The sequence below is a fragment of the Somniosus microcephalus genome, chromosome 1 (genome assembly GCF_052327205.1).
Source record: "Somniosus microcephalus isolate GS21.2 chromosome 1, FLI_Smic_1.0, whole genome shotgun sequence".
In the NCBI taxonomy this organism is placed as follows: Eukaryota; Metazoa; Chordata; class Chondrichthyes; order Squaliformes; family Somniosidae; genus Somniosus; species Somniosus microcephalus.
Genome location: NC_140987.1, coordinates 228,693,784 through 228,765,872, shown reverse-complemented (window position 1 = coordinate 228,765,872; position 72,089 = coordinate 228,693,784). Strand labels below are relative to the sequence as shown.

The 72,089-nt window shown below is 48.2% G+C and overlaps 1 pseudogene; it reads left to right on the top strand.

Annotated features, from left to right (window-relative positions):
* The first annotated feature begins 45,365 nt into the window (after positions 1–45,365).
* On the top strand, positions 45,366–46,992 carry LOC147124658 (uncharacterized; annotated as a pseudogene).
* The last annotated feature ends 25,097 nt before the right edge of the window (positions 46,993–72,089 follow it).

Sequence of the window (72,089 nt, the reverse complement as noted above, 5' to 3'; positions counted from 1 at the left end):
TGCCAAACAATGCTTTTCAAAAGTAAAAATGACGGAAGGGCAACAAGTTAATGTGATTGAGGACACTGATTTAAGTGAGACATTTTTTGTAGGAATGGTGTCATGTGACGATATTAAAAAAGATACAGAAAATGTGCAGCCCTCAGAAATAGACAATGCTGAACATAAAGTTAATGCAGTAAAAGAGGTCAAATGGATGATCCCACTGCAGATAAATGGAGCATTAGTTACATTGAAACTGGACACTGGGGCAAAAGCAAACTTAATCAGTATGAGTGACATTAACAATATGTTAGAAAAGCCCAAAATACAGAAAAAGTCAGTACTACTGAAGGGCTATAATGGACAGAAAATAGATAGCTTAGGTGTATGCAGACTTAAAGTGACAGTCAAAGACAAAGTGCATCATCTCATGTTTTCTGTTGTGGCTGAAAGGCTTGATTCACTACTGGGTGACAAAGCTTGTGAGGACTTAGAACTGGTCAAAAGAGTTTACCGTATAAACTGCGCCATAAGCAGACCAGATGACTCAGGTGATGAAGCAGAGAGCCCATCAATGATGAAAAGGCCAAAGGGTATCCATGTCTTCAAAAAGCCTAGTTTCTCCACGAAGAAAGAAAAAGACTTTAAGGTCAAAGAGAAGCCAAAGGAAGAAAAGCACAAAGAGGAAAAACACAAGGAGAAAAAGTCCAAAGATATAACCGCAGCAGATGTTGTTAAGCAGTGGAAAGAGAAAAAGAAAAAGAAAAAGAAGAAGCCTGCACCAGAGCAGGAAGCAGTTCCGGTGGATACTCCTTCTTTCCTCAGGCCAATCTTTGGTGTTCCATTAGCCGAGGCTGCTGAGAGGACTATGCTGTATGATGGAATCCAGCTGCCAGCAGTTTTTCGAGAGTGCATTGACTACATTGAGAGTTATGGCATGAAGAGTGAAGGAAACACTGAAACCCTCTGCAAGCAAAGATCGCAAGGAGACCTCGATCTATACAAGAGCAGATTGATGACAATGGCGCAACTGCATCTTGTCATTCACCGCCAGAACAATCTCATGAAGACACATCAGACTTACCTGTGTTGAGAAGATCCACACGTGAAGTAAAAGAGCCTGATAGACTTAATCTTTGAGTACATTGTAAAGCTTTGAAAATGTGTTGACTGTTTTGAAAATGTTTATGTTTATAGAGCACTAACAAAAGTGTTACTGATATTATCTTTATTGTTTTCTTGAAAGTTGATTGATATTGATTTTGTTAAACCTCAAAGAAAGGGGGATGTAGTGATCAATAACATGTCATTCTGTGGTGGACACTAGGTGGAGCAGTAGAGCTGTATATAGCTGTATGTATAAGATGACACAACCCAGCTATATATTATATTAAGACTACATTACCCATGAGGCGAGGCTACCCACAAGGCAGCAGTCAAGATGGAAGCCTCTACAAGATGCTGTACAAGTCCACATGGGCTCAATAAAAGCAGCTAGCAAAAGCTAGCTGTGTTCATAATAAGAATGTCTAGTTATTAATGAACATAACAACGACCACCAGACATCTCAAAGTGCTTTACAGCTGATGAAGTATAGTCACTATTGTAATGTAGCAACAAATTGGTTGTACACAGCAAGCTCCCACAAACAACAATGTGATAATGACCACACAATCATTTTTTTAGTGAGGTTGATTGAAAGATACATACTGGCTAGGACACCAGGGATAACTCCCCTGCTATTCTTCAGAATAATGTCATGGGATCATTTACATCCACCTGAGAGAGCAAACAGGACCTCGGTTCATCCGAAACATGGTACCTCTGACAGTGCAGCACTCCCTCAGTACTGCACTGGAGCATCAGCCTAGATTTTTTGTGCTCAAGTCTCTGGAGTGGGACTTGAACCTGCGACCTTCATATCTCAGAAGCAAGGGTGCTACCCACTTTTTTTTAATATACTTTATTGAACATTAAGAACATTTACAACATCGTGAACATTACATTGTATGATACAAATCAATTCCACGGCTCTGCACGGCCATTCCGCCACCACATTTTAACTTCAAAACCTGAAGTTTAATTTGTCACCTGCAACATATATTAATTGATTGTACTTTGAAAATTGGTTGTAAAATACTATCCTTAAATTCCTTTCTGTATAAAACATCCACAGAGCCTTATAATGATCTTATAGCTTATATTTAAAACGAGCTGGAGTGCCCGGTGGTGCTGAGGGTTTTTTGAGGGCATGTTGTTGTTGGAAGAGAGAGAGGGAGCGACTGGGGGGAAGAGAGAGAGCGACTGGGGTGAAGAGAGAGAGCGACTGGTGGGAAGAGAGAGAGTGACTGGGGGGGAAGAGAGAGAGCGACTGGGGGAGAGAGAGAGACTGGGGAGAGAGAGAGAGGGGTGAGAGAGAGAGAGGGGGGAGAAAGAGGGGGAGGGAGGGGGATGAGAGAGAGGGGGAGGGAGGGGGCAGAGAGAGAGAGGGGGAGGGAGGGGGCAGAGAGAGAGAGGGGGAGGGAGAGGGCAGGGAGAGAGGGGGAGAGAGAGAGGGGAGGGAGGGGGCAGAGAAAGAGGGGGAGGGAGGGGGCAGAGAAAGAGGGGGAGAGAGGGGGAGAGAGAGAGGGGGAGGGAGGGAGTGGGAGGGAGGGGGCAGAGAAAGAGGGGGAGGGAGAGGGCAGAGAGAGAGGGGGAGAGAGAGGGGGAGGGAGGGGGAGAGAGAGAGAGGGGGAGAGAGGGGGAGGAAGGGGGAGAGAGAGAGGGGGAGGGAGGGGAGAGAGAGAGGGGGAGGGAAGGGGGAGAGAGAGAGGGGGAGGGAGGGGGCAGAGAGAGAGGGGGAGAGAGTGAGGGGGAGGCAGGGGAGAGAGAGAGGGTGAGGCAGGGGGGAGAGAGAGGGTGGGAGAGAGAGGGGGGAGAGAGAGGGGAAGAGGGGGAGAGAGGAGAGTGGAGGGAGGAGAGGAGGGAGGAGAGGAGGGGGAGGGGAGGGGGGGAGAGGGGGGAGGGGAGGAGAGGGACGGGGGAGGGAGGGAGATGGAGGGTGGAGTGAGGGGGAAGGGGGAGGGGGTAGAGGGGGAGGGGGAGAGGGGGGGAGAGGGGGGGAGGGGGAGGGGAGGGGGGAGGGTGGAGAGGGAAGGGGACGAGAGAGAGACAGAGGAAAGGAGAGAGAGTGGGCGACTGGCCCGCAGCCGCAAATGGAGCCAAGCCCCGGAACGGGCGTGAGCTGGCTTGAGGCTGTGAGAGACGGCCGGGCCTGGTTGCTGGGGTAACCCTCCCCCCCCCCCGAGCCGGCTTGAAGACCGCCAATTGCGGCTGGGCCTGCGCTACCATGCTCTGTGTCTCGGGCTTGAGACGCCGCCTGGGACTGGTGGGTGGGAGCGAGTGAGTCGGAGCATGCCCAGTTATACCCTGAATGTGCATGTGCAGCACGAACACAGCATGCTGGTAGTTGTAGTCATTCCTTGTCACTTTTGACAGAGGCTTCCCTGGTTACTTTTGCTAGGAGACGTGAGGAGAAGGAGCTAAAAAATTTTTTTTTTTTTTAAATATAAAACCCCGAGAGAAATAAGGAGCTATGAACAGAGAGTTTATTCATATTTTTAGGAAAAAACTGAAACAAAATTTTTAAAAGTCGGTAATTAAAGCGGGGAAAAATCCATTAAGCGTTCTCCCCCCGCCCCCCCCCCCCCGTCTGCCTCCGAATGAAAACCGCGACATCTTTGTTGGAAAGCGCTCCCTGGGTTTTAAAAAAAGTAAAAAAAGTTGGGCCTAGAAATTCACTTTGGGCCCGCCAGCTGGCGTGCACCCAAAAGTTAGCGCTGAGCGCGGAGCCAGTTGCACCCGTCAGATATTCAGTTTTTGCGCCCCAAGTCGGAACCAGGCGCTATTCCAGGGTGTGCCCGCCCCCGCTTGGGGCGCTGAAACTGAATTTCAGCACTCTAGGTGCCGCTGCGCCACCCGCTGCGGAGCGGCAGGCTGCGGTACTGCAGGCCTCCTACTTCTCTTAAGGGGGAGGTGCCTGCAACGGGGAGATCGCCGCTGGATAGTGCCGGCAAATGAGCCCGGCACCATGGAGAAGTGCTGGGTTCGCGGAAAGCAGCCGGCAATGCCGCGGGGGGGGGTGGTGGAGGAGGCCGGGGAAGGAGGTGCGGGCAGGCGGCCGCCAAAAAGCGGCCGGCCGCACCTCCACCTTAAAGCGCCCCACTAAGGCTACAGGACGGCCCCGTTTTCTGATCGTTGTTTGCGGCCGCTGCGGAAGAGGCGGCCGCAACTAAATATGGCGGTCGGGCCGGTAGCGGGGCGGCAGCGGGGCATTGCGCACACCAATGACGTCATCGGTGGCGGCGCAGCGCTACTGGCTAACGCCGCCATTACCGCAGTGCTGAATATCAGCGAAAGCTCAGCAAGTGGCGCAAAAGCCCTCTTTGGGCGAAAACTGGGCACAAAGCCTACTGAATTTCTAGCCCTTGATTTCCAATGCAAGTGTGGAGGAAATGGCCGAAATGTTTGTATTTTTTTTTTAAAAGATAAAACCCCGATGGGAAAAAGAAATGAATAGTTAAGAATCAAGATGGCTGACACTCACCTCAGTTCAGAATGATTAGGCCCGCCCACACACGCATTGATTGGTCAACCATCAGGTCACTGAAGTGTAGGATTGGTCAATCGTCACGTCACTCCACTCTAGGATGGCCCGCCCGCACACGCAATGAAACCGCCCCCGTGACGCAGCGATTGGTTGACCATCGGGTCGCTCGACTGTACGATTGGTCAACCTTCACGTCACTCGATGCTAATGAGCGGAAAATGAGCGGAATTTTGAACGTTTTTTGTATACCGTCGGCACAATTTTTGTCCGACCAAAAAGTAAATATGCCTATGAGAGTCCCCTAATGATAAGCTTTCTTTTGATATAACATATGTGTAGGTATGCTCTATAACTTTTGATTGTATAGCCAGAAAGACAGATAGAGAGAGAGACAGAGCGACAGACAGACAGAGAGACATAACGCTTTATATATATATAGATACTCTTTTAGATTGATTCTCCTCCCCTTAAAAAACAGAGCATTCCTTCTTTGCACAATCACGAATCTAGCCAAACTGAACATTAAATTAATTGCCGCTCCACTAGACTCGGGCAGACTCTCCTGCAATCCCCATCTCAAAATTGAGTCCCGTGGGGTTCCCATTCTAGGTCTTTGGTCCCCACCCAGCAAAAAAGCTTCACACAACTGTCGAACATAGTACTTAAAATCATTTAACTGTGGACATAACACCAGTAAATGGGACAGAGTCTCATCCCATGTCCCACACATTGGGCAAGTTGCCACCTCCACGCATCCAATCTTGCACAAGACTGTCATGGTAAAAATCCGGTTATGAGCCAATTTGAAATCCAGTTCAATCCATTCTGGGCATTTAAAATTTGTCCACATTCCCTTCTAAATCCTGCTGAAGTCCAGCTGTGGGTATATACTCTGCCAAAACTCCTGACTAGCAGGTGTCTTGAATCACCATTCTCTGAATACCTCATAGAAATCTCGAGTATTACAGTTGTCAAATTGGACCAACTCTCTCCCTTTCTCCAGTACAAAGATTGGAAAAGCAGGACGCATTTTACTTCCTTTGGAGATTTCCGCATTTATTTCTTCCATCCAATCCTGTGGCATTGCCCTCACAATCTTCTCATACATGATTCCTATTGCTTTTCCCTCTACCTCCTGATCCTCCTCCCACACCATGTCCCTCACTATCGCTTCCGGCAACCAACCTGGAATTACCTCGTATAATACATCTTTCACAGATATTTTCCCAGCTTTTATAAAAGCTTGATTAAATAAAACCTCTCCTTCGATGTTGACCCACCTATTCAAAAATAAGGGCTGTTCTAAAAATTCCTCAGACCTCTTGGGCATAAACTGCACACTCTTTAAAAATTGGGCCCAAGCCTCTACAACCCCCTTATAAAGCCTAAGGAGAAGTTTAATCGGTTTCAAAAACATATTATTGTATTCCGAATACAACATCCCCTGCCCTCCTATCCCACTTCGTTTTAAAAAATGCTCAAAACAACTCTTCCAAAAACTTGTATTTGACTTCCGAAGAAATCTCTTCACCCATTTGATTCTAAAGGATTTCTTCTTCAAGTCAATATCTGGGAAATTGAATCCTCCCTGATTTCTCCGTCCAATGATGGTATTGTATGCCACCAAGGCTGGTTTCCCTTCCCATAAAAACCTCACACAAGCCTCTCAGATGGGCTTTTCCGCCCACTCAGGAATACCCTCCACCGTCAATAAGTACCATAGCTTAGATAGCAGGAGAGCAGACACCACTGTCGCTCTTCCTTGCACTTTCAACCACCTTCTTTCCGGTCTTCCCAAAATCTTTTTAATTTTCATAACCTTCGGATCCCAATTTAATCGATCCACTTCATCCCTGTCTTTCTTGCACCCAATATGCACCCCCAGAACTTCCAAAACCTCCACCACTTTAAAGGGACATTCCCCCAACCATTCCCCCCAACCCCTCCCTGCAACCAGGCATTGGGACTTACTATAATTCACTCTGGCTCCTGAAGCTCTACAATATTCCTCCACTACATCCATAGCTTTCCTCACTGACTCCCCATTTCTCAATGTTAAGGTTGTGTCATCTGCCTATTGGTGTATCACCAACACCAGCCCAGAACTGGGGACCACAATCCCAACTACACCTTGTTTCTTTCGCATCATGTAACCTAATGGTTCTGCTACCAATGTGTACAACAATGGGGACAGGGGACAACCCTGTCTCACTGATCTCTGTATCGGAAAATACTTGGATAAAAAATCATTACATTTAACACAGCTAAATATGTTTGAATAAAAAATCCTTATCCACTGAATGAAATTTTCCTGGAAACCAAATGCTTCCAAAACCTTTAATAAAAACTCATGAGAGACCCTATCAAAGGCTTTCTCTTGAACTATCTTTATTACATAAGCCTCCCTCCCACTCTCTTCCATGAGCTCTATCGCATCTCGGATTGAGACCACAGAGTCTGCGATGTCCCGGCCTATGACTCCATAGTACTGAGAGGGCCAAACTATCTCCGGTAACACCTCCTTCAAAAGATTTGCCATAACCCTCGCCAAGATCTTATAATCCACATTTAATAATGTGATGGGCCTCCAATTCTTCAGATCCTGTCTATCCCCTTTATTTTTATAAGCTAAGCTTATGATACCTGTCCTCATAGATGGGGCCAGGCTTCCCTCAATTTTAATTTCCTTAAAAACTTCTAAAAGCAATGGACTTAAAATCTCGAAAAATTCTTTATAAAATTCTGCACTTAGTCCATCGGACCCTGGGCTTTTCCCCCACTTCATTCTTCTTATTGCTACTTTATTTCCACTAATCCTACTTCTTTGTCACACATGCTTCTCTCATCCTCCTTTAAACCCTCTTCAATAAAAGCAATAACCTTCTCCATCGCCAAATTGGAAATGTCTTCTTTCGTATATAACTCTTGATAAAAGCTGCTAGCTGCCTCTAAAATCTCCCCACTTTCATGAATAATCTTCTCCACAACCTTCAACTCTTCAATTAACGATAATCTCTGTCGCAGCTTCTCTTGCTCTAGAAAATATCTAGTGCATCTTTTGCCCTCCAATGCATCTCTAGCCTTTGCACAGAGAATGACCCCCTTGCATTTTTCAGCTTGCAATAATTCCCACTCTTCCTTTAGCACCCGGAACTTAGTCTCAGCTCCCTTATCCCCTCCATCAACTGCTTTACAGACATCCGTAAACCTTTTGTTTTTATTCTCTTCTCGACGCCGGTTAGCTGCCGCCCTCTTTTTCCCATAACCTACCGAAAAAGCTATGACCTCATATTTGAAATTGTCCCACTAAACTCTTCTTTCTTTCAAGAACAAAGGTTCCTTCCGAGCATTCTTTATTATATTTATAATCCCTTCTTTATAACTAATTTCTTTCAGGTATTGATTGTTTAAAATCCACACCCCTGAACCGATCTTAACTCTGCTGTTCCTGATTCTAAGAACCAAAGCCGAGTGATCGCTATAAAATACTTTTTTATAATAAATCTCCATCACCTCAGAACTTAACCCTTCCCGCATTAGCACAAAATCTATTTGGCTCTGTTTTAAAACATCACCCACCCAACCTACTCTGGAGAACTCCCTTTTTATGGGATTCTGGTCCCTCCATAAGTCGCTCAAATTTAAATTTGCCATCATTTTTACAATCATCCCTCTGGAGTTATTATCCTTGAAGGTCATCTGGGCTGAAATGTCCATCCGAGATAAAAATACATTAAAATCCCCCACCATACAAGGATTTTCCACCTCTGCCACTTCAGTGAATAACCCCCGAAAAAAATCGCGATGCTTTGCAATGGTCGTTCGGTGCATAGATATTAAAGAGTTCACAATTAAATCCCTCCATTTTTAACCTTAGCCGTAAAAATCTCCCCTCAGTGTCCTTGTCCACCAAGGCAACGTTCTCTTTTATGGACGGACTCACCAAAACAGCCACCCCTCTACGGTTATTGTTTGCACAACTTGCAAACACCTCTCCCTTCCAAACCTTCTGAACTCTTTCTAGGATATCCTCATCCCAAAAGGTTTCTTGCAGACACAATAAGTCCGAACCTTTAAAACCCTGCAACAACTGCTGCAATTTTTTCTCACCCCTCAGTCCGTTTACATTAATCAAGACCAATGTAATCATGGCTCCAAAGAAGGGAAGTATGCCTGATAATCTCCCTATCATTCAATCTCTGGCTTTTCCCTCCTCTTATGCTCCTTCTCAACTTTTCAAGCAGCTGTTGCTTTTTCCTGCAGCCTCCGACTCTTTTTCACCTCCTGTTTAAACTTTCCCGGCTGTTTCAGCCTTTTCATTGCATTAAGTTTGGGCCCAGGAGCTGCCCCTCCTCCCTCCTTCTGCCCCTCACTAACCTTTCCCTTTCCACATGATGCCACCCCACCCCCAACTTCCATGTCTCTGTCCCCCTCTAATTCCTCACACTCAAGCTCTTCTGCAACCCCCTGTGCCTGCTCCCCGTCAAATACATAATCCTGCAACCCATCAGACACTTCATCTCCCATAGAGAGTCTTCCTGCTATCGCAGTTTCTCCCACTGTGACGCTCCCTTCGACCACATCTCCACCTCTGACCCTTGCACCCTGTTCCCTCTCTCCATGGGATAATGGCGCACCTAAATTGTTCCCCTCTGACATCTATATCTCGCCGATCCCATCCTGCTGTCCCTTTAAGGCTCCTGCCTCTTGCACCCTCTCCCCATCCTGCCCCCTCCCGCCCACCAAGATATCTGACTCCCCGCCTCTCCCCGGAGCACCCACATCCACCACACACCCCACTCCTGCCTCCTCTCCCCTCGCAGACACCAGATTCCCCGGGGGGAGCTAAACCACACTAAGGCTCGCATCTGCACTCGACCCTCGCTGCCCGCTGCTGTCTTTGTTCCCCTCCACAGCACTCGATGTGTTTTCCGCCATCTCCATCCCGTTCCCCGCTTCGCCATCCTCTGCCTCTTCCTGTGCTCCTTTCTCCTTCATTTTACTGCTGTGTCCTCCAACTGCACCGCTCCTCTGGCCATTCCACTCTCATCTCCTGCTCCTTCTCCCATCTCCTCATCACTTATATTGCTCCCTGCTGCCACACACTCACAGCGGGTGGGGCCTTTGTGACACACCCCACAACTCTCCGCCTTGCAGCTCCAAGCAATGTGTCCTGACTCACCACAATTGTAACAATACAGGACTGGACAGTTTCTTATGAGATGGTCATGTCCAAGACAATAATAGCACACCTTTACTTGGTTATCATGCAGCACATGAAAGTACTGCACTCCTTCCAGTGTCTCGAACTTCATACTGTACGGCAATGACCTCACGCCCTCTGGGAACCGCACCTTTACATACCGGGCTCCGTCTGCTACCTGTGTTCCCGGATAGTACCTCCTCTTTATTGCAGAACAGATTTTAATGTCCCATGGCTCCAACTTTTTGCTTAGCACTTCGTGTTCAATGTAAACTGGCAATTTTAAAATTGAAACCACCACCTCCTCTGAATATAGCAGAGTCACCTCCAAGAATTTCTCACCAACTTTCAGACTGAGTAACAGTCTTTTCATGTCCTCATGGCCACTGACCGTCACCTCGAATCCCACATTCGGTTTTGGTCAGTAGGCAAAGCAGCTTCCCTCACCACAGTCCTCATGAGCCGCCTGGATAATATCCCAAGCTCGAAACTTCTTATCCTCACACTGCACCACCACCGTGTTTTCTTTACCAAATCTCCTGGGACCCGGCCCAAATCTTTGGGCCTTTTATTTTCCTTTCCCATCACAGTTTCTTCCCCAATTAAATTCCTCTTGGGAACATTGCCCTCTGAGGGGCCCGGCACTCCGGACCCCTCAGCAGCCACCTGATTGTTTTTGTGGTCCAAAAGGGCCCTAAAACCTGAAAACAAAACCCCAAAACCCACCACCAACTTTTTACAAAACTCCCTGCAACTCCCAGCTGCAATCAGGTAACCAGTAACACATGGCTCACTCCTAGCCCCTCCCACCTAGAGAGTGCTATGCACTGAGCAACTGCTGACACTTTTAATGGAGTATTTAACAGTGACATTACTGTGGAAAAGCCAAAGTTTTCGGCAGTTTCACTGATTTCCCTGATTGCACTGATTGCCAGCTTTGGGAGTGGGGCGGTGGGGCGGTGGGATTGGGGGGGAGAGGGGTTGGATGGTGGGGTTGGTGGTGCCACAGCACAGCCAATGTCGGAGCAGTGAATAACTGACTGCAACTTCAGGATTTCCGCGTAAGGATGAGCATGTCTTAAATCCTGAAGTTGCTGTCAGTTTTTAAGGGGTAATAACAACGAACGCTGACATTCGCTGATTTTACCCACCGCAAATTCCAGGCCAATAAAACAAAGAAACAGTCAAGGGTTTTTTTTTACAAAAACTTTGTTTAATACTTTCCTCTACTTACTTTATTAATTAACAGTCCATCCTGACATTGTGAAACAAAAATAATTCCAGAATGAACAAAAGCAGTTTTTTAACTTTGCGTCATCTCATTTTCATCAACATAATTATTTCATGAGCTTTTTAATTATAAATTTATTCTATCAGTGCAGCATTAAATTTAGCTATTTGAAAATTTCAAGTGTTTTCAGTACCACTTGTCATTGTCCATACGCCAAGTTAACATCACACTCATTTTGAATGTAATCTTTTTTACTTTTAGTGCTTTTAATTTCTAAATGCATTAATGTTACTAAACAATAGTCAATGCATGCTCCCATTGTGGTGAAGCTAGGCAATGGAATGAGTAGATCAACTGTTGTGTTGTACACACTGCATACTACCCAAACATCAGCCTTTCTCACTGATGGTTGGTGTTTCTGCAGTGTTGTCCGCATGTCAGGCTTTGCTGATTAAAATCACCATTTTTACTGCTTCCGGCAGTTTGTGTAAGAGCTGCCCAAGAATGCCCCAAATTTGTTTGTACACAGGCCTGGAGCTTCATTAATATCAGTGGTTCTTGAGGTGTTTGTCTTGGCACGTGCACTGGATGCTTTGGAGGCCTACAAGAGCAATCAGAATGGACAAGATCACATGTTACTCTGAAAAGGAAGGTGTAAGGCAAGTTGGGGCTCTATACAAGACTGTTGACCATTGTACGGATCTGAAGAACTCCACTTACATTGTTGTCATTGATTTTCATAAGGCTTTTGACCTAGTGCCTTTTACAGTCTTTCTGAAGAAGCTGGAAGCTATGTACGTACAAGGCCACACATTGGATTTTATCTGGGATATGCACTCCAGCTGCAGCATCCATGTAAGGGTGGATGAGAGACTCATTGCACCAAGTTGCCTCAAAAGATGAGTGAGCCACAGCTGTCCACTATCGCTGATCCGATCTGATGTCTTCATCAATGGCACCGTAAGGGATATCCTCAGAGCATCTGTTCTGAGCATGTTTGACTTGCACTCCTTTCCACAGATAATATTATATTGTTGGCGGACGTGCCTGGGGCATCTCACCAGCTTTTGTGAGCTTTATATGTTAGTATGTATGGTGCAATGTCCTGTGTGTCATCTGCTTGCATGAATGGCTCTAAAGGAATCCTCCCAAGGCAACCTATAGATTAGCAAAACTATACATTTTCTTCGTAACAGGTCATAAGAACATAAGAACATAAGAAGTAGGAGCAGGAGTAGGCCATACGGCCCTTCGGGCCTGCTCCGCCATTCAATAGGATCATGGCTGATCCGAATCTAGACTCACGTCCACTTCCCTGCCCTCTCCCCGTAACCCTAATTCCCTTATCTGCTCGGAAACTGTCTATCTCCATTTTAAATTTATTTAATGTTGCAGCTTCTGCAGCTCTCTGGGGTAGCAAATTCCATAGATTTACTACCCTCTGAGTGAAGAAGTTTCTCCTCATCTCAGTTTTGAAAGGGCAGCCCCTTATTCTTAGATTATGCCCCCTAGTTCTAGTCTCACCCATCAGTGGAAACATCCTCACCGCATCCACCCGATCAAGCCCCCTCACAATCTTATATGTTTCGATAAGATCGCCTCTCATTCTTCTGAACTCCAATGAGAAGAGTCCCAACCTACTCAACCTTTCCTCATACGTCAACCCCCTCATCTCCGGAATCAACCGAGTGAACCTTCTCTGAACCGCCTCGAGAGCAAGTATATCTTTTCTTAAATATGGAAACCAAAACTGCACGCAGTATTCCAGGTGTGGCCTCACCAATACCCTGCATAACTTCAGCAAGGTCACTAAGGATACCACTGCATCCCTTAAGTAACAGTTAATGAGATGTAAAATTATGGGCACTACATATTTAAAAACAATAAAGAGAAGAGTTAAAGGTGAGCAGAAAGCTTGGATCTGACAGATTCCTTTTTATCTTTTCTGCAGCTATCTTAACTTAAAGAGAGAGTTTCACTAACAGGACTTACTTTAGATTTCAGTTATAATTAACATCGATATACTTTGATTTTACTGAAACAATTTTTGAAAATTTTCAATTTGTTTTGCTTAATTAGCACTGAGATTATTGAGGATATTAAACTGAAGGATTTATGGATGAGAATAGTTAAGGAGCTAAACAAGCATTAGTGGTGAAAATAGGGATGATTCAACAAATTTTGTGTGTGTTATTTTGGCTCCCTCTCACTGTTGGATTCAATGACCCTTACAAAGCTTGGGCCTGGATTTTCCTCTAATACCCCGTCCCAAATTGGAAACAGTTGGATATATTCGATGGTAAGACTTACTGCCACCTCCCCAATGCAACCTTAATTTCCCTCACCCCACGCCCACTTCCCCTTTCCAATCCATCACATGTAAATGTAAGTGACCGGGCAAAGGTTCTTTTCTCATCTCCCTCATCTCAAGCCCTCTTACCCCAATTCCTCAAATCTCCAAGTTGAAGCTGGAGGTAGTTCCTGAGGTAGAGTAGGAATGTCCAAGGTCTCTTGATGGAGGGAGAGGATCTACTAGTAGCCTCCTCTCCTTCTATTTCGGCCCACTCCTTTACCTGCTGAAAGCCTCATTCTTGGCTGAAGCCTTCAGTAAAAGTTCTGCTGCAATCTTTGAGACCATATGGTGCCCTTAAGCTAGCCTCCTACCTCTTCCAGTGCTGGTGGTTTCTGTAGGGTTCCCATTTGCTGGCAGGGATCCCAGCAGGAGCTGCCATCAATACATAATGGCAGAGTCAGGGCACTGGGTGGAAGTCCTAGCCCGATCCTGTATGAATGGATAAAGGAAAATCCAGTCCCTTGCTGCTTAAACAAAAATATTTCAAACAATGACCTAAAAAAAAGTGGTCATATCAATGCTTAAGACAGCAATCGCGGTTTAACATCTTCATTATTAAACATATCATGTGTGATACAACCTGATTTTTCAAAAATATAATTTTCGCTTATCACTGTTTCCCAGTCTCCTGTAAATGGAACGAGTCCCCAATCAATGTTGGAGCTACATGCTTCACATTATCCCTTCTCGTAGAGACTGCATGATCTCCTTGTGAATATGGTAAAGAGCACTCACCACTGATGACTGTATGTGTGTATTTTATATATATATATATATATATATTTATATATGTGCATATAGATCGTTCTGTCTATATATAGATATATCTCTCTGTATTTATATAGATATATAGATATCTCTCTATATATATATATATATATATATAAATAATATGTCTATATCTATCTTTATATATATCTATATACCTCGCTCTCTGTATACATACATATACAATCATCAGTGATGAGTGTCCTTTACCGTAATCACAAGGTGTCAATTTACCTTCACATAAGGTTCTGCTGGCACAGAATTTGGTACTCGGTCTTTTTGTCTGTATAAAACACAACCCATCTGTCATACACTGCTCTAACACTAGCTTCCTGGAAACTAACCACTTCCAGTTCTCTGAGGTGCTCTCTCTGGTGAGTGGTTATGAATGATCGTCTCACTTGGCAGCACTTGCCTAACCTGATGTGCTATTGTGTTTCAATTTGTAAACAAAATTCTATAATTACTTTAGGTCATAACCTTTCTGATCAATGTTGTGATATTCTGCTTTCTGAGGAAATGTAAAATTCAGGACAGGATTTACTTCAATTGAATTAATTGGCACATTAATCTCCATAAGAGCAGAACAAGCAAGACACTGCTGTTCTTATTTGTGGAAGACAAGATCTGCTCATAGGAAGTGTTTTACAACTGCGGAAAGACAAAACAGTTATTTAAAGACTCAAGTCGCAACATACACCTATACCAATACACCTTCAGATTCATTGGGCCCAAATTTCCTCATCTTTCCCAGGCTACCCAGGCATAATGGCGGGGGAGTGGGAACTGACTCATTATTGCAGCACTAATTGGGGTGGGGCCTTCTCCGCTGGGTTTCCACCCTGTTTTCGACTGGTGTAATTCCTAGTTCAAGTGGAGAAAAGGAATTCCCTCCTCCTGCGCCTTCAGCGGTGTTAATATTTAAAATAGATGGTAATGATGGGAGAATGTAATGCATTATAATTTCTGTCATCACCACCCACAGTGCATTCTGTCTAATTTTCAGCCAGATAAGTGAGGCATTGTGGATTGTCAGGATTAACTGATTCTGGCAGAATTGCTGCATTTAGAGGAATCGGACTCAGAATTTGGAGGTATGATGTCAAAATTTGCAAATTGGGGGTCAGGTAGAGCTAATAATGAAGCGTGAGGTGGTATTACATTGGTAGGAGGAATAAGGAGGGCACTTATTCCTATTAAAGTAAGAAATTAAATGGGATAGATGAGCAAAGAGATCTGGGAGTAGAGATACATAAATCACTAAAAGCAGTTACATAAGTTGATCGAGTCATATAGAGTGAAAAGAAACCTGAGTTTCATTTCTAGAATAATAGAATACAAAAGCAGGGAGGTAATGTTAAATTTCTATACAATCTTGTTTAGACCACAATTAAAATACTGAGTCTCCATACTACAAAAAAAATTATTGAGGCACCGGAAAAAGTCCACAATTGAGAGGATGCAACTATCAGGAAAGATTGATCAGGAAAAGAGAAGAGGAAGAGTAGAGCTGATAGAGAAAATAATGAAGAGGTTTGATAGATTGGATATGGAGCGGCTGTTTCCACTTATGGGTGAGTCCACAATGAGGAAGCCTAAATCTATATATATAAAAGGATCCGTCCATCTGTTTGTCTGTCTGTCTGTATGTCTGTCTGTCTGTTTGTCTGTCTGTCTGTATGTCTGTCTGTCTGTATGTCTGTCTGTCTGTTTGTCTGTCTGTCTGCTATACACTCAAAAGTTATAGAGCGTACCTACACATATGTTATATCAAAAGAAAGCTTATGATTAGGGGAGTCTCATAGGCATATTTACTTTTTGGTCAGACAAAAATTGTTCGGACAGTATACAAAAATCATTCAAAAATCCGCACATTAGCGGTTGACCAATCCTACCACTCATTAGCGTTGAGTGACGTGACAGCTGACCAATCCTACGGGGTGGGCAGAGCCTAATCCTTCAAACTGCCATTAGTGCGAGAGCTGAGCGGTGGCCATTAAACACCTGCCGGCCTCAAGCTAAAAAAACTGGTAATGGAGGTGAGGAAATTTTTGATTCATTAGTATTGACACATTAACCACGGGAGGCAATGCCAGAAACGATGCAGATGGGGATTAAATGATATGAAATATAGATTTCCAGCAAAAAAAAAGTTGGTTTTAAAAGAAAAAAAATCCATTTGCAAAAGAGTGCATGATACACTAAGTTCGCGTTTAACGTTTTATGAGGCATTTTAAGATAACGGTTCCCAGCTGAACCCTGTAGGTAAGCTCTTTTTCTGTTTGCGGCCGCGGGCCAGGGACTCGGGCTTTCCCCACCTCGGCCCGGTCCCGGGGCTCGGCTCCCTTTGCGGCTGCGGGCCGGGGACTAGGGCTTTCCCCCCCTCGGCCCGGTCCCGGGGCTCAGCTCCGTTTGCGGCTGCGCGCCGGGGACTTGGGCTTTCCCCCCCTCGGCGGTGGATGAGCTGCCTGCAGGCCTCAGGCCTCGAAGTCTCGACCTCTCCTCACCAGCCACGCCTGAGCTAGGCACCACCTGTCCCGCTGGGCCCGATTCCAAACCAGCGGCCCGCGATCGCCACAATTTTGGTAAAGGCTGGTGGGGCGGGACGGAGCCGAGTGGAGCCATCGCTGCCATCTTGGTAAAGGCTGGCGGGACGGAGCCAAGCGGAGCCATTGCTGCCATCTTGGTAAAGGCTGGTGGGGCAGAGCCCAGCGGAACCATCACCGCCATCTTGGTAAAGGCTGGCGGGGCGGGCCGGAGCCGAGCGGAAGCTGGCATCACCCGGGGCGACGGCGTCGGCCGGAAGGGACGTCACGCACACATGGGTGGCATCACCCTGTTGCTGGCAGGTGATTTCCGCCAAATCCTGCCAGTTGTCCCCAGAGAAACTCCAGCAGATGAACTCAATGCATGTCTCAATGCATCCCATCTGTGGCCAAATGTGCAAACAGTCCATTTGACCACAAACATGCGTGTTCATAAGCACGGTGACGAGATGACAGAATCCTTTGCGCAACTTTTGCTACAATTGGGAGAAGGAAACTTGCCAATTGACAGCAGTGGTCAAATCACAATTCCTCCAGGCTTTGGCAGTCAAGTCAGAACAGTTGATGAGTTGATCTCAAAGCTGTATCCAGACCTTCTAAATCACTTCAAAGATCCCAGGTGGTTGTGTGAACAGTCAATACTTGCACCCAGGAATGATACTGTCAACAACATCAACATGCTACTTCTTCAAAAGCTCCCTGGCCAAGAGCAAATTTATAAAAGTGTTTGTACTGTTTGTGACAGTGCTGATGGGGTACACTACCCCACTGAGTTCCTCAACTCATTGCAGCCTTCAGGAACGCCTCCTCACAAACTGGTACTGAAGGAAGGCACCCCCATCATGCTCCTAAGAAACATATATCCACCAAAATTGTGCAATGGAACCAGACTGGCAGTCAAAAAGCTCATGCCAAATCTCATTGAGGCTACCATCATCTCAGGCTGTGCCAGAGGGGAGGATGTTCTCATTCCTCGAATTCCAATGATACCAACTGACTTGCCATTTCAATTCAGAAGGGAACAGTTTCCTGTGACAATTTCTTTTGCAATGTCAATCAACAAGGCACAGGGGCAGACTTTGAAGGTTGCTGGCATCAACTTACTCACGCCCTGTTTTTCACATGGCCAGTTGTACGTGGCATGTTCAAGAGTTGGTGCATCAAGGAATCTGTTTATTTTAACACCCTCAGGAAAAACAGAAAATGTTGTCTATCAACGGGTTCTCCAATAACGCAGAGTGCTTTCACCTTCGTCTACTCCTCCATGAGGTTGCTGGCCCAACATCATTTAATTACCTCAAAACTCTCACTGGCCATCTCTGTGCCTCCTTTATAAAAGCTTGCCGCTGGAGAGGACTCATTCAGGATGACATTCATTGGCATGCAACGATGACAGAAGCTGCTCTGTCTTACTCCCCCAAAAGGCTACGAAGTCTCTTTGCGCCAACCTTCGCTCTAAGAGATTCATTGCACTGGCTGTTGCCTCATCAGGAATCGCTGCAACTCTTCTCCAAGGTGGTTGCACTGCCCACTCAACCTTTGCTCTCCCTCTGGATCTGACAAGACAACAACACCCAGTGTGTCACATTACCAAAGGAACTGCTGCTGATGAGCTGCTTCAAAAGTCTAATCTCATTGTATGGGATGAGTGTACAAAGGCCCACAAGAGGGCACTTGAAGCACTCAACAGCACTCTTCAAGATCTGAGAGGCTGCATACCTACTACAAGATTACAAATATAACAGTGTAATGTTGAATACATTTATTGATTACAAAATCACTCTGTACAATACCAACCCTATTGGGTTTGCAAACCTTTACCAGAGGGAGTATTCACTCAGTCTTTGGTTGTAACCCCAGCATATTGTCAAATGTTCTATTGTTCTACATTATTGGAATATAAATGTTCACTGTTGATTTTTAAACTGACCTCTAAATGCCTCAGATAGAATCTTTTATTTCCCTATTCAACTCATACACTGAAACTTTGTGAATAATGCAATATCACTCCTGGGTGCTTAGGAAGAGTTCTTCAATCCCAACAGTTTAAAAAACAGTTTTATAAACACGCCACAGGGTTCTTGAGTTCCCTCGGCACCGCCGGGCACTCCAGCTAGTATAAGGTAAAGGAAGATAGAAAGAAAGACTTGCATTTATACAGTGCCTTTCACCACCTCAGGTCATCCAAAAGCAGCGGCGGCAGGCGGGTGGACTAGTGAGGGATGAGACGACCGAGGCGGCGAGTTCAAAAACAGCTCCGAGACCAGGTGAGGCCTCAGAGCAGCGTCGGCAGGCGGGCGGACCTGCGAGGGACGAGGCGACCGAGGCGGCGAGTTCAAAAACAGCTCCGAGACCAGGTAAGGCCTCAGAGCAGCGGCGGCAGGCGGGCGGACCTGCGAGGGACGAGGCGACCGAGGCGGCGAGTTCAAAAACAGCTCCGAGACCAGGTGAGGCGTACCAGTCTCCAGTCTCTGAGCTCAGAGGGAGGGAGAGAAGTAAAAAGTAATTGAAGTGTGACATCACCAGAAAGCAGGTAAGTGATTGGTTGGTGAGTATTTCTCTCTTTTTAAACTTTAACTCTGTGGTTTATAGTTACTAAGGTCTCTCTTGTGTAGCGGGGACTGTTGGTAAACCATTTAACTGTAGTGTAATTGGTGGGATTGATTGATTTAATTTAATTTCAATTAATTAAAGGGTAAGTCATGGCAGGACAGCCCGGCCAAGTGGTATGTTCCTCCTGCGCTATGTGGGAACTCAGGGACACTTCCTGTGTCCCTGACAACTACGTGTGCAGGAAATGTATCCAGCTGCAGCTACTGACAGATGGCATTGCGGCACTGGAGCTGCGATTGGATGCATACTGGAGCATTCATAATGCTGAGGACATCGTGAATAGCACATTTAGTGAGTTGGACACACCGCAGGTAGAGGTTGGACAGGCAGGAAGGGAACGGGTGACCAACAGGCAGAGTACTAGGTGCAGGCAGGTAGTGCAGGGGTCCCCTGCGGACAACCCCCTCTCAAACAGATACACTGCTTTGAGTACTGTTGGGGGGAAGGATTATCAGAGGAAGGCAGCAGCAGCCAACTTCCTGGCACCAGGTGTGGCTCTGCTGCACAGGACGGGAGGAAAAAGAGGGGTAGAGCTATAGTAATAGGAGATTCTATTGTAAGGGGAATAGATAGCCATTTTTGCAGCCGCAAACGAGACCCAGGATGGTGTGTTGCCTCCCTGGTGCAAGGGTCAAGGATGTCTCGGAGTGGCTGCAGAACATTTTGGAAGGGGAGGGTGAACAGCCAGTTGTCGTGGTGCATATAGGTACCAACGATATAGGTAAAAACTGGGATGAGGTCCTAAAAGCTGAATATAGGGAGTTGGAGGTAAATTAAAAAATAGGACCTCAAAGGTAGTAATCTCAGGATTGCTACCAGTGCCACGTGCTAGTCAGAGTAGAAATAGAAGGATATTTCAGTTGAATACGTGGCTAGAGGAATGGTGCCAGGGGGAGGGCTTCAAGTTCCTGGGACATTGGAACTGGTTTTGGGGGAGGTGGGACCAGTTCAAACCGGACGGTTTGCACCTGGGCAGGGCTGGAACCGATGTCCTAGGGGGTGTGTTTGCTAGTGCTCTGGGGGAGGGTTTAAACTAAGATGGCAGGGGGTTGGGAAACTGAGCAGGGGGACAGAGGAAATGGAAACAAGGATAAAAGCAAAAGAAAGGAAGGAGAAAAACAAAAGTGGCAGGCAGAGAAATCAACGGTTTAAATCAAACATGGCCACAGCAAATAATAATTCTAATAGGTCTAAGAGCGTTAAAAAAATAAGCCTGAAGGCTTTGGCCTAGAAATTCGCTATCGCCGCGCCAGGTCTTTAGCGCCCGAAAGTTAGCGCACGCCCGGATTCCCGTAGCGCCCGCCTGAAATTCAGTTGCAGCGCCCCAAGACGGAGGCGGGCGCTATTGCAGGGTTTGGCCGCCTCCGCTTGGGGCGCTGAAAGTCAATTTCAGGCGTCCAGCTGCCGCAGCGTCACCCGATGCGGTGCGGCAGGCTGGGGTACTGCAGGCCTCCTCCTTCTCTTAAGGAGGAGCTGCCTGCAGCCGTGAGATCGCCGCTGGATTCCCCCGGCAAATGAGCCCGGCACCACGGAGAAGTGCCGGGCTCACGGGGGTCAGAGACCAATGCCACGGGGGGGGTGGTGTGGGAGTCCGGGGAGGAAGGTGCGGCCAGGCGGCCGCCGGGAAAGTGGCCGGCCGCACCTCCACCTTTACGCCCCGGCCTCTCGGAGCTGCAAGGCCCCGTTTTACAAACGCTCTTTGCGGCCGCTACGGGAGAGGCGGCCGCAACTGAATTTGGGCATCGGGCCGGCATCGCGTTGGAACCGGGGCGCTGCACACACCGATGACGTCATCGGTGCCGGCGCAGCGCTACCGGCTAACGCCGAATTTCGCCCAGAACTGAATTTCAGGCGCAACAGCACTTCCGGCGCAAAACACCTCCTCAGGCGCTAAGTGGTCGCAAACGCCACTGAATTTCTAGGCCTTTGTGTCTTAATGCGAGGAGCATTCGTGATAAGGTGGATCAATTGGCTGCGCAAATAGAGGTAAATGAATATGATTTGGTTGGGATTACGGAAACGTGGCTCAAGGATGGCCAAGGCTGGGAACTCAACTTCCAGGGGTATTCGATATTCAGGAAAGACAGGAAAAAAGTAAAGTGAGGTGTGGTAGCATTACTGGGTAAAGAAGGGATTAACACAATTGTAAGGAAGGATATTAGCTCTGATGATGTGGAATCTGTATGGGTTGAATTGAGAAATACCAAGGGGCCGGAAACTGTAGTGGGAGTGGTATATAGACCTCCAAACAGGAGGGCGGAGGTGGGGGATGGCATTAAAAGGGAAATTCAAGAAACGTGCAATAAGGCCACAGTAGTCATCATGGGTGACTTTAATCTACATATAGATTGGGCTAACCAAATTAGTAATAATACTGTGGAGGAGGAATTCCTGGAGTGTTTACGGGACGGATTTCTGGACCAATATGTCGAGGAACCAACCAGAGATCAGGCCATCTTAGACTGGGTATTATGTAATGAGAAAGGATTAATTAGCAATCTTGTTGTACGAGGCCCCTTGGGTCGGAGCGATCATAATATGATCGAATTCTTCATTAAGATGGAGAATGAAGTAGTTGACTCAGAGACTAGGGTCCTAAATTTAAATAAAGGAAACTACGATGGTCTGATGCGCGAGTTGGGTAGGATTGATTGGGGAATGTCACTTAAAGGGTTGACGGTGGATAGGCAATGGCAAACATTCAAAGACCGCATGGATGAACTACAGAAAATCTTCATCCCAGTTTGGCACAAAAATAAAACAAAAAAGGTGACTCAACTGTGGCTAACAAGGGAAATTAGGGATAGCATAAGATCCAAGGAGAGGACATATAAATTGGTCAGAAAAAGCAATAATCCTGAGGATTGGGTGCAATTTAGGATTCAACAAAGGAGGACAAAGGGATTAATTAAGAAGGGGAAAATAGAATATGAGAGTAAGCTTTCAGGGAACATAAAACTGACTGTAAAAGCTTTTATAGATATGTGAAGAGAAAAAGATTGGTGAAGTCAAGCGTAGGTCCCTTGTAGTCAGAATCAGTGGAATTTATAATGGGGAACAAAGAAATGGCAGACCAACTAAATACATATTTTGGTTCTGTCTTCACAAAGCAGGACACAAATAACCTCCCAGAGATTCTGGGGAACATAGGGTCTGATGAAAGGGAGTAACTGAAAGAAATCAGTACTTGTAGGGAAATGGTGTTAGGGAATTTGATGGGACTGAAGGCTGATAAATCCCCAGGGCCTGATAATCTACATCCTAGGTGTGGTAAACCACTGTTATACCTGCCTGTATGAGTGTTTGTATTCCACTGTGTACATGTCTGTACATGCCTCGGCTGACTCCTCCCACGAGTCCAGGTATAAAGGTGACTGCTCCACTGTCCCTCTGTATTCTGGACTGGTCGACCACTCGAGGCACACCTTCATTCTTTTGTTAATAAAAGCCTGTTAGTTACTCGCTTAACCTCAGTCTTTTGAGTAATTGATAGCGCATCAATTTTATTAACAAGATTTTTTTATAATGGAGAAGATCCTCACACCAGCATGCCTGGACTTAGACCATCGGGAGGCGGACGCATCCACCAAGTTTGCTCACTGGCTTAGGTGTTTTGAAAAATTCCTGATCGCCTCCGCCGCAACGGTCAAATCGGATGAGGACAAACTGGATGTCCTGACCTCCAAAGTGAACCACCGAGCGTACTCGGTCATCCAGGATGCGACCTCGTACACGGCTGCTCTCAAGCTCCTCAAGGACCAGTACACGCGCCCAGTGAATGAGGTGTACGCCAGGCACCTCCTGGGGAGTCGGAAACAACAACCTGGGGAATCGACCGAGGAATACCTTCAGGCACTGTCTGTGCTTGGCCGGGCCTGTGGTTGTAAGGATGTAAAGGCCGCCGTGTACACAGAGGAACTTATCCGGGACGCTTTTGTAGTGGGCCACAGGTCCAATTACACCCGACAGCGACTGTTGGAGCAGAGTGACCTCGACCTCAATAAGGCCTCTGAACTCGCACTATCATTGGACGCAGCCTACCGGGGCATGGATGCCTACTCCTCTGCACCATGGACGCCACGGGGAACAACAGCCTGGGACACGGTAGGACCGTCTCATAGCGCCGTGCCACCCCAGCCACATCCCAGCAACGGCCCAACTACCGCAGCAGTGTCCCAAGGCCAGAAATGCTACTTCTGTGGCCAGGCCAAACACCCCAGAGCGCGCTGCCCGGCGAAAAATGCGATCAGCTCGGGCTGCGGGAAGAAGGGACACTACGCCAGCGTCTGCAGGGCCAAAGCCACCCCAAACCCCAGACCGACACGGTGCGGCGTTGCTTTCTCCCAGTCCTGCCTGCGCACCAGCGGATTTCTATGGCCTCCGAGTCCCAGTTGGCGGACATTGGCGGCTACTGCATGGTGATACTCTTAGTAGACGGGACTGTGTACGATAATTTTAAACTTCTGGTCCTGCCCCACCTCTGCGCTGCCGTTCTACTGGGGTTAGATTTTCAGTGCCACCTTAAAAGTGTTACGATGGCGTACGGTGGACCCCTCCCCCCACTCACAGTCTGCAGCCAGCAGCTTCCAAATTGCCCGCCGCGCACCAGGTGCAACCTCTCCACACTCAGAGTCACCCCCCCCCACTGTTTGCTAACCTCACCCCCGACTGTAAGCCCATCGCCACAAAGAGCAGGCGATACAATGCCGGGGACAGGGTTTTCATTAAAACCGAAGTGGAGCGGCTCCTGAAGGAGGGGATTATTGAGGGCAGCACCAACCCCTGGCGAGCCCAGGTTGTGGTCGTTAAGACCGGCGAGAAGCAGCGCCTGGTCATCGACTACAGGCAGACAATAAATCGCTACTCCCTGCTGGACACTTACCCACTCCTCCGCATAGCTGATATGGTCAACCAGATCGCGCAGTACCGCGTCTTCTCGACCATTGACCTGAAATCAGCGTACCACCAGCTCCCTATCCGCCCTGAGGACCGCCAGTATACTGCCTTCGAGGCAAACGGCCGCCTCTACCACTTCCTTAGGGTTCCCTTTGGCGTCACCAACGGGGTCTCCGTCTTCCAAAGGGAGATGGACCGGATGGTCGATCAAAATGCGTTGCAGGCCACTTTCCCATATCTGGACAATGTGACCATCTGCAGCCATGACTTGCAGGACCATGACGCAAACCTCGAAAAATTCCTCTGCACCGCCCAACTCCTGAACCTGACGTATAACAAGGAGAAGTGCATATTCCGCACAACCCGCCTCGCCATCCTTGGCTGTGTTGTGGAACACGGAGTCATCGGTCCCGACCCCGACCGGATGCATCCCCTTATGGAATTCCCACTGCCCCACTGCCTCAAGGCCCTGGAGAGGTGCCTAGGGTTTTTCTCCTATTACGCCCAGTGGGTCCCCTACTATGCGGACAAGGCCCGTCCGCTGATCAAGTCCACCTCTTTTCCCTTGACGGCAGAGGCCCGCTTAGCCTTCCACCGTATCAAGGAAGACATTGCCAAAGCCACCATGCACGCAGTGGACGAATCCATCCCCTTCCAGGTGGAAAGCGACGCGTCAGACTTTGCCCTGGCCGCTACCCTTAATCAGGCGGGGAGACCCGTGGCCTTCTTTTCACGAACCCTCCAGGGCCCGGAGACCAGACACTCCGCTGTTGAGAAGGGGGCCCAGGCTATTGTGGAGGCTGTGCGTCATTGGAGGCACTACCTGGCCGGAAAACGATTTACCCTGCTCACTGACCAGCGTTCAGTTGCTTTTATGTTTAACAACAAGCAGAGGGGCAAAATCAAAAACGACAAGATCTTGAGGTGGAGAATCGAACTTTCCACCTACAATTACGAGATCTTGTACCGGCCCGGGAAGCTCAATGAACCCCCGGATGCTCTATCGCGTGGCACCTGCGCCAGCGCGCAGATCGATAGACTGCGGGCCCTCCACAATGACCTCTGCCACCCGGGGGTCACCAGGTTCTTCCACTTCATCAAGGCCCGCAACCTGCCTTACTCCATTGAGGAGGTCAGGACCATGACCAGGAACTGCCAAGTCTGCGCGGAGTGCAAACCGCACTTTTATAGACCAGACAGGGCTCACCTGATAAAAGCCACTCGCCCCTTCGAGCGCCTGAGAGTTGATTTTAAAGGGCCTCTCCCCTCCTCCGACCGCAATGTGTACTTCCTCAACATTATTGATGAGTACTCCCGTTTCCCGTTCGCCATCCCCTGCCCGGACATGACCAGTGCCACGGTCAATAAATGTCTGAACGACCTCTTCACCCTGTTCGGTTTCCCCAGCTATATCCATAGCGACAGGGGCTCATCGTTTATGAGCGACGAACTCCGCCAGTACCTGCTCGCTAGGGGTACTGCCACAAGCAGGACCACCAGTTACAACCCCCGGGGGAACGGACAGGTGGAAAGAGAGAATGCGACAGTTTGGAAGGCCGCCCTGCTAGCCTTAAAGTCTAGGGGCCTTCCGACCTCCCGTTGGCAGGATGTGCTCCCCGATGCACTCCACTCTATTCAGTCACTGCTCTGCACTGCCACTAACGCCACCCCTCATGAGAAAATGTTTGTCTTCCCAAGGAAGTCCACATCGGGGACATCGCTACCGCCATGGCTGACGTCCCCAGGGCCAGTCCTACTGAGAAGACACGTGAGGACCCATAAAACAGACCCCCTGGTCGAGAGGGTCGACCTCCTCCACGCCAACCCCCAGTATGCTTACATTGCGTACCCGGACGGGCGGGAGGACACAGTCTCCATACGAGACCTCACACCCTCGGGGGCCCCAGTAACCCACTACCCACTACCACCACCCCCCCCACGATCCAATATCCAACCCCAGCAGATGGCACGCCTCGGCCCCGCGACCCACTCGACACCCACGAGGACTACACACCAGTGCCCCAGCCTACGCGGGACTCGACGCCGGAAGCTTCACTACCCCTGCCGTCGCCACGCCGATCACAGCGGCAGACAAGACCTCCGGAGAGACTCCAATACACAAACTTTTAATACACTTCACCCCGCCGGACTCATTTTTAAGCAAGGGGTGAATGTGGTAAACCACTGTTATACCTGCCTGTATGAGTGTTTGTATTCCACTGTGTACATGTCTGTACATGCCTCGGCTGACTCCTCCCACGAGTCCAGGTATAAAGGTGACTGCTCCACAGTCCCTCTGTATTCTGGACTGGTCGACCACTCGAAGCACACCTTCATTCTCTTGTTAATAAAAGCCTGTTAGTTACTCGCTTAACCTCAGTCTTTTGAGTAATTGATAGCGCATCACTCGGGTACTTAAGGAAGTGGCCCTAGAAATAGTAGATGCATTGCTGGTCATCTTCCAACATTCGATGGAATCTGGAACAGTACCCATGGATTGGAGGGTAGCTAATGTTACCCCACTATTCAAAAAAGGTGGTAGAGAGTAAGCGGGGAATTACAGACCGGTAAGCCTGACATCAGTAGTGGAGAAAATGCTAGAGTCCATTATAAAAGATGTAATAGCAGAGCACTTGCAAAACAGTGCCAGGATCGGACAAAGTCAACATGGATTCACAAAAGGTAAATCGTGCTTGACTAATCTACTGGAATTTTTTGAGGATGTAACTGGTAAAACAGATAAGGGAGAACCAGTGGATGTGGTGTATCTGGACTTTCAGAAGGCCTTCGATAAGATCCCGCATAAGAGATTAGCGTGTAAAATTAAGGCACATGGGATTGGGGGCAAGGTATTGACTTGGATAGAGACTGGTTGGCAGACAGAAAGCAAAGAGTTGGAATAAACAGGTCCTTTTCCGAGTGGCAGGCAATGACTAGTGGGGTACCGCAGGGATCGCTCCTTGGGCCCCAGCTATTCACAATATATATTAATGATCTAGACAAGGGAACTAGATATAATATCTCCAAATTTGCAGATGACACAAAGCTGGGTGGGCGTGTGTGCTGTGAGGAGGATGTCGAGAAACTTCAAAATGATTTGGACATGTTGGGTGATTGGGTAGAAGCATGGCAGATGCTATATAACGTGGATAAATGTGAGGTTGTCCACGTTGGTGGCAAAAACAGGAAGGCAGATTATTATCTAAATGGCAATAGATTGGGAGAAGGGGAAGTGCAATGAGAACTTTCTGTCCTTGTGCACCAGTCGCTGAAGGTAAGCATGCAGGTGCAGTAGGCGGTTAAGAAGGCAAATGGTATGTTGGCCTTCATAGCGAGAGAGTTTGAGTACAGGAACAAGGATATCTTGCTGCAGTTGTACAGGGCCTTGGTGAGACCACATCTTGAGTATTGTGTGCAGTTTTGGTCGCCTTATCTGAGGAAGAATGCTCTTGCCATGGAAGGAGTTCAGCGCAGATTCACCAGGCTGACACCTGGGATGGCAGGAATTACGTGTGAGGAGATATTGAGTCGATTGGGCTTGTACTCGCTAGAGTTTAGAAGAATGAGAGGTGATCTCATTGCAACTTATAAAATTCTCACAGGACTGGACAGACTAGATGCAGGAAGGATGTTCCCAATGGTCGGTGAGTCCAGAACCAGGGGACATAGTCTAAGGATAAAGTGTAGGCCATTTAGGACTGAAATGAGGAGGAATTTCTTCACACAGAGAGTGGTGAACCTGTGGAACTCTCTACCACAGAAGGCAGTGGAGGCCAGTTCATTAAATATGTTCAAGAAGGAGTTGGATATATTTCTTAAGGCTAAAGGGATCAAGGGGTATGGGGAGAAAGCAGGGACCGGGTACTGCATTTGGATGATCAGCCATGATCACATTGAATGGCAGAGCAGGCTCGAGGGGCCGAATGGCCTACTCCTGCTCCTATCTTCTATGTTTCTATGTAAAAGCACTTAACAGCCTCTAAGGTGCTTTTTTCTTTCGTGTAGTCACAGTTGCAATGTAGGAAACACAGCAGCCTATTTGTGCACAGCAAGCTCCCACAAACAGCAATGTGATCATGACCAGATAATCTGTTTTTTTGTAATGTTGTTTAAGAGAGAAATGTTGGGCAGTACACCAGGGATTACTCACCTGCTCTTCTTCAAGATAGTGCCCTGGGATCTTTTACGTGCACCTGAGAGGGCAGACGTGGCCTTGGTTTAATGTCACATCCGAAGGACGGCCCCTCCGACAGTGCAGCGCTCCCTCAGGCCTGCACTGAATTGTCAGCCTGGATTTTGTGCTCAAGTCTCTGGAGTGGGCCTTCAACCCACAACCTTTTGCCTCAAAGGCAGGAGAGCTACAGCTGACACTCTAGTGACGATAGTCACTAACAGATTAAATACAAAATTTAGGAGGACTTTCTTTACACAGAGAATGCTGGATTACTTCTACGGGGGGTGTGGTCACATAGTTACATCGTATTTACAACACAGAAACAGTCCATTCGGCCCAACAGATCCATGCCGTTGTTTATGCTCCACACGATCCTCCTCCTACCCTTCTTCATCTAAGCTCATCAACATATCCTTCAATTCCATTCTCCCTCATGTGTTTATCTAGCTTCCCCTTAAATGCATCTATGCTAGTCGCCTCAACTATTCCTTGTTGTAATGAGTTCCACATTCTATCCAGTCTCTGGGTACAGAAGTTTCTCCTGAATTCCCGATTTTTTAGTGAATATCTTATATTTCTGTTCCTTGTTCTGGTCTTCCCACGAGTGGAAACATCGACTGGAATTTTTATCTTTGAGTCGGGCCAGGTGCGTGCGTAGCGGGTCGGGAACACAATGTTCTGAGCAGCGCATTGCGCGGAGCGACTTTAACATAATGGCCCCAATTGAGACACTCATGTGTGTTTCCCGGCCCTATTAAATGGAGCGGGTCTGATGATGTCATCAATGACTGGTTTCCAGTGCTGATATTTAAAGCTGCCTTGCAATCAACTCATTGAAGGTTGCTAGAGCAGGGTGGAACCTGTCAAACAAGGGCCACAGTTCTCTTATAAAGTTGCAAGGATGGATAGCCAAAGGCAGAGGGCCGCACCATGGTTTTCAGACTCATCGCTGCATACACTGATGGAGGCAGTCATAGCATGCAGGGAGGTCCTGTTCCCTGCTGATAGGCGAAGGAGACCGCCACAGAAACCAAAAGAGCATGGCTGGATATAGCTGAGGAGGTCAGCAGAAGGAAGTTGTCAGGAGGACATGGATACAGTGCAGGATACGATTCAATGATCTCACGATGTTGGGAAAGGTGAGTGCAATGCCACACACACCTTCATCCTGATGTCAACACAACCACATCACTCTGCCTTCCCAAGCCTGCTCCTGCACATCATTACTCACACCAAAATACCTTGCATGTCCAACCATCCCACTCTCTATGTACATACTCACATCCCCACCTGACTAACGACCCCTCACACTCACCCTCATCCTAATGCAATCATAGCAAGGAGCACCACAGAAGGAGGCCATTTGGCATTGACACCCCACTTCCTCATAGTCACCCTCTACAGATGTAATCCATCCATTCCTTACACTCATTCCATCACTCTCACTCAAACTCTCCTTTTTCCCTCCTTGCAGGAGAAAAGAGCCCAGAACAACAGAGAGGGGCAGAGAACCAGAGGTGCACTCTCAGAGGAGTCGTCTTTATCCTCCAGCTGGATAGTTGGGAGGGGGGTGCAGTTGATGGACCTGGGGCACATATAGAGATGAATTAGAAGTATTATAATCAGAATGGATAGCATTACCATTATGCACATGATGACATTCACCTCCAGTCTTCGCACAACTAATAGCAGCAGAGGAGGGGGTTCTGGAGATCTTGGGACTTCAAGAGATGCTGGCGGTGTGTAAGATTTGCAAAATTTCTACATTTCCCCAAAGGTTGTTATTAATAAACGGGACCCTGCGTGGACATTTTAAATCAAAGAAAAGGGTACCCAAGATGGCGTCCATGCCTCGTGGCAGAAAGCCTGTGAGATTTTAAAATGGACTCTGCAACGCAGACAGCTTGTGGATCGAAACCCAAGCTGCAGGTTTCTGTGAAGAGAGACTTTGTATTTTGAAACCAGACAGGACTCTGAATTATGCATTAGACCGAATTGGAGACAAATCTAAATTCAGTTTAGGCCTATAGTTAAGGCCATCAAGTAGTCTACATATATAATTGAAAACAGATTAACAGAGCCATCGAGGCTGGACAGGCCCATCAAGGAACTTTCATGACAATACAAGTCAATTATCGGGCCGGTAGATGCGATTACCGGCCATCTAAAAACAGTTAGTATGGATTGCTACCATTATTTAAAATAGCCCGCCAAGATTAGGACAAAGAACTAACCTGATTTGGCGCGCAGATATGGGTTTTTGAAAAGAGTATAATTGAAGGCCCCCGGGTAGCAATCGCTCACTTCTCTTCTCTCTCCGCTCTTCGGCCCCTCACCCTCGTGGCTATCGCTCTTTTCCCTGTCCCGCGCTTACCCCCTGGCCTTTGCCCGTGCCTTTCCCCACTCCATCTGGAATCAGCCCGGCACCGTATCGGGCGAACACGGACAATTCAGGCCAGGCAAGGCAGGACGCGACGAGGGGAGGAGGGAGGACCACCTGAGGAAGACCAACTGAGGAGACAAACTGAGGAGCCTGACTGAGCGTAGGCTTCAAATTATCGGGCCCTCAGCCTCAGCCGACCTGCGAATATCTGCACACCAACTCAAACTGTCGGCTGGCGACAAATAATCATCCCTGCAAGGTAAAGTACCCAAACAGAGACTTTAACTTTGGGGTACTCGAACCTGGACAACGCCCTTGCAGCGCCCAGAGACCATGTGATGACGGCAGGCTCTAGAGAGTACCAAGAGCGAACCCCACCGCTTTTTTGAGTCCAACAAACCATTTTGATTGGTGAGCATGAAGTTCTGACCCCTCATAGCTTAACCTAGTTAGGTATAGGGGGTGGGATAAGGGTAAGGGGATTGTTAAGGTAGTTGTTTTCCCTTGATGTGCCGTGTGTTCCCCATTCCCCGTATAAGTACAGTTATTCTTTTGTATGTTTGCCTGTAGAAGTGTACACTAGTAATTTTCCATAAGATTGTATCAATTTTTCCTCTTCAATAAAATCTTGGTTTTTGTTTACATCCAACCACCTGTCCACTCGAGTCTTCTCTGTACCATCGCCTTGTACCTAAGTCCGGTGTCTAGAACCCAGGGGCGTGGGAGCGATTTGAACTGCTCATAAACAGTCAGAGGCATAACTGACTGGGTGCACGCGCCACCACACAGGCCACCCCCTACAGGTGCGAGACAGAGAGTGGGGGACATCCCAGCAACCTGGTGACAGAATCACACCTCATAAAGCCACATGGCATACATCAGTCCCCCATATGGTGCGGTAAACCACTGTTATCGTTCACAACCGTTCACTATTGTTACACTGTTGTTATCACTGTTTACACTGTTGTTATCACTACACAAGGTTACCTCTTGCCACGCACGCTTTTATACCTAGGCATACCTCAGCTGACTCCGCCCATGGCTCCGCCTGCTTGCCCAGGTATAAAGGTGACCGCTTGGCTAGTATTCTTCCTTGTTGGAACCGATCACCCACGAGGGTGGGCTCTGTTATTTAGCCAATAAAAACCTATAGTTACTATCTTAACTCGTCGCTTTTTATGGAATGAATTGATAGGTATATCAATTTTATTGGCTAAATTTTGAAATGACTGATCAGCCCCAGCAGCCGACTTGGCTGCGAGCCCTCCGACCGCCGTACCTGGATCTAAATCCACAGGCAGCGAATTCAGCCCTCGACTTCGATCACTGGCTGAGCTGCTTTGAATCCTACCTGGTAGCCTCCGGCGTGCCATCGGAAGCCGACAAACTAAGAGTTCTGACCGCCCAGGTGAGCCCTAAAGTATTTGCACTCATCCGGGACCTTACTACACACGAGGAGGCCCTTGACCTGCTAAAAGAGCAGTACCGGAGCCCAGTAAATTCAATGTATGCCAGACATCTCCTAAGATCCCGCTTGCAACAGCCAGGAGAGTCTGTAGATGAATTTTTATGGGCGCTACAAACACTCGGCAGGGGCTGTGACTTTAAAGCTGTATCGGCTGCACAACATGCTGAAGGAAATATCCGTGATGCCTTCGTGAAAGGCCTTCGGTCCGACTACTCACGGCAAAGACTGCTTGAATCAAAGGACCTCGACTTGAAAGCAGCTACAGCCCTCGCTCGCTCCCTGGAAGTGGCCCATCGGGATCTTGAGGCGTACTCCGGGTACAGTGCTGCGCGACCGTGGGACTCGGGCCCGACTCCGGCCGCAATACCCCTCGCACCACCACCCCTGGGACCTGCTACGGCGTCGGTGTCCCGGAATCGATCGGGACCGCCACCCCCGGGACCTGCTGCGGCAGCGGAGCCCCGTGATCGGGCCGCCAGCTGCTATTTCTGTGGCCAGGCGAGACATCAAAGGGCGCGCTGCCCTGCAAGGAACGCGACCTGCTCCAGCTACAGAAAAAAAGGCCACTCCACGAACGCCTGCAGAGGGAAAGCCACAGATGCCAACAGTGCCTCATGTGAGTTGTGGGGGCGGCCATCTTTGATCAAGGCCACAGACGCCAGCAGTGCCTCATGTGAGTTGTGGGGGCGGCCATCTTTGATCAAGGCCACAGACGCCAGCAGTGCCTCATGTGAGTCATGGGGGCGGCCATCTTTGATCAAGGCCACAGACGCCAGCAGTGCCTCATGTGAGTCGTGGGGGCGGCCATCTTCTCCGCCATTTTGTTCGCCGCACTCGGCCGCCATGTTGTCTCCAGACCCGACCACCGCCTCACCTGCCGATGAGAGCAGCACACTCAGCCATACACTGGCCTCCTTCACGCTTGACCAAGCTCTCCCGCATCATCTGTCCAGGTCCATGATGGACATCGAGGTAAACGGCCACGCCACGACCTGCCTATTCAACAGCGGGAGCACGGAGAGTTTTATTCACCCAGACACGGTGCGCTGCTACTCCCTCACTGTCCGGCCAACGCGCCATCGGATCTCGATGGCGTCGAAGTCCCATTCAACAGACGTCAGCGGATACTGTGTGGTGACCCTGTCGGTTAGGGGCACGGAATATAAAAACTTTAAACTTCTCGTCCTGCCCCAGCTCTGTGCTGCTGTCCTACTAGGGCTGGATTTCCAATGCCACCTCCAAAGTGTCACTTTGGCATACGGTGGACCCCTCCCCCCACTCACAGTCTACAACCAGCAGTTTTTAAACCGCCCGCCGCATACCACCTGCGGCCTCTCCACTCTCAAAGTCCCGCCCCCCTCCTTGTTCGCTAACCTCACCCGCGACTGTAAACCCGTCGCTACCAAGAGCAGGCGGTACAGCGCCGGGGACAGAGCTTTAATTAGCTCTGAGGTGCAGCGTCTCCTGAAGGAGGGCATCATCGAGGGGAGCACCAGCCCCTGGCGTGCCCAGGTCGTAGTCATTAAGACCGGCAATAAAAACCACCTGGTCATCGACTACAGCCAAACCATAAACCGGTACACCCAGCTGGACGCATACCCACTTCCCCGCATATCTGACATGGTCAACCAGATTGCACAGTACCGGGTATTCTCCACCATCGACCTTAAGTTGGCCTATCACCAACTCCCTATCCGCCCTGAGGACCGCCAGTATACCGCCTTCGAGGCGAATGGCCGCCTCTACCACTTCCTTAGGGTTCTCTTCAGCGTCACCAACGGGGTTTCGGTCTTCCAAAGGTAGATGGACCGGATGGTTGACCAGAACGCGCTGCAGGCCATGTTTCCTTATCTAGATAACGTCACCATCTGCGGCCACGACCAGCAGGACCACGATGTTAATCTGGAAAAATTCCTCCGTATGGCCCAACGGCTGAATCTCACTTACAATAAGGAGAAACGTATATTTAACACCTCGCGCCTTGCCATCCTCGGCTGCGTAGTAGAGAACGGAGTCATCGGCCCCGACCCCGAAAGAATGCGCCCCCTCATGGAGCTTCCACTTCCCCACTGTCAAAAGGCACTGAAGAGAACCCTGGGGCTCTTCGCTTACTATGCCCAATGGGTGCCCAATTATGCGGACAAAGCCAGACCCCTCATGAAGTCCACCTCCTTCCCCCTGACAGCAGAAGCACGCGCAGCCTTCTCCCTCATAAAAGGAGACATTGCGAAGGCCACAATGCACGCAGTGGATGAGTCCATCCCTTTCCAAGTGGAGAGCGATGCATCCGACTTTGCCCTAGCTGCAACCCTTAACCAGGCGGGGAGACCTGTGGCCTTCTTCTCAAGGACCCTCCAGGGCCCTGAGGTCCGACACTCTTCTGTCGAGAAGGAGGCCCAGGCGATTGTGGAAGCGGTACGACGCTGGAGGCATTACCTGGCAGGCAAATGATTTACCCTCCTCACCGACCAGCGTTCGGTTGCTTTTATGTTTAATAACAAGCTGAGGGGCAAAATCAAGAACGACAAGATCTTGAGGTGGAGAATCGAGCTCTCCACCTACGAGTACGATATCTTGTACCGGCCGGGTAAACTCAACGAGCCCCCAGATGCCCTATCACGAGGTACATGCGCCAACGCGCAAGTTGATAGACTGCGGACCCTCCACAATGACCTCTGCCACCCCGGGGTCACTAGACTTTACCACTTCATTAAGGCCCGCAACCTGCCCTACTCCATCGAGGAGGTCAGGACCATGACCAGGAACTGCCAAGTCTGTGCCGAATGCAAACCGCATTTCTATAGGCCGGACAGAGCAAGCCTGATCAAGGCCACCCGCCCCTTCGAATGCTTGAGCATCGATTTTAAGGGGCCCCTCCCGTCCTCTGACCGTAATGTGTACTTCCTCAACATTATTGACGAATACTCCCGTTTCCCCTTTGCCACCCCCTGCCCAGACATGACCAGTACCACGGTCATCAAATGCCTGAATGACCTCTTCGCCTTGTTTGGGTTCCCGAACTATATACATAGCGACCGGGGCTCATCCTTCATGAGCGAGGAACTTCGCCAGTTCCTGCTCGCGAGAGGTATCGCTGCGAGCAGGACCACCAGCTACAACCCCCGGGGGAACGGTCAGGTGGAAAGAGAGAACGCGACAGTTTGGAAGGCCGTCCTCTTAGCCCTAAAGTCTAAGGGCCTCCCAACCTCTCGCTGGCAGGAAGTCCTCCCGGCAGCGCTGCATTCCATCCGGTCACTGCTTTGTACTGCCATTAATGCCACCCCTCATGAGCAAATGTTCATTTTCCCCAGGAAGTCGACTACGGGAACCTCGCTACCAACATGGCTGACTTCTCCGGGGCCCGTCCTGCTGCGGAAGCACGTGAGGACCCATAAAATGGACCCCCTGGTCGAGAGGGTGAACCTCCTGCAAGCCAACCCCCAGTATGCCTATGTGGAATACCCAGACGGGCGGGAGGACACAGTCTCCTTGCGAGACCTTGCACCCTCGGGCACCCCTGAGACACTACCGTTATCCCCCACCACTCCCCCAAATACAGCTCCTGTAGGCGGCATGCCGGAACCCCAGGGGCCTTCGTCGACCACGCAGACACCAGCATTAACATCGGATACTGCACCACCACCGCCGCTGCTGCGCCGGTCAGAAAGGCTTACGGGGCCTCCTGATAGACTGACATACACGAACTGGTAGTACACTTCACCCCGGCGGACTGAATTTTAAACAAGGGGTGAATGTGGTAAACCACTGTTATCGTTCACAACCGTTCACTATTGTTACACTGTTGTTATCACTGTTTACACTGTTGTTATCACTACACAAGGTTACCTCTTGCCACGCATGCTGTTATACCTAGGCATACCTCAGCTGACTCCGCCCATGGCTCCGCCTGCTTGCCCAGGTATAAAGGTGACCGATTGGCTAGTATTCTTCCTTGTTGGAACCGATCACCCACGAGGGTGGGCTCTGTTATTTAGCCAATAAAAACCTATAGTTACTATCTTAACTCGTCGCTTTTCATGGAATGAATTGATAGGTATATCATATGGTGACTGATGTCAGCAGCCAGTGAAATGCCATCATGTGCATAATGGTAATGTTATCCATTCTGATTATAATACTTCTAATTCATATCATTACTCGCCCACAGGTCCATCAACTGCAACCGCCCCCCCCCCAAATGTCTAGCTGGAGGAGGAAGATGACTCCTGAGAGGGTGCAGCATCAGCAGACCCAAGCGCTCCCAGCACCAGCACCAGCACCAGCTCGGATACGCACACCTTGGTGGGTCCTATGAGAGATAGAGTAGAGTTGTCACCTGGTGTCTCACAATCCACAAGTGAGCAACAGCAGGTGGTGTTGACAGTGATAGCAGTGGAGACTCCTCGCTGGAGGGCACAGGATGCTCCCAGCTCTGCACAGCTGCATGCAGATGTTGAGCCCTGGGGGCCATCGAGCAAGAGAGTGATCTTGGAGGTGGCCCATGAAAGGGATGATGATGAGAGTAGACATGGAAGTGTGGGTTCTCCTCAAAGTGCTCCCACTTCTCCCCTGTTGCCTCCCTATCAGTCAGAGCCCCACATGCTTCCTCGGATCCTGATGCCAAGTCTGCCCTGCACAGTCGCAGGAGGAGCAGATTTTGGCTGGGCCATCACTGCCTCCAAAACCTAGAGGACGTCTGCCAAAAGTGTCTACGCAGTCGCAGCAGGGAAGTGAGCAGCCTGCCTCTACCTCTGCTGAAGCCACAGGGGTTGCACCTCGTAGAAGCACTCGGAAAAGAAAAATGACACAAAAGTAGATGCATCGGGTATGCACATAGGTGTATGAAAAAATGTTAGTGTTAAGTTTCAGTTATTTTGATGACACACATAAATGTTTTTCTTTGCACCACTTTCAGGCCATGTCCATTTTTGCATCAAAACTTGGAAGTGGCTTTGTCAATTGGAGTGAATGGTGAGACATTATTTAAACTCGAGCAATGGGGGTTTGGGTGAGAGGAATGGATTGGTCACTGTAGGGATGCTTTATGGTGTTGTTGGGTGGTGGGGGGTGGGGGAGCAGACTTAGTACAGCAAGTGGCAGGCATGTGGCTGCATTGGAGCAAGTTAAGTAAATCTGGCCATGATGAGGCCATCCCAGGCCTCCCAGGTAGCAATGTGTGCCACTGCTGATGCCATCTGCCCCTTAGCTTCCTCCTCCTCCTCCTTGTCTTCTACCTGCTCATCCGCCGCCTCCTCTGAAGAGGCTGTGTGCTCTGCAACTTGCTCCTCCTGCTGCTCCAATCCTCACTGCTGCATAATATTGTGCAGCATGCAGTAGACAATGATGATTCTGGTGACCCTTGCTCCTTCAGATCTGTCAAGGCATCTGAAGCGCATCTTCAGCATGCCTATTGCTTGCTCTATGACACATCTGGTGAAGATGTGGCTCTGATTGTAATGCTTCTGGGCCTCAATACTTGGCTTTCTCAAGGGTGCCTTGAGCCATGTCTTCAGTGGATAACCCCTGTCTCCAAGCAGCCAGCTAGTATGTCTGTTTGAAGGTGCGAAGAACTGAGGGAGGGTGGACTGGCGCAGAATGAAAGAGTCATGACAGCTGCCAGGGAATCTGGCGCACACATGCATAATCACCTTTTTATGGTTGCAGGTTAGTTCCACATTGAGGGAGTGAAAGGCCTTGCGGTTGACGAACACTCCTGGGTGATGATGGGGTGCCTTCATGGCCACATGTGTGCAGTTGATGATGCCCTGCACCAGTGGGAATTCAGTCAGAGCCGCAAAGTCAAGTGCCCGCTGAGTAACACTGGCTTCATCAGTGGCAAAGTTGATATAATTGACTGACTTGTGAAGTATGGCATCGGTCACCTGGCTGATGCATCTGTGTGTGGCCGACTGCGAGATCCTGCGAATGTCTGCTGCAGATCCCTGGAAGGAGCCTGAGGCGAGGAAGTTGAGGGCGGTGGTGACTTTGACAGTCACTGGTAAGGAGTGTCCATCAGGACCTCTGGGCAGCAGGTCTTGTTCACCAAGCTACAAATGTCTGTGGTGGCCTGGTGCGATATCCTGAGCCTCCTGAAGCACTGCTGCTCAGTCATGAGGAAGCTCATACTCTGCCTGTATACCCTGTGTTGGGGGTATCGCCTACGGTGTGCTGCAGCCCTGTGGTGCCCCCCTCTCTCCTGTGGCACACCAGGTCATTGAGGAGAAGGCTGCTGTTGTAGTTGCTGCTGTTGCTGCTGGTGTGGTTGGTGTTGTTGGTGGTGCTGCTCATCCTGGTCCAATTCTGAGGACTAAGGTAAGACAGTATAAGCGGCACCCATGCTGATGTAGTCGATGGCAGGTAAAGTGGAGATCAGTGGGCCAATACCTCAGCGTTGCGATAGTGAGTAGCAATGTGGTGAGAGTGGCTTCCGAGGTTACAGAAATGACCTGCAAACTGCTGACACCCAAATCTATGGACAAAATGGAGTGACCAAGAACCTTTCCATGAGGCAAGTAATGAAGTGTAATTTGCAGTATTTATGTGGTTTTCCCAGCTGTCAATAAATGAACTTGCCAATGGCCGCTGAGCTTCCGCCTCCCCATCACAGGTGAGGTATCCTGTAAAAGAATAGCCATATTTCAGAAAGATACACCATCCTATGAATTGAATTTTTGACTTTTTTAAAACATGAAAACTGGGTTTAAAAATCTAAAAGCCTCAAAGACAAACAGAATACAGGCTTCTGAGATAAGATGAAGGATTGTTGACACAAAGCTGTAAACAGCATACAAGCTTTTGAAATGGGAATTGGTTGATTGATACTAAAACAATGGCCCTGTTGAAACAGCAGGTTGGAGGTTCCTCTATGTCTGAACATTGGAAGAAACACAATAACAATACCCAGTTTAAAGTGTTAAAAACTGACACTTCAAACAGAAACACAGAACATTAAAAAACCATGGCCTAGAAATTCAGTAAGGCGCTGCAAGCTTTGCGCCCAGTTACCGCCTAAAGAGGGCTTCTGCGCCAGTAGAGGAGGTTGTGCTGATATTGAGCTCGGCGGTAATGGCAGCGGTAGCCGGTAACGCTGCGCCGGCACCGATGACGTCATCGGTGTGCGCAGTGCCCCGTTTCCGCCCCGATGCCGGCCCGATGCCCATATTCAGTTGCCGCCGCCTCCTCCGTGGCGGCCGCTACTAACATCCGGAGACCAGGACCTTACTGCAGCCTTAGTGGGGCGCATAAAGGTGGAGGTGCGGCTGGCCGCTTTTTTGGCGGCCGCCTGCCCGCACCTCCTTCCCCGACCTCCTCCACCACCCCCCCCGCGGCATTGCCGGCTGCTTTCCGCGAGCCCGGCACTTCTCCGTGGTGCCGGGCTCATTTGCCGGCACAATCCAGCGGCGATCTCCCCGTTGCAGGCACCTCCACCTTAAGAGAAGGAGGAGGCCTGCAGTACCGCAGCCTGCCGCACCGCATCGGGTGGCGCAGCGGCACTTAGAGCGCTGAAATTCAGTTTCAGCACCCCAAGCGGGGGCGGGCACACCCTGGAATAGCGGCCGGTTCCGACTTGGGGCGCAAAAAGTGAATATCGGACGGTCGCACATGGCTCCGCGCCCAGCGCTAACTTTTGGCTGTTAGCCAGCTGGCGGGGCCATAGTGAATTTCTAGGCCCATGTGCCTTTGATAAATATCACTTCAAATGGAACAAGCGACACGATGCCCGTGATGTAACCATTGAAGTAGCTAAGATATGCATAGAACACCCTAGTTGAAGTGTTTTTGATTTACATATTGTAAAAGGTACAAACAGAAGACTTTGTAAATATTACATCAATAGATGCAACAAGCAATCACATGGTTTTTGTATTGAACTTGGAATAACTGGGAGACACGATGTCTGCTTATAAACAGCTAAGGTGATTTAAAAACTGAATGGCAGACCTTTGTAAGAATGGCATCAAACAGATACATCAGTCACAACCATTTTTTATGATAAAATTTGAACACCTAAAGGTAGAGACAGGATTCTGCAAGTTAACAGCTGAACTGACAGTGAGATTAGAAAGAAGTCAACAGAAAGAATGACTAGAGATAATTAGCTTACATCAGCAGAAGACTTCAAAGGATATACCACCGCAAAAAGGGTATAAAATATGCAACATTTAGACAGAAAGTCAGAAGTTGCTGGAAGGGGCAAGCGATTCTCAACCTCAGAGGCAGGCTCTGTAAGTTTTTAACTCTTTGAGTCTCAGGTTTCAAAAAGCTGCTTTTATTTGATTTTGGTGGATATCCTGGATTAGAAATAATAAGAAATGTAAAAATGTAACGAAGTTAAGATTTGAGAATAAGGATCTCTGAGAATAAGAAATGTAAGCTAGTTGTTTTTGAACTGTTAAAGTTGCGATTGACTCACCAGCTGTTAACTACATGTTGGTTCTTTAATAAATCTATATATTTTTAGAATTCTCTCACAGAGTATTTCTGTATCAAACTCACAAACTTAATCTCTGTACACACTTTGGTGAGGAGTTGCAGAGTTCTGGGGGAGTATTCCAGACCCTCATAATATCTGGAAGGTTACAGTCTAGTTAAACTTATTAAAAGTGCTATCTGGAGGATGGTAACATATTCAAGTCATTCCTTTCCTTTAGAGAGAGAGAGCCTGGACCTTTAGACCCAATTGAGTGTCTTATAGAATTCGGCAATCTCAAACTTTAGTTGAAGGTGAACATCTGGGGAATACGCCTGATCCAGGGTAGCCCAAAAAGGGCTAGGACTAGTAATTATCCCTTCAACCCGACCTCCGTGAATCCTGTGCTCCTGCAGTTAAAGTCAAAAGCTGGCGTTAAAATCATTCTTAATGGTCTCTCAACAAGCACATAATGATTTCAGTGAGGTCGTCCACCCCTGCCAATCGGGTCCATGTCGCGCCTACAAAGGGATGGCGGTGGGTTCCCGATGCATATTTCTGGGATTTATCCTGTCCACCTTCACCCAAACCCGCACACTCGGCAACAGGAAAATTCTAGCTTTCTTCTCTACTTCCACCCTATCAAACGCTTTCATAATCTTAAAGACTTCTATCAGGCCACCCTCAGTCTTCCCTTCTCTAGAGTGAAGAGCCTCAGCCATACATAGATAGATACATAGGCCAGAATTTTAATTTGGAGGTGGGTAGGGAGTGGGGGAGGAGGGGCTGGAAAGTGGTCGGGAAATCTTGGAGAACGGATTTCCCTCAGGTCCTGCCGAATTTAATGGAAAGGCGTGATTAGCACTTTGATTCTGTTTCCCATCCGTGGCCAGCCAGATGGCGAGGCTGGCTGGCTGGCGGGTACCAAGCTACAGAGAAGAGGTAGGGAGGGATCATAGAGGGGGGTGGGGTTGGAAGGCTGGGGATCGTCGGCGAGATCAGGAGCTCGATCGTTGAAAGGGAGGTCGGGGGCTCAATAGTTGAAGGGGAGGTCGGGGGCTCGACAGTTGAAGGGGAGGTCGGGGGCTCGACAGTAGAAGGGGAGGTCGGGGGCTCGATAGTTGGAGGGGAGGTCGGGGGCTCGACAGTTGAAGGGGAGGTCGGGGGCTCGATAGTTGGAGGGGAGGTCGGGGGCTCGATAGTTGGAGGGGAGGTCGGGGGCTCGAAAGTTGGAGGGGAGGTCGGGGGCTCGATAGTTGGAGGGGAGGTCGGGGGCTCGATAGTTGAAGGGGAGGTCAGGGGCTCGACAGTTGAAGGGGAGGTCGGGGGCTCGAGAGTTGGAGGGGAGATTGGGGGCTTGATAGTAGAAGGGGAGGTCGGGGGCTCGATACTTGGAGGGGAGGTTGAGGGCTCGATAGTAGAAAGGGAGGTCGGGGCTTGATAGTTGGAGGGGAGGTTGGGGGCTCGATAGTAGAAGGGGAGGTCGGGGGCTCGATAGTTGGAGGGGAGGTCGGGGGCTCGACAGTTGGAGGGGAGGTCGGGGACTCGATAGTTGGAGGGGAGGTCGGGGGCTCGATAGTTGGAGGGGAGATTGGGGGCTCGATAGTTGGAGGGGAGGTCAGGGGCTCGAGAGTTGTAGGGGAGATTGGGGGCTCGATAGTAGAAGGGGAGGTCAGGGGCTCGACAGTTGAAGGGGAGGTCGGGGGCGCGATAGTAGAAGGGGAGGTCAGGGGCTCGATAGTTGGAGGGGAGATTGGGGGCTCGATAGTTGGAGGGGAGGTCAGGGGCTCGAGAGTTGGAGGGGAGATTGGGGGCTCGATAGTTGGAGGGGAGATTGGGGGCTCGATAGTTGGAGGGGAGATTGGGGGCTCGATAGTTGGAGGGGAGATTGGGGGCTCGAGAGTTGGAGGGGAGATTGGGGGCTCGATAGTTGGAGGGGAGATTGGGGGCTCGATAGTTGGAGGGGAGGTCGGGGGCTCGATAGTTGGAGGGGAGGTCAGGGGCTCGACAGTTGAAGGGGAGGTCGGGGGCTTGATAGTTGGAGGGGAGATTGGGGGCTCGATAGTTGGAGGGGAGGTTGAGGGCTCGATAGTTGAAGGGGAGGTCGGGGGCTCGACAGTTGGAGGGGAGATTGGGGGCTCGAGAGTTGGAGGGGAGGTCGGGGGCTCGACAGTTGAAGGGGAGGTCGGGGGCTCGACAGTTGGATGGGAGATTGGGGGCTCGATAGTAGAAGGGGAGGTCAGGGGCTCGACAGTTGAAGGGGAGGTCGGGGGCTCGATAGTAGAAGGGGAGGTCAGGGGCTCGATAGTTGGAGGGAAGATTGGGGGCTCGATAGTTGGAGGGGAGGTCAGGGGCTCGAGAGTTGGAGGGGAGATTGGGGGCTCGATAGTAGAAGGGGAGGTCAGGGGCTCGACAGTTGAAGGGGAGAATGGGGGCTCGATAGTTGGAGGGGAGGTCAGGGGCTCGAGAGTTGGAGGGGAGATTGGGGGCTCGATAGTTGGAGGGGAGATTGGGGTCTCGATAGTTGGAGGGGAGATTGGGGGCTCGATAGTAGAAGGGGAGGTTGGGGGCTCGATAGTTGAAGGGGAGGTCGGGGGCTCGACAGTTGAAGGGGAGGTTGGGGGCTCGATAGTAGAAGGGGAGGTCAAGGGCTCGATAGTTGGAGGGGAGATTGGGGGCTCGATAGTTGGAGGGGAGGTTGGGGGCTCGATAGTTGGAGGGGAGATTGGGGGCTCGATAGTTGAAGGGGAGGTCGGGGGCTCGATAGTTGAAGGGGAGGTCGGGGGCTCGATAGTTGAAGGGGAGGTCGGGGGCTCGACAGTTGAAGGGGAGGTCGGGGGCTCGACAGTTGGAGGGGAGGTCGTGGGCTCGATAGTTGAAGGGGAGGTCGGGGGCTCGACAGTTGGAGGGGAGATTGGGGGCTCGATAGTTGCAGGGGAGATCGTGGGCGCGATAGTTGGAGGGGAGATTGGGGGCTCGAGAGTTGAAGGGGAGGTCGGGGGCTCGATAGTTGAAGGGGAGGTCAGGGGCTCGACAGTTGGAGGGGAGGTCAGGGGCTCGATAGTTGGAGGGGATATTGGGGGCTCGAGAGTTGAAGGGGAGGTCGGGGGCTCGATAGTTGAAGGGGAGGTCAGGGGCTCGACAGTTGGAGGGGAGGTCGGGGGCTTGAGAGTTGAAGGGGAGGTCGGGGGCTCGATAGTTGAAGGGGAGGTCGGGGGCTCGACAGTTGAAGGGGAGGTCGGGGGCTCGATAGTAGAAGGGGAGTTCGGGGGCTCGATAGTTGGAGGGGAGGTTGGGGGCTCGATAGTTGGAGGGCAGGTCGGGGGCTCGATAGTTGGAGGGGAGGTTGTGGGCTCGATAGTTGGAGGGCAGGTCGGGGGCATGATAGTAGAAGGGGAGGTCAGGGGCTCGATAGTAGAAGGGGAAGTCGGGGGCTCAACAGTTGGAGGGGAGGTCGGGGGCTCGATAGTTGGAGGGGAGGTTGGGGGCTCGATAGTTGAAGGGGAGGTCAGGGGCTCGATAGTAGAAGCGGAGGTCGGGGGCTCAACAGTTGGAGGGGAGGTCAGGGGCTCAACAGTAGAAGCGGAGTTCGGGGGCTCGACAGTTGAAGGGGAGGTCAGGGGCTCGATAGTTGGAGGGGAGTTCGTGGACTCGATAGTTGGAGGGGAGGTCGGGGGCTCGATAGTTGGAGGGGAGGTCAGGAGCTCGATAGTTGGAGGGGACGTCAGGAGCTCGATAGTTGGAGGGGAGGTCGGGGGCTCGAGAGTTGGAGGGGATGTCGGGGGCTCGATAGTTGGAGGGGAGGTCGGGGGCTCGATAGTTGAAGGGGAGGTCGGGGGCTCGAGAGTTGAAGGGGAGGTCGGGGGCTCGATAGTTGGCGGGGAGGTCGGGGGCTTGATCGTTGAAGGGGAGGTCGGGGGCTCGATAGTAGAAGGGGAGGTCGGGGGCTCGATAGTTGAAGGGGATGTCGGGGGCTCGAGATTTGGGGGGCGATTGGGAGCAGATCATTGGAGGCAAGGTTGGGGGCTGCAGAGTTTTGGAGACGAGGTCAGGGGCTGCAGATCATCAGCGAGGTCGGGGGCTGAAGGTTAGAGGGGGGGTTCAGTGGCCAGGGGTGTTCGAAAGTCCAGAGGGGTGATCGGAGATCGGAAGCCTCATGGGGGGCTGTCAGAGGCCTCATGGGGGTGGTCATGGGGGAGATCAGAAGGGTCAGGGGAGTCCGATCGCGGGTGGCTGGCGAAGCAGGAACGCTGGATCCAGCAGTCCTCGCCTTCCTTTCGCTGATGGGTTCCCCGAGGCCTGGGAAACCCGGCCAGCCGGAGTTAAATTTAAAATGGAGCTTCCAAGTGAGGCACGGAACCTCATTACAGAATATTTAAAATGCCAACCCACCTCCTGGGAGTGGGTTGGCTGCCTGCCCCGTCTGACCGAAGTTAAAACCGGAAGTGGGTGGGTTGGAGGCAGATTGGGGTCGGGATTCAGATTTTTAACACTTTAACCACCCACTCATCTCCAACACATCCATTTTTTGGGGTTAAAATTCCCCCCATTGAATTTAAAGCACAGAAACAGGCCATTTGGGCCAACTGGTCTATGCTGGTTTTATGTTGCACACGAGCTTCCTCCCACAATACTTCATCTCACCCTAATAGCGTATCCTTCTATTTCTTTCTGACTCATTTACTTATCTAGCTAGCTTGCTACCCATTCGGCTACTTGTCCCCTGACTCCACATACTCTGATCTTAGACATGAGTCTACTATGTGGTACATTATCGAAGGTCTTTTGAAAATCGATGTATATTACATCTACTGCATTACACTTATCTGCTCTTTCCGTTAGTTCTTCAAAGAATTCATTAAGGTTGGTCAAGCATGACCATCCCTTTTGAAATCCGTGCTAACTACTTTTTATTATATTTTTGGATTCGAGATGTTTTTCTATTACACTTTGAATAAAGATTTCATTAACTTTCCTACCAGCGACATTCACCTAACTAGTCTAACAGTTCCTTGGACTTGTTCTATCTTCCTTTTTAAATATAGCAATCACAATAACTGTCCGCCAGCCCTCTGGTACTTATCCCGTTTCTAATGAATTTTTATAAATATGTAATAGTGCCTCTGCTATGTCTTCCCTAACTTCCTTCATAATGCGCGGAATTAATCAATCCAGACCAGGGATTTTATTCTCTCTAAGACTGGGCCTGCGGCAGGTGGTGAGAGAACCAGCACGAGGGAAAAACCTACTTGACCTCCTTCTCACCTGTAGCAGATGCATCTATCCATGACAGTATTGGTAGGAGTGACCACCGCACAGTCCATGTGGAGACAAAGTCCCGTCTTCACACTGAGGACACTCTCCGTCGTGTTGTGAGGCACTACCACAGTGCTAAATGGGATAGATTTATAATAGGTCTAGCAGCTCAAAACTGGGCATACATGAGGCGCTGTGAACCATCAGCAGCAGCAGAATTGTATTCCACCACAATCTGTAACCTCATGGACCGGCATATCCCTCACTCTACCATTACCATCAAGCCAGGGGACCAAATCTGGTACAATGAGAAGTGTAGAAGAGCATGCCAGGAGCAGCACCAGGTGTACCTAAAAATGAAGTGCCAACCAGGAGATGCTACAACACAGGACTACATACATGCTAAACAGCAAAAACAGCATGATATAGACAGAGCTAGGCGATCCCACAACCAGCGGATCAGATCAAAGCTCTGCAGTCCTGCCACATCCAGTCATGAATGGTGGTAGACAATTAAACAACTAATTAGAGAAGGAGGCTCCATGAACATCCCCATCCTCAATGATGCTGGAGTCCAGCAAATGAGTGCAAAAGACAAAGCTGAAGTGTTTACAACCATCTTCAGCCTGAAGTGCCAAGTGGATGATCCATCTCGGCCTCCTTCAGAGGTCCCCACCACCACAGAAGCCAGTGTTCAGCCAATTCAATTCACTCCACGTGATATCAAGAAATGGCTGAGTGCACTGGATACAGCAAAGGTTGTGGGGCCTGACAACATTGCGGCTGTTGTGCTGAAGACTTGTGCTCCAGAACTAGCCGCACCTCTAGCCAAGCTATTCCAGTACAGCTACAACACTGGCATCTATCTGACAATGTGGAGAACTGCCCAGGTATGTCCTGTCCACAAAAAGCAGGACAAATCCAATCTGGCCAAATAACGCCCCATCAGTCTCTTAATCATTAGCAAAGTGATGGAAGGTGTCATTGACAGTGCTATCATGCGGCATTCACTCACCAATAACCTGCTCACTGATGCTCAGTTTGAGTTCCGCCAGGACAACTCAGAGTTCCATTACAGCCTTAGCCCAAACATGGACAAAAAAGCTGAATTCCAGAAGTGATGTGAGAGTGGCTGTCCTTGATATCAAGGCAGCATTTGACCGAGTGTGGCTTCAAAGAGCCCTAGTAATATTGAAGTCAATGGGAACTGGGGGGAAAACTCTCCACTGGCTGGAGTCATACCTAGCAAAAAGGAAAATGGTTGTGGTTGTTGAAGGTCAATCATCTCAGTCCCAGTACATCGCTGCTGGAGTTCTTCAGGGCAGTGTCCTAGGCCCAACCACCTTTAGCTGCTCCAACATAAGATCAGAAGTGGGGATGTTCGCTGATGAATGCACAGTGTTCAGTTCCATTCATAACTTTTCAAATATGGAAGCAGATATGCCCGCATGCAACAAGACCTGGACAATGTTCAGGCTTGGGCTGATAAATGGCAAAGTGACATTCGCACCACACAATTGCCAGGCAATGACCATCTCCAACAAGTGAGAGCCTAACCACCTCCTCTTGACATTCAACAGGATTACCATCATCAAATCCCCCACCATCAACATCCTGGGGGGGTCATCATTGACCAGAAACTTAGCTGGGCCAGCCACATAAATACTATGGCTCAAGAGGAGGTCAGAGTCTCACCTCCTGACTCCCCAAAGCCTTTCCACCATCTACAAGGCACAAGTCAGGAGTGTGATGGAATACTTTCCACTTGCCTGGATGAGTGCAGCTCCATCAACCCTCAAGAAGCTCAACACCATCCAGGATAAAGCTGCCAGCTTGATTGGCACCCCATCCACCACCTTAAACATTCGCTCCCTCCACCACTAGCGTACCGTGGATGCAGTGTGTACCATCTACAAGATGCACTGCAGCAACTCACCAAGGCTCCTTCACCAGCACCTCCCAAACCCACAATCTCTACCAGCTAGAAGAACATGGACAGCAGGCGCATGGGAGCACCATCACCTGCAAATTCCCCCCCAAGTTTCACACTATCCTGATTTGGAATCATATCGCCGTTCCTTCATCGTCGCTGGGTCAAAATTCTGGAACTCCATCCCTAACAGCACTGTGGGAGTACATTCACCACATGGACTGCAGCAGTTCAAGAAGTCGGCTCACCACCACCTTCTCAAGGGCAACTAGAGTGGGACAATAAATGCTGGCCTTGCCAGTGATGCCCACATTCTATGTACCAATAAAAAAAAGCTTGACTAGTTTATCAATTATCTCCTCCCTTTTTATCTTAAATGTCTTGGGCCTCAAAATTCGATGTTATAGCACCGGACGTTAAGGCCGGTTTTGCTGGCCAAATGGCGGTCGCCTCACCTACACCCGCTTCCGGTGTGGAACATGGCAGCTGCCATTTTGGAGAGGCTGGCAGCGCTGCCATTGTCTGACCTCGCCTGTCCCATGTAAACTTGCAGATCATGAAGTCAATCAGCGTACAATGACTGAATTGATGCAGAACTGTGATTTTGGATGTCACTGCTCACCATGCCGCCCTCTCTTAACCACACATGGAAGAACGTGCATGCAGCAGTTGTACAGAGATGCGGTCAGCGCTTCTTAAACGGACACACACATCTTTCAGGTAATTTCGATTTCAGCTTTTGGAGTCTTCATTTTAGATTTTATTTGAGTTGTAGCTTGGTTTAAAAAGTTGTTAAAATGTGCAGAGTTCAGGGACTGCTGCTGGATGCTTGCAAGGCTTTGAATGTTAAAGGAAGGCCCCTGAGAACACCTCTTGCTCCTCATCCTGGGGGCTCTAGCTGCAGCCCCCCTTAGGATGCATCATCACATGGAGATGAAGCAGAGGCAACAAAGGGGACAAGCTGCTCACAGAGGGAAGAGGAAGAAGCAGAAGAGGAGGAAGTAGAAGAGGAAGAAGCAGAAGAAGAAGATGCAGAAGAGGAAGATGCGGAAGGAAGGATGCAACCCAGACAGACCCTTTCTGGCCAGGATATCCGGGATGGAATCATCCTTCAGTGGTACCAGTTACCACAACCCCAATTCCCCTTTCAATATTTGTCCCACTTCTTACCTTCCCTCTGTTACTGACCATCACAGCGCTCTCTTGGTCACAATACTAAAATAAAAGCCACCACAAAGCCAACTTTCCAAACCAACTTTATCCATATATGCATCCAATATTACATCAAAAATCAACTAATCACCCCTGTACATTCCCTTATTGACTGCCTTGTGTGTCCCTTTGCCTGTCCTAGTGATGCTACCCCAGTGGCTGCAGCATGGCTGGTGGAAGGATGCTGACTTTCAGTGGGAGCACTGCAGATGGCCTTGCAGGATGACCTCGAGGAGCTGGTGGCTGGGAGTGTCAAATCATGTGACGGTGTTTCTTCTTCTTCTACTTCTTCTTCTTCAATCTCCTCTCTCTTCTTAGTCACCCACTTGCTGGGCAGGCTGGATTTCTTGGGTGTCTAAAATGAGGATGGCACAAGGGTAGGCTTGTGTTGAGGGGACAGTGGGAAAGCAAGAGGTGCATGCTTACACCATGTGCAGCTTGTACATCAGAAGATACTGTGAGATGAGGGGGAAGTGCAATGTGAGAAGGAGGATAACGTATGAGGATACCGACATCTTGTATGCTTTCAGCTCCGCTGCTGGCCAAGGGCTTAGCCATGCCCCTGCCAAGAATGGCCTACACCATCTCCTCTAAGGGGGTGAGGTGCTGCTAGGAATGTGAGGTGTACCTTGTGCTTGGTAGAAATTCTTTGTAGGTGAGTGATGGGGGGGGGGCGGTCATGCATTGAGCAAATGTGTGAGGCTAATGGTGCAGTTGGTAGGAGATGGCTTTTGAAGATGCATTCACTGAATTTGACCACTCATCTAAGGTTATGAAACTTCTTTGGGCACTGGAGCCAGGTGATGGGGGTGACACTGTTGGCAGTGACGGTCTCGGCAATCTGGTCCCACATCCTTCTTTCTGGATGGTCTCCTCACCCCTGCACAAAGCTGGAGTGCTGCGTGCGAGATCCTGGGTGCTCTTTCCCTAGCCTGTTGAGACATTTGTGTTAGTGCTGAAGCACTTTTACCATTTTTTGTGTGCAGAAGTTAGTTCAGCTTTAAGAGCTGAAGACTGCCTAGTTTGGAGTGGTTTTTAATTTTTTTTTCAGAAGGCAGTTGATCTTTGGGGGCTAGAGACTGCCTATTTTTGAATGATTTTAATTTTTTTTCCAGAAGGCAGTTCCTCTTTAAGGGCTCAAGATTGCTTTCAAAACTGCCATTCTTGCTTTTAAAGAGAATGTAGCATCGGTACAGCGACATTGCAATGGGCCTCCTGCTGAGCGCACAGCCTGAAGCAACGCATTCGTCGCTGGACAGTGCGCTGAAATCATTCAAATTAGCAGGCAGATCCAAATTAATGTGCTGCCTGCGCTCTTTTTATGGACATAAGCAAATCTGGTCCCACAGTGTCCCTGCCCATTTTTGGGCCTTATCAAATTGCACCCCCTTGATCTCTTCTGATGTTATACCCACCCTGTTCATCTCCCTGGTAAATACTGCTGCTCTGCACTGGTTGGACATGTTTAGTGTCAAGTCTGAGACTTTCAGATCTGCTTCAGCTCCATTCATGGGGTATAATTCATCTAATTTTTAAAAGAATGTGCAGCCCTTCAAATTTGACTACAGTAAATTTCATCTGCCATTGTTCTGCCCTCTCAGATATTTTCCCTCTCTGAACCCATGCTGACTGCTGTTAATTGTTGTGCAGATAATCCTCGAGTTTACACTTGATAATAAATTCCATTATTTTATATGGAATCGAAACACGACAAATAAGTCTGCAGTTACCTGGTTCTAATGTGTCCCCCTATTTGAATCTGGGCACCACATTTACTGGTTTCTACTGACCATGGAAGTCTGTTCAATCTTTCCTGATAGGTACAACCTCCTAGTAAATATTTGTTGCACCTTCTCTAGTGCCACTATATCTATTTTATAATATGGAGACCAGAACTGTTCACAATACTCCAACTGTGGTCTAGTCAAAGTTTTATACAAGTTTAACATAACTTCTCTGCAGTTCAATCCCTCTAGAAATGAACCCCAGTGTTTTGTTAGCTTTTTATGGCCTTTTTAACCTGCGTCGCTACTTTTAGTGATCTGTGTATCTGTACCCCCAGGTCACTCTGCTCCTCTAGACCATTGAGACACTTATTTCCCAAGGTGTATGTATCCTCCTTATTCTTCCTACCAAAATGTATCATCTCAATCTTATTTATATTGAAGTTAATTTGCAATAACATGCCCATTCTGTAAGTTTATTAATGTCTTCTTGTATTTTGTTGCAGTCCTCCTATATTATCTATACCCCCCAATTCGGTGTTGGCCACAATTTTTGAAATTGTACTTCAAATTTCTGAGCTCAAATCATTTATGTAAATGATGAACAACAGGAGTCTCAGCACTGATCCTTGTGGAACACCACTTCCCACCTTTTGCTGGTCTGAGTAACTACCTTTAACCATTACTCTGTTTTCTGTTTTGTATCCAGCTTGCTTACCATTATTTTACTTGTCCCCTGACTCCACATGTTCTGACCTTAGTCATGAGTCTACAATGCGGTGCCTTATTGGCTTTTGAAAATAGTCACAAACGGCAATTATACCACACTAGCAGGGGTGCCCGGCATTGCTGAGGCTTTTTTGTAAAGCTGTTTATGAGACTGTTGGGATTGAAGAACTCTTCCTAAGCACCCAGGAGGTGGTTGTTTAACTTTGTTTTTTGTTAATGGGGATCGCCAGTAGCCATATACTCCAGGTTTTACAGTTTTGGGTATGTCTCGCCTAGTCACTCTCCTCCCCCTCCCTCCCCCCTCCCTCCCCCTCTCTCCCCCTCCCTCCCCCTCTCTCCCTCCTTTCCTCTCTCTCCTTCCCTCCCCCTCTCTCTCTCTCTCCCCCCTTGTCTCCCGCTCTCTCTCCCTCCCTCCCCTGCCTAACAATCTATCTCTTGCAATTGTGCGTTCAGTGTCCTTGTCCGCTCCGTTATGCGATAAGATAAGATAAGATAAGATGATCGATAGGTAGAAGAGGGGGAAGGAGAGAGAGAGAGAGAGAGAGAGAGGGGGGGGAGGAGAGAGAGAGAGAGAGAGAGGGAGGTAGGAGAGAGAGAGAGAGGGGGAAAGGAGAGAGAGAGGGGGGGAAGGAGAGAGAGAGAGAGGGGGGAAGGAGAGAGAGAGAGGGGGGAAGGGGAGAGAGAGAGAGGGGGAAGCAGAGAGAGAGAGAGAGAGAGGGGAAGGAGAGAGAGAGAGAGGGGGAAGGAGAGAGAGAGAGAGAGAGAGGGGGAAGGAGAGAGAGAGAGAGAGGGAGGGAAGGGGAGAGAGAGAGAGGAGGGGAAGGAGAGAGAGAGGGGGAAGGAGAGAGAGAAAAAGAGAGAGAGGGGGAAGAGGAGAGAGAGAGAGACAGCACACCCTAGGGGAAGGGCTTGGAAAATTGAGCCCGGCCGCGGTGGCCATGTGTGACCTAGCGCTTCAGGCCCGGCCGGGCTCTCGGGCCGCGACTTACCTCAGCTGAGCTCCCGCTTCGGGAGAGAGAGAGAGAGAGAGAGAGGGGGGGAAGGAGAGAGAGAGAGAGAGAGAGGGGGGAAGGAGAGAGAGAGAGAGAGAGAGGGGGAAGGAGAGAGCGAGAGAGGGGGGGAAAGACTTAGAGGCAGGCCGCGGTGACCGTGCGCGGCCTAGCGCTTCAGGCCCGGCCGGGCTCTCGGGCCGCGACTCACCTCAGCTGAGCTCCCGCTTTGGGAGAGAGAGGGGGCAAGGAGAGAGAGAGAGAGAGAGAGGGGGGGAAGGAGAGAGAGAGAGAGAGAAATTCCTGAATCAATACTAATGAATCAACAATTTCCTCACCTCCATGACCATTTTTTTAGCTTCAGGCCCGACCGGTCTTTAATGGCCACCATTCACCTCAGCTCAGCTCCTGCTCCCGCACTAACAGCAGTTTGAAGGATTAGGCCCCGCCCACAAACGCCATGAAACGCCCCCCGTGCCCCCGTAGGATTGGTCAACTATCATGTCACTCAACGCTAATGAGCGGTAGGATTGGTCAACGGCTAATGAGCAGATTTTGTCCCTTTTTTGAAAGTATTTTGTATACTGTCCGAACAATTTTTGTCTGACCAAAAAGTAAATACGCCTATGACACTCCCCTAATCTTAAGCTTTCTTTTGATATAACATATGTGTAGGTACGCTCTATAACTTTAGAGTGATGCCCGGACATAACATACACACAGACAGACAGACATACAGACACACAGACTGACACCATGATCCGTTTTTTGAACGTTTTTTGTACACTGTCCGAACAATTTTTGTCTGACCAAAAAGTAAATATACCTATGACACTCCCCTAATCATAAGCTTTCTTTTGATATAACATATGTGTAGGTACGCTCTATAACTTTTGAGTGATGCCCGGACATATCATACATACTGACAGACAGACAGACACCACAATCCTTTTTTTATATATATATAAGATAAGATAGATATTCCACATGATGTCTGAAATGGGGGAAAAGGTTCCCTGATGTCAGGTCAGTGGACTCTACCATAGCACCTGCCATCTGCTGCACACTCTGAAAGATGGACCTCAGTGCCTGCAACATAGGTGTGTTTCTTTTCAGAGCAGGACCCAAGAGATCTGAAATAAAAACAGGAAATGTTGGAAACACTCAGCCAGTCAGCTAGCATCTGTGGAGAGAGAGAGACAGAGTTAACATTTTAGGTTGATGACTTTCAACAGAACTTGAGGAAGTTAGAGATTTAACAGTTTGAAGCAAGTCAGCAATCCTGGGGAAAGGGGTGGGGGTGGGGTGAAGGAACGAACAAAGGGGAAGGCCTGTGATAGGGCGGCGGGCAGGTCATAGGCAGGCATTAAATGACAAAAAGGATGATGGTGCAAGACAAAAGAGGTTGGCAATGGGACAAGTAAAGAAACAAGAGATAGATCTAGAGGAGGTGTAAATGGCAATAGCAGATTCATTATCAACAGCTGCTGTCTGAAAAAATGGGATCAGCGGTTATAATTTAAAAGTGTTGACTCAATGTTAAAGTTGGAAGGCTGGAAAGTGCCTAATCGAAAGATGAGGTGCTGTTCCTCGAGCTTACGTTGAGCTTCATTGGAACATTGTAAGAGGCCAAGACAGGAAGGTCAGAGTGAGAGTCGATTGGAGACCCATGAGATCTGAGTTAACTTCTCAGCCAAGAGCAGCCATCTCTGAAGCCTCCACTGGGGAATCCTCTTCCACTCCTGACTTTTCCAGCTCTCTCATGTTCTGGGAATCTCTAGTGCAAATTTCTCATCCTCACCCTCTTTCTCCCCCTTGGTGGAAGTCTCTGAGCCGGTGAGTGGGAAAGAGAAGATGAGTTATTTAGGGGATGTAAAAGTGGGGGTATGACCAGAAACAGAGGGAGCAGCCTCATTAGCATCAACATCATCTTCCTCTTCATCTTTCCTCATCTTCCTCTCTTGAACCTGACTGTGCTGCGGAAGAGGAGGAAAGGTGCTAAGAATAGATGTGCATCACCCAGAGACAGGGACAAGGTAGAGACAGCAAATGCTCTAGACTTCTCTGGCTGCTGGGTTCAGATAAATACAGCAGCAGTTGCGAGCACTGCTTTGGACACAATCACCTACATCTGACACTGGCCCACTGACCTCTCTGTCACTGACAGCCAAAGCCCAGTGCCTTCTCAACAGCTCCATCTCAAAGTACACAGAAGTGTTGTCACTATTGTAAGATAGGGAAATGTCCTATAAGCAGCAATGAGACAAATAACCTGTTTTATAATCTGTACTGGTGGTTGTTGTTGTTGCTGCTGTTGTTGCTGGTTGATAGATACATATTGGCCAGGACAGTGGGAAAACGCCCTGCTTTTCTTCTAAAGGACATTTTACATGCACCTAGTTTAATGTCGAATCTGAAAGATGGCACATCCGACAGTGCAGCACACCCTCAATACTGCACTGAAGTTTCTGTCTGCATTATGAGTAAGTCTTGAACATATGGCATTCTGCCTCAGAGGCAAGAGTGCTACCACTGAGCCAAGGCTGACACCCAAGTTGGAGGAGTTATGAACCATGGTGACTTGATGCATGATGGTGCATGATGCATGGTGCATGATGAGTTATCACTTCATTTAAGAAGTGAGGGCGATCAGTGGAGGAGGGTAACATAGTTATGATATAAAAAGGAGGCAGCAATTTTTTTACCTAGCCTGCCCTCATTTGGCCATTGAACTTTATCTGCCATTGCTCTGCTGTCACGGGGATGAGAGGTAGCACTCCGAGCTACTGACACTTCGCTCCTCATAGCTCCGACTATTCCTTTCACTGGCTTTCTCCCAAGTGACCCTAGCAAGCTTTCCCTGAGCATCCTCGTTTAAATTAACATGCAGGTACAACAAGCAATTAGGAAGGCAAATGGTGTGTTAGCCTTTATTGCAAGGGAGTTAGAGTATAAGAGTAAGGAAGTCTTGCTGCAATTATATAGGGCTTTGGTGAGACCACACCCGGAGTACTGTGTACAGTTTTGGTCTTATCTAAGGAAGGATATACTTGCCTTAGAGAGAGTGCAATGAAGTTTCACTAGATTGATTTCTGGGATGAGAGGGCTGTCCTATGAGGAGAGATTGAGTCTATATTCCCTGCAGTTTAGAAGAATGAGAGGTGATCTCATTGAAATGTATAAAATTCTTAGAGGGCCCAGTAGGTACTGAGAGGCTGTTTCCCCTGGCTGAGGAGTCTAGAACTAGGGGGTATAGTCTCAGGATAAGGGCTTTTCCATTTAGGACTGAGTTGAGGAGAAATTTCTTCACTCAGAGGGTTGTGAATCATTGGAATTTCTACCCCAGACGGCTGTGGATGCTCAGTTGATGAGTATATTTAAGACAGAGATCGATAGATTTTTGGTCACTAAAGTCATCAAGGGATATGGTGAGAAAGTGGGAGTTAATATAGAAGTTCAGCCATCAACTTATTGAATGGCGGCGCAGACTCGAAAGGCTGTATGGCCTACTCCTGCTCTTATTTCTTATGTTCCATCAAGAGCTTGTGACCTGCATCAGAATGGACTGAGGCTGCTGCCACATTCGAGGCTGGGGCAAACGTGAGATCACTGCGCTCCCAAACACTCTGCTGCCTGTCCTGAAAATATTTTGGGGGAAGCAGAAGAACGTTGATCAGAATTCACGGCAGCCAAAGATGCTGACTGAAGACAAATCACACCTACCCGCTGGACACTCAAGAAGCTAGTGTCACTGCCAGTTGCTGTGAGTTTTTACATCCTGCAGCAACAAGTCCATGTCCCACTCCCAGCAAAGTTCCTTCATCTTACATGGGAGCAGCGCTACGGGTCATCCGACAGATGACCCCCACGATTTACGGCCTAGGTCACCAGCAGCCCACTGCTGTTCCGACCTCACCATAGGCCTCAACGAAATCTGGGACAACTGTGTTGCTGTCAGCTCCTGTAAACACTGTGTAAGAAAAATATACAATGGAACCAACATGTCAACTGGTGTAAAACAAATATAATACATGACTTAAAGATCAGTAATAATACAAAGTGTGATTTTTTTTAAAATGGAGTCCGACTGGTGAAACTACCTCATTAACTAGAAATTCTTCACAATATATTAAATACTGCTGTTACAGCTCTTCACATGAAGCTAAATTGTATGGAAATCTCAGATCACTGTATGATCTGCTCCGACAATACACTCTTCTGACAGCACTTGCAAAGCAAAACTGAGGGGTGGGATCATTAGCTGCAGAGAGAGGTGTTACCCAACTGCACAAAGTATGTTTGGAATGACATGAGAAAGGTTTTTTCATCTTTTATTTATTGTGGGTCCTTTTCTTTGATTCTTCCAAGCTGGCATCATTTACTGACAAAAACAAATTGCACAGAAATGTGAGCCCACAGGCTCGGGAGCCAGGGGTCTACTTCTGTGGAGTTTCTGCTGTCCACTGTCAGATCCTACATTAACTTTTGCTTCCTCTGACACCATGAGGTAATGAATGAAGAGCTATCACATCTATAAAGAAACTGCAAGGAAGGGTCAGAGGGAGCAGACAGTTTACCTTGGAGAGAGTTCCAGATTTCTATGAACCTTTTTGTGAAAAAGTGCTTTCTGATTTCACTCCTGAATGGCCTAGCTCTAATGTTAAGGGCTAGAAATTTGTTATAGCCAAGGAATGGGCGGTGTCAGTAGAAAAGTTGGAGAATTAGTGCCAGGTGCATACTTTAGTCAGCACGCAAAATTCGTCCTCACTGCTCAATAAATTGATTGGAGTCCTAAATCAAGTCTTTAAACTCAAGCTCATTGGTGTCAGACTTAAAGGGTGGACCAATACCGGGTGTAGTCTAATGACAACTCATCATTGCCACAGGTTGTTTTCACTACTTAAAGGGAAGGTTAATTGATACTGCAGAACCTCATTCTCAGCATTGCTGGCTGTGCAGCTGCCTCAGGAAGCAGAAGCAGAAGCAGAAGCACTCATGGCAGGTCCACACCCCAGGGAGAGAGCCTGCAGATTCTGCGATGAAGCATTGGAGGCGTTGGTTTTCGCTATGGAGAGATGGAGGGCAGTGCTTTACTCGGCAAGTGGCAGGAGGCCCTCGCCGCAAGTCTTCCACACCATGTGGAGGGAGGTAGCGCAGCATGTCTCAGGCAGCACTGTCATCCCCAGGACCCACACACAGTGCAGGAAGAAATTTAATGACCTCATTTGGGTGGTCAGGGTGAGTGAATGCTTCAACAAATGCTACATACCACAATCTTCACAGTTTGCCCAAAGCACCACAACCCCAGCACTCACCAAAATTGGATCAGCCATGATCTCATTAAATGGCGGAGCAGGCTTGAGGGGCTGAAAGGCCTGCTCCTGCTCCTATTTCTTAAGTTATTATGTTCTTATACTAAAGGATTGCACAGGGGTGAAGAGTAAATATTTTTGTTGTAAATATGTGTCCACTACTTTTTGATAAATATATTGCTTCACTTACCATTCTTTTATGGAGCCTCTTTTCTGCTTTGCGCTGTGATATGGGCTGCGAGAGGGATGGAATGATGGGGATATGGTGAGGAAAGCGGATCTGGGGTTTAAGTCATCCTGGTGTAATGCTGGAGGTCTGTTTGGAGGAGGTGGCAGCATTCTATGAAATAGTGAAGCAGAGCTGTCTAATACACTGCTCCTAGCTTAATTGAAAGTAGGAGAAGTGCTGTGGGAATACCCTCGGAGGGTAAGGCCACCTGGTGAGAGCTCTGATGGCCCTCCTCCCCCCTCTGAGCACATGTTCCTGTATTTTTCATTGCCTCTGCTCCCTCCACCATAGATCCTGGAGGGCGAGGTGGCATGCCCGTACAGCCCGCATTAATGTAACCAAGTGTAGCAGTTTGAATCTTTAAAAAATAAAGGTAGCTACTTTTTAGCTGCCAGAAGATTCCTGATCCAAAAGAACATTGACATTTCTAAATAAAACTGTTGGTCAAACTAACACAAAACCTTTGAAACAACATTAACCTGACAGCTGCAGGTGATTACTCATGATCCCTTTAAATAACATCCCGGGAGCTGGCTTCCTGGTGCTGCATGACAGCTCTCTCTGTTGGTGTTTACTCCAGGTGGTGATGTAAGCGGCGAGAATCAATTTTGCAAATTGGGTGGTCAGTGAGCATTGCACATTCACTGACGTCACGCTCTACCTGGCATTGATGTTCCCAGCATTACTTCTTGCCGGTGACACTATGGGGGGCCAGATTTGGCATGCAGCACTGGATTCGCCTCGCCCTGGCAATATTGGTCTCGCATCCCATTGGTGCCATCTACTGGCACTAACGGGCGGCACTAAGAGGACAAATTTTTCCCTTAATATATATTCTGCTCTTTTGTTCTGGACTCCCCCATCAGAGGAAATAGTTTCTCCGAATCTCTCCCTTCTACCGTACTGGTTCATACTCATTAAAATAGTGCAAAACCAATAAATCGACATTGAAATTATGAGCACGGACAATGCTGGAGATTAGCACAAAGAAATCTGAGGGTAACTCTTGTATAAAACTTCCAAAATGAATTCATTATCGAGGGAACTCGAGGAGATAAGAGACTTCCCCTTTTGGAATAAAATTTCATAAAATCAAGGTGATAAGTCACACTCAGAACGATAACTTTTCTCTTCTTCAGATGCTGACAGCTTAGACACTTCCAGCGATTTTCAGTTCTTAATTCCAAAATTTGCTATTTCCTTTTTGTCTACACAAATATACATTTTAATATTGTTGAAAATCGGCATCAAGAATCCTGACCTTTCCCATATTATTAAGTCCACTGTGTCCAAACGTCTGTTCATTCAGAAGATTTAGTCACTTTTTGCTGGGGAAAGAGTCCTGACATTGTGTTCTATCAAATTAAAACACAAAGGTTGTGCGACATTTCTAAAACATATTCCTCAATACCGAGTCTTACAGTAGAGGACACTAAAAATATCCCAACACTGGACAAACAGGGGGCTATAGGGGGGGAGGAGCTAAACACAATTAAAATCACTAAGGAGGTGGTTATCGGTAAGATAATGGGACTAAAGGCAGATAAATCCCCTGGACCTGATGGCTTACATCCTAGAGTCTTGAGAGAAGTAACGGTCGGGATTGTGGATGCATTGGTGGTAATTTTCCAAAACTCCCTGGATTCAGGAAAGGTCCCAGCAGATTGGAAAACTGCTAATGTAACGCCCTTATTTAAAAAGGGAGACAGACAAAAGGGTGGAAATTACAGGCCAGTTAGCCTAACATCTGTGGTTGGTAAAATGTTGGAGTCCATTATTAAGGAAGCAGTAACAAGACATTTGGATAAGCATAATTTAATCGGACAGAGTCAGCATGGTTTTACGAAGGGGAAGTCATGTTTGACAAATTTGCTCGAATTCTTTGAGGACGTAACAAACAGGGTGGGTAAAGGGGAACCAGTGGATGTGGTGTATTTGGACTTCCAAAAGGCATTTGACAAGGTGCCACACAAAAGATTACTGCACAAGATAAAAAATCATGGGATTGGGGGCAATATACTGGCATGGGTGGAAGATTGGCTATCTAACAGAAAACAGAGAGTTGGGATAAATGGTTCATTCTCGGGTTGGCAATCAGTAACTAGTGGTGTTCCGCAGGGGTCAGTGCTGGGACCCCAACTCTTTACAATCTATATTAACGATTTGGAGGAAGGGAGCAAGTGCAACGTATCCAAGTTTGCCGACGATACAAAGATGGGAGGGAAAGCAGTGTGTGAGGAGGACATAAAAAAACCTGCAAAAGGACATAGACAGGCTAATTGAGTGGGCAAAAATTTGGCAGATGGACTATAATGTTGGAAAGTGTGAGGTTATGCACTTTGGCAGAAAAAATCAAAGAGCAAGTTATTATCTAAATGGAGAGAAACTACAAAGTGCTACAGTACAAAGGGATCTGGGGGTCCTGGTGCATGAAACACAGATGGCTAGTATGCAGGTGCAGCAGGTTATCAGGAAGGCCAATGGAATCTTGGCTTTTATTGCAAGGGGGATGGAGTATAAAAGCAGGGAAGTCTTGCTGCGGTTATACAGGGTACTGGTGAGGCCACACCTGGAATACTGCGTACAGTTTTGGTTTCCATATTTAAGAAAAGATATACTTGCTCTCGAGGCAGTTCTGAGAAGGTTCACGCGGTTGATTCCAGAGATGAGGGGGTTGACTTATGAGGAAAGGTTGAGTAGGTTGGGCCTCTACTCATTGGAATTCAGAAGAATGAGAGGCGATCTTATCGAAACATATAAGATTGTGAGCGGGCTTGATCGGGTGGATGCGGTGAGGATGCTTCCACTGATGGGTGAGACTAGAACTAAGGGGCATAATCTTAGAATAAGAGGCTGCCCTTTCAACACTCAGGTGAGGAGAAACTTCTTCACTCAGAGGGTAGTAAATCTATGGAATTTGCTACCCCAGAGAGCTGTGGAAGCTGCGACATTAAATAAATTTAAAACGGAGATAGACAGTTTCCTAGCTGATAAGGGAATAAGGGGTTATGGGGAGAGGGCAGGGAAGTGGACGTGAGTCTAATTTCGGATCAGCCATGATCCTATTGAATGGCGGAGCAGGCCCGAGGGGCCTTATGGCCTACTCCTGCTCCTACTTCTTATGTTCTTATGAAACGCATGAGTCATTAGAGTCTACCCCCTACTCAGGGTCAAATGTCAATCGGAGCTGATTGGCAGCTCGGTTTAACAGGAAGATTCCAGTGAAGGAGTTTGCAATGTGATACGTGCATAGACGAGCAACTCCCAGCATTCAGCTGAGCTCAACTGCAATATTTAAATGGAAATAAAGGTTTGTGGGGCATTTATGGAGATAATTCATTCATGTCTGAGGACTGTCCAATATTATCTGTCTTCATGTTATTCAACCAACAGTCAGGACCAATTGTCTTTGTCATCTTGGGTATGGCCAGCTCCCAGCTGCTGTATATATTTTTGTTGATTTCCCAGGAGTGACAGTAACAATGGCCAGAATTTTCTGGGGTCTGTGCGGGCTCGATTGGAGGTGGGTCGGGAGTAGAATGGGTCAGGACTCCGCTGTCATCCCGCCCCCATGCGCCTTTCTCTTGGGCACCTTTGCCAGCACGGCAGCGACTTGACCAGTAGAGGTGGCCAAGATAATTCAGATGATTATTAGGTACTTGTTAGACACTTAAGTTTCTTTTTCACCCTACCTTTCAAATTTCTCTGGATGAGCACGGGAATCACGCAGCTCGTCACGCACGTCTGTGAACCTGAGGTGGAAGTTGAGTGGCCATTAATGCACCTCATTAGTGCTCAGCATGAAAAGTACAATAAACACTCCCACTTTCCTAAGGCAGATGCTGTTGCTGAGTACATTGTCAGCACAGATTTAGCTTTCTAGAGTTTGCAAGTGTTTGCAGCAAAGTCAGGATCCACTGTCACCTCATTGGTAGAACCTATCACATCATTGACAGATTGCTTCATCTCTACTTGGCCTGTCATCTATTACATCAGCATGGGGGCCGTTTATACTGTCTCACCTTGATCCTCAGAATCGGATCAAGTTGAGCCCCACCACCAACACCAGCAGCACCAACAACACCACCACCAACCTTCTCCTCAACCACCTGATGCTCCACAGACAGAGGGCATCAACGCAGTGCTGCACAGTGCTGAAGGTGATACGCCCAACACATGGTATACAGGCAGAGGTTGAGCTTCCTCAGCATGACAGAGCAGAAATGCCAAAGGAGGCTGAAGCTATCATGCCAGGTCATCGCAGACATTTGCAGATTGCTGGAGCAAGACCTGCAGCCCAGAGGAGTGGATGGATGTGCCGTACCAATGGCTGTCAAAGTCATCAGCACCCTCAACCTCTTTGCCTCAGGCTCCTTGCCTTAATAGGCGCCATTAACGGAAAGTCGATCTCAGGAGTGGGATAGAATGAAGAACGGGGTCACGACCCACCACGGCAAACGCCCGCACCCTACTCAAGTACAGAAAATTCCGGCCTCTGTCAGATTCCCTGTACATGCTCTGCGGGGAGTCTGAGATACCAGGAATGTGGTCACATGGTAGTGGGGTCAGCAGCCCTGCAGGGGGGCTTCTTTTAGTTAGATATAAAAATAAATCGAGAAAACAAACAATTCTGTGAAAACAGGTCCCACTTTATGGAGATCTCCAGATGTAACTTGTGCCCTGTTGTCATATTAAAGAAATATGATACATCGTAGGCTGTGATTCTCCACATTACATTTCATTATACTGTAATCACTCACTCTACACTCCTAACGTCGGACAAATAAGCATTTAGATCTTAAGAGGTAGTTCCTGCTGTGGATGTTTGGGCCTCTTATAGAGGCAAAGAGGTAGATCATGACTTTGTGCGATAGTGTAAAATGGATGACAGCGAATCAGCAGCCAGTTTTACATCTCTCTCAATTTTTATTTCCATTTCCTTTGACCAAATTACAACAGTGACTTCACTTCAGAAGTATTTAATTGGCCGTAAAGCACTTTGGGATGTCCTGAGATTGTGAAAGGCGTTATATTGAGTGTCAGCCGTTGTTCAGTCAATAGCACCCTCGCCCCTGAGTATGCCACATCCTGTGTAAAGGCATTTTCTAATTCTTGATGTGATTATCTTAAATTCATGCTCTCTCATTACCATCTCACCGACCAGTGGAAACAATCTATAATTACTCTTCATATTTTTGAAGACTTTTATCAGATTACTCCTTAACCTGCTTGGATCTAGTGAAAAAAATGCTAACTACTCCAATTGCTATGTGACCCTTTCTCCCTGGTAACGACCTGGTGAATTTAAGCTGCATTATCTATTCATAACCTATATGTAAGTCACATACCAACCCTCAGAGAAATGGAAATATGTAATTCAGCTCCATCTCACAATATCCATAATATTCATCCCTCCTCGCAAATGCAGAATCTTGAAATATGTCGTTGGTGCTTAATGTATCTTAGTTTATTGTCCCTGATATAAAAAAAATCACTGAACAACTAAAATTAGATTTGATCCTTATTCCCTATAATATCTGCTGGTGTCATGGAGAGTACATAATGGAGAAAGATATTGTTGAAATTGAACAGGGATGATGACTCGGGCAAAACCAGAAATATCTAGTGATACAGCTTTATTGATTATGTTTCAGCACTAAACACCACTCAAGAGGCTTCGCTATTTCCTCTTTTAATTCACTTTTGAGCTGTGAGAAGCCACTCTGAGTCCTAAACTGATGACCCGAACAATATTGACCTTTGTTGGTGCATGTAACTGGTATGTATTCAATTTTAGAAAATCAAATTTGAACATTATCCTTTTTAATGTGCTCCAGAAATCGAATCCAGTCACCAGTCATTTCTATAAATGTAATTTATACATGTACACCTATCCCTCATCAAATACCGCCTAAAGAGCTTTTGCGCGATCTGTTTGCATGATATGTAAAAGCAATAGGAATCAGTAAAGAATCAGTAAACATCTGACTAAAAATACTTGATTCAAAGATAAGTTATTTTTTTCAAAAGTAATAGTCAGCATTTGTGCAGACTAATTATACACATTACCCAATACCTTAAAACTGGAAGGGGAGAGATCTGGGTGACATAGTGGTTTAGTATCCTGACCTTTCACCTCTGCACCCCTGGCTCAGATCCAACATAATCTGGTCTATGAGTTTTAAGGGCCTAACATGAAATGAGTTTTGGATACTCTCAACCCAGTTCCTAGTGGCAATCGACCCACGACACAAAACTGCTCCTAAATTGGCAATCTCCTTCAGAGAGGACACAGCATGGCTAGTCTGGAAACGTCACACTGGTGTGATAAGGGTGTATTTCTGAGGTTGGGATTGTAATAAACTGTCGAGCTAGATATGAAGATGGATATAATCCTGCCATTATCTGACCCGGAAGTACACTGGTTGGGGGGAGCAGGTTGATTTTCCATTTAGTTAAACCCAATTAATGGGCACAAAGTGAGTCGAACTGATTGTAAAAATGGGGCGATACCTGTTACATTTTAGTTCCGCCCCTTTAGCACCCTATCTAATTTTGCATTTGGGGTTTGTACCACCCACTAATTGTTATGTTAAAATTAGGTGCCGATGGCATCACTTAGACATTTCTGGGTCTGGTGCTCAGCCATTGTTTGTACTCATATAATTTGGGGTCCAGGCTGCTAGAGACTGTGCCATTTATAGAAGTGGATTTAAAATTCCTTATAATAAAACATGAGGCATCATTTTAAAGCTCCTTCAGAATTCTTTCTTTTTTTTGTGATTTTTTTTTTTTTCTGTTTCCAATTAGTCAGTTTTGTGCCTGATTACGTGGCACTGACACATTTCTGGTATATTCACAGCACTGGGCAATTGGCCCCAATATGAACCCAGAGACGGGAACGGAGTGGGGGTTGGGGGGATGATAGTAGGCGATGAATGTGCAACATCATGGGATGTGTAGGCCTGGCCTATTTTAGCGGGCATGCCTCATTTTTATATTACTTCTGGGTTTCGGTCTCCACTGTGTGTGAGCGGGCATGACACACATGACGTGATTTCCTGTCAGCTGCTTAAAGGCCAAGTTCAGAAATGAAACAGAGGAGGATGTTTGGAGGTCAGAAGTGTCTGCACTGGAAAAAGAAGCTAGAGATGGCTGCAGGGAGAGCGAAGGCTGCCCTAATGTTCATGGATGTTTCCCTGGATGTTCTACTGGGTGCAGTAAGGAGCAGGAAGGAGGTCCTGTCCCAGCAGTAGAAATGAAAATCCTGCTGCCACCACAAGGCGTGGTGGGAGTTGGCAGAGGAGGTCAGTTGCTGGAGCATCACCATGAGGTTCTGGATATAATGATGCAAATGTATCAATGACCTGACCAAGTCAGCAAAGGTGAGCAAAGTTACAGATGTACCTACATCCTGCAGCGCACCCCCTCTCACTCTGTCTTGTCAATCATACTCCATTCATAGCACTCTTCACACCCACTTCACTTTCATCAACACTTATTGTACCACTTCCTTACACATCCTCTCATCCTCACCCCCTCACATGCTCACCTCACGCTTCCTCCCTCCATCACTGCCAGTCACCCCAATCCTCATGTAATCTGATACCACCCCATGTAATCTGATACCACCCCAATCAGCTTCCCCGATTCTCAGCACAAGTCTTGAAATGCATGCCAGTCCTACTCATGATGCATCTGAGTGATTGTCATCTTCACCAATACACTGCTTCCATCGGATGGACACATGCCTCAGAGCCACTCATAGGTCATTGGTGCCACCCTTGCAGGAGAAGAGAGCACTGAATGCCAGGAGGGGGCAAGGGCCAGCGGCAGACACCTGAGATCATGAAACTTTAATCGGCGGAGGAGGAGTCCTTGGAGATAAGCGGCATCCCTGCCTCCATCCACATCAGAGATGGTGAAATTGGCGGTCCATTGGAGCAAAGCGACAGCATTAACCCTTCAGAACCACAGCTCCTACACGATAAAGTCATCTTCAATTGACTTCAGCACTTTATCAAATACAATGGGCTCGATTTTCCAACCCCGAGGAGGCGGGTTTGGAGGCGGGTGTGGTGGGAAAATTGCAGAATCGGGGGGCAGGAACCCATCCCGCCCCCAACCCACCTCCGTGGCAATGTCCCAGGAGGCGGGACCCGACCTGTGCTGGGAGCCACCTCCTCAAGGCGGGAAGGGGATTAATGCCAATTAACTGCCTGTTAACAGGTAGTTAACAAGCAGGTTTTGCCTAATCCCTATTTTTAGCCCTGAAGTGTGGGCTTCCCGGCGGCTCCAAACCATGCCAAGTTAGCGAGGCGGACCGTCGGTCTGCAGGGGATGGAGGGGTCGAGATGTCTGTTGTGCAGGTGAGTGATGGGTGCATGTGTGCAGAGGTAATTGTGTGAGGTAAGTGTAAAGTGTTTTAATAAGTTTTACTTACCTTTACTTTCTCCTGCAGGCTTCCTTCCTTCAGTTCTCGGGAGTCCCTCAGCTCACCGGCACAGAAAGCAGAATGGCCGCTGAACTGTCAAAAGCTGCAGCCTCTGCTTTCTGGTCTGGAGAGATCTCTAACTGAGTCTGAGTAGAAGGACTTGTCGTGTATTGATTGTGAGTTTGACACCAGTAAATACGGTAATGTAATGTGCATTGCATTATGGGAATTACCTGGGAAAAATGGCAGTCAGCCATTTTACACAATAAAGTGAACATTGCAGTTATGAGCCTGTCTGCCTGATTCTATGCTTTAATGTGTTCATACAACATTGGCAACGAGGATAATGAACGGAATCATTTTAGATAGGTAGTTGCCCAAGTTTTAGTTAGCTAGGATGGAGAAGACCGGCATTCAAAATTTTGCATGCTTCACCGAGCCAGCCACGTTGGGTCCAAGATGGACGAGGTGGTTAACGTCTTTTGAGCTTTATGCCAACGGCAAAGGACTCATTATCGATGATACCTCTACAGCTGCCACAAAGCAGAGGAGAAGAGCTCTACTTCTACACCTAGCAGGACCAGATGTCCAGGATATCTTTTCGACTCTACCGGACACAGGAGAGCCAGCAAACTACACTGCGGCAGTTAGTGCTTTGAATCACTACTTCGTGCCCCAGGTCAAAGCAGCATTTGCTAGACAGACTTTTCATAAGTTGTCCCAGAAGACAGGTGAGACTGTGCAACAATTTGCTACTCGCTTGCGGCAGGCTGCTAAAGACTGTGCTTTTGGGGGGGATGCGGATACTCAAATAAGAGACGTTTCCTGAGTAGGTGCACGTCAGCATATGTGCGGAGGAAATTGCTAGAGGAAGGGCAAGATCTAACGCTCGCCCCCATGTTACAATTGGCCTCACAATGTGAAAACGTCGAGGAGCAGTTATCAGCCATGTCATGTACAGAGAAGGTGGAGACAGATACTGTTCGTCGTGTTACACAGAAAAGAGGGTATTATGTGAAAAGCTTGACAGAGAAACCAAAGGGAAATGGCGATAGGAACTAAAGGAAATGTTACAGATGTGGACACACAGACCACATGGGCAGAGATCCGAAATGCCCAGCACGTGGACAAACGTATCATAAGTGCAAGGGAAAGGAGCATTTCTCCAAAGTATGCCGCACAAAGGGTACAAAGAAACAGTGTGAACAATGTAGAGGAACAAAATGACTTTGTTTTGGCTGTTACTGGAAATAACGTGACGGAGAGACTTACCTTTTGTGTGTGGGGAGTAAACCTGAGAATGTTAATTGATTCGGGTGCAACTAATAATGTGATAGATGAGAATACATGGGAAGGATTAAAGTCAGAACACATTAAGTGTCAGTCACATGTCCCTAAGACAGAGAGAAAGTTACTCTCTTATGCTTCTAGCCGACCACTGTCAGTTAAAGGTGTATTCACATGTGGGATTACAATAGGTAAGAGAACTGAGCAGGCGGAGTTCATTGTGGCTAAAAGCCATGGAGAGCCATTGCTAGGAAGGGAGACAGCCATGAAACTGGGAGTTTTAAAAATAGGTGCAGATGTCTCAGCTGTGGTAGATGTAAGACAGCTACTAGAACAGCGGTATCCAAAGGTGTTCCAGGGAGTAGGAAGGCTGAACACAAAACACATCAGTTTGTATATCGACCCACAAGTGAAGCCTGTGGCCCAGCCACTCAGGCGTATACCATTCAACTTAAGGGGGGTGGTAGAGGCCAAATAAAACAATTGAGGGACATGGACATTATCGAACCTGTAACTGGTCCCAGCCCATGGGTAAATCCTGTGGTTATTGTACCAAAAGCGGATAAGGATGTAAGGTTACGCCTAGACATGAGATGAGCAAACCAGGCAATAGTGAGGGAACGAGATCCAATCCCCACCGTTGATGAGATACTCCAAGGTATGAACGGCTCGACGGTGTTTAGTAAGTTAGACCTGAAATGGGGTTATCACCAGCTAGAACTGACCCCTGAGTCATGAGAAATCACAACGTTTGCAGTACATAACGGAGTATACAGGTACAAGAGGCTGATAGTCAGTGTATCTTCAGCTAGTGAGCAATATCAGCACGAGATAGCTAATGCCTTAGCTGGAATAAAGGGTGTTGAAAACATCTCAGGCGACATTATCGTGCATGCACACAACCAGGAAACGCATGACAGATGCCTGCACGCTGTCATGACCAGACTAATGGAAAGTGGACTGACACTGAACTCAGAAGTGCCAATTCAACATGGACCGATTGATTTTCATGGGAATCCTGTTGTCTGAAATGGGCATCAGACCAACAGCAGAGAGAGTGCAAGGGTGGCAGAAGCTCGGGAGCCAGAGAATGCTACAGAGGTGAGGAATTTCTTGGGACTCGTTGGGTACAGTAGCAGATTCATCCCGCAGTTTGCAATGCTATCAGAGCCACTGCAACGCCTGACGAGAAAAGACACACCATTTAAATTTGGATCACAACAGAGACCGTCATTCAGTGCACTCAAGGAAGAGTTGGCCAGAGCCGGCACTTTAGCATATTTTGATAAGGACGCACCAACCAAGGTGATAGCAGTTGCCAGTCCTGTAGATTTAGGCGCAGTACTAGTTCAGGACCAACAAGGACAAGAGGTGCCAATATGCTATGTAAGTCATAGTTTAACAGACTGAGAGGAAATACACTCAAACAGAGAGAGAGGCCTTAGCTCTTGTATGGGCTTGTGAGAGGCTGCATCCATATGTGTATGGCTGAAAATTTAACTTGCTAACTGACCATAAGCCATTACAAGTGATCTCCGGCCCACACTCTAAACCCTGTGCCCGTATAGAGAGATGAGTACTTAGATTACAGCCGTACGATTTTAAGGTGATACATATTCCGGGCAAGCAAAACATTGCAGACCCACTGTCACGATTGCTGGGGGAGCCAGCAAAACAGGAGAGACATTCTCATGGCTCAGATGAATACATGAGATTTGTAGCTGTGAGTGCGACACCAAAGGCACTCACTACTAGAGAGGTGGAGGAAGCCTCTGCTACCGACCCAGAGCTGATTGAGGTATGGAAGGCAATCACAAATGGACATTTTGAGAACTGTAAAGCTTATGCAGCAATTGCAAACGAGCTGTGCATAGTGGGGTACCTAGTTCTTCGGGGAACATGCATCGTGCTACCTACAGTGTTACACGCACGAGCCCTGGTGTTAGCACATGGAGGACACTTGGAAATAGTTGGAACAAAGCAACATCTCAGAACCAAGGTTTGGTGGCCTGGCATGGACAAGGCAGCTGAAAAACACTGTAAAGAGTGCCATGGCTGTCAGATAGTAGCCAGACCCGACCCACCTGAACCGTTGAGACCAACACCATTACCGGAGGGTCCCTGGCAGGATGTAGCTATAGACTTACTGGGAACCTTGCCATCCAACCACTCCATTCTTGTGGTAGTTGATTATTATAGTCGCTACTATGAATATGACATCATGACCTCCACAACAACAGAGAAGGTTATTGATAGTTTAGAGTCAATCTTCAGCCGTCATGGTTTACCAATCACCTGCAAATCTGATAATGGTCCCCAATTCAGATCTGAATTATTCAAAGAGTACTGTGAAAACAACGGGATCAAACACCTGAAAACGACAGCAAAATGGGCTCAGGCTAACGGAGAAGTCGAGCGCCAGAATGCATCGTTGATGAAGAGAATCAGAATTGCTCAGTCAGAAGGACTAGATTGGAAACGTGAACTTAGAAAATATGTGACTGTGTACAGGAGCATTGACCATGCCACGACAGGAAAGAGCCCGGCAGAGCTGCTCTTTAAACGGAAAATGAGAGGAAAGCTGCCAGACATCACAGAGTCGTGCACAGACATGGAAGTATGTGACCGGGACGCAGAACAAAAAGGCAAGTCCAAACTGTACGCAGATGAACAGCGGAGAACACAATACTCAGAGGTGGAAGTTGGCGACATGGTGCTGGTATGGCAGGACAAAGTGGACAAGTTCACCACTCCTTTTAATGCCACACCCCACAAAGTTTTGAGTAAAACAGGGAGTCAAGTAGTAGTAGAATCTCCAGATGGAGCACGCTACTCAAGAAACACTACGTTTGTGAAGAAATACAGAACCAATGGACCAAAGGAAACACTCCATGAGCAGGAGGAAACAAGGGACTGAGGGCAGTATAGTAGACCCTGACACACATACCACTGTGACACAGGCAATACCCACTGACACCAACATGTCAGACATACCCAATACAGCCAGACCTCAAAGGGTTAAAAGAAAACCCCAAAGACTGTCTGTCTGATTATGTCACAACATAAACTGTGCGAGAACTGCATGGGTGCTGTTAAATGTTTAAGCCTGGGAATTATTTAGTTGTGTGGTAAGACACAAGTTTGTAAAAAGTTTATAAACCAAATAATTTATGCAGTGTTATTGTAAGCAACTGTTTGTAAACTGCAAGTTTGTTTCCAAGGAAAAGGGGGATGTCGTGTATTGATTGCGAGTTTGACACCAGTCAATACGGTAATGTAATGTGTGAGTTTGACACCAGTAAATACGGTAATGTAATTTGCAATGCATTATGGGAATTACCTGGGGAAAAACGACAGTCAACCATTTTACACAATAAAGTGAACATCGCAGTTATGAGCCTGTCTGCCTGATTCTATGCTTTAATTCATTCATACAACAGGACTCAAGTTAGAAGACAGATTGTCAGTGTTTGACAGCTTCACAGAGCTGTCAAATGCTGATTTTTCATCTGTCTAAAGCTCTGGACAGATGAAATGTCAATCACTGACATCACCAGTAACCAGGTGTCCTTTAATTGGCCTGCTGAGCCTGCTGGGTAGGCTTAACAAGGTCAATCAAGGGAAAATTGCGTGGGTTGGCCACAAGTCGATGGAGGTGGTACTATAAGCCAAAAAGTGGGAGTCCTGCCTCCAAAAGCTCCCCATTGACAAAATCCAGCCGAATGACTTTAATGATGTGCGTTTCAACATTTTTAAAGTTCCATTACTGACTCTTATCCTTGTCTTCTCTTCTCCAGTGTCAAGATGTGAAGAACATGAGCCCCTGCCCAGAGATAGTGAGGACTCCTCATTCCAGCTGTGGTAGCACCGTCACAGGACCCATGCGTCGCAGGCACCAGCGCAGATACGAGCACATTGGTGGGGCCTGTTGGACAGTTAAGTGGGATGTCACCTGGTGACTGTCACAGCACAAGTGAGCACGCTCAGAGTGGTGGCAGGGACAGCGGTGGAGAGTCTGTGTCGGAGGGCACCGTCCTCTCCAAGCTCTGCTCAGCTGGACAGAGATGCTGAATCCGGTGGACCATCAATTAAAAGGAGAATGCTGGAGGTTCAGCAGCAACTGTGTGAGGTGCTGGCAGTCCTGATCCTGAAGGGGGAATCGGTGATGTTGGAGGGAGGTTCGGCAATCCTGGGGTGGGGGGGGGCAGATTCGGTGATCCTGGGTGGGGAAGCAGGTTAGCTAGGGGGCCTGGAGGGCCGGAAGAAAGCACTCCTGCTCATGGCCCACAAGCAGAGCTGGAAAGGCACTAATCTTATCTGGAAGACAGATAAAATCTGAGGCATGCAGCATCATTATAATATTTGAATGACC